The sequence below is a fragment of the Salvelinus alpinus genome, chromosome 9 (genome assembly GCF_045679555.1).
Source record: "Salvelinus alpinus chromosome 9, SLU_Salpinus.1, whole genome shotgun sequence".
Classification (NCBI taxonomy): Eukaryota; Metazoa; Chordata; class Actinopteri; order Salmoniformes; family Salmonidae; genus Salvelinus; species Salvelinus alpinus.
The window spans coordinates 33,448,326-33,520,414 of record NC_092094.1 but is presented as its reverse complement, the minus strand read 5'-3'; positions in this window follow the sequence as shown (position 1 = coordinate 33,520,414).

Genomic DNA, 72,089 nt, shown 5'->3' with positions numbered 1-72,089 from the left:
AAAACATGAATTGCTGTCATACCTTGTCCATAGACTGCTTACAGGGTAAGGAAACCAATGTGTAATTTTGTAATTTGGGTGAACTATACCTTTAAGCTAGCTAACCAGCTAGTTAAACACACAAAAACCTAAAACTTTCTAAAACATAAACACATTTACTTAATTAATTTAGCAGACGCTCATATCCAGAGCGAATTACTGTAGTGATTGCATACTAGTCCCCCGTAAGAATCAAACCCACAACCCTGGCGTTGCAAGCATCGTTCTCTACCTACTGAGCCACACAGGATCTGTAAGTGTATATACAGTGCCTTCAGAAAGTATTCATACCCCTCGACTTATTCCACATTATGTTGTGTTACAACCAGAATTCAAAATGTATTAAATATATGTTTTTCTCACCCATCTACACACAATACCCCAAAATGATAAAGTTAATATTTTTTTATTTTATTGTTTGCACATTTAAAAAAAATGAAATATAGAAATATCTCATTTACATACTGTAAGTATTCTCACCCAAGAGTCAGCACTTTGTGGAAGAACCTTTGGCGGCGATTACAGCTGTGAGTCTTTTGGGGAAAGTCTCTAAGAGTTTTCACACCTGGATTGGACAATATTTGGCCATTATTCTTTTTAAAATTCTTCAAGTTCTGTCAAGTTGATTGCTGATCATTGCTAGACAACCATTTTCATGTCTTGCCATAGATTTTCAAGTCGATTTATGTCAAAACTGTAACTACGCCACTCAGGATCATTCAATGTTGTCTCGGTAAGCAACTCCAGTTGTGTTTCAGGTTATTGTCCTGCTTAAATGTGAATTTGTCTCCCAGTGTCTGTTCGAAAGCAGACTGAACAATGTTTTCCGCTAGAATTTTGCCTGTGCTTATAGCTGCATTCCGTTTGTTATTATCCTAAGAAACTCCCTTCCTTTCCAATGACAAGCATACCCAGAGCATGCTTGTAAATATGAAGAGTGGTACTCAGTGATGTGTTGTGTTGAATTTGCCATAAACATAATGCTTTGTATTCAGGACAAAAAACACATTTCTTTACCACATTTTTTGCAGTATTAAATACCTTGTTGCAAACAGGATGCATGTTTTATAATATTTTTATTAAACTCTGTCATTTATGTTATTATTGTGGAGTAACTACAATGTTGTTGATCCATCCTGTTTTCTCATATTGCAACCATTCAACTCTGTAACTGTTTTAAAATCACAATTGACCAGATGATGAAATCCTTGAGCAATGTCCTTGCTCTCCGGCAACTGAGTTAGGCAGAGCTGTAAGGTTCTGCTTTTCTTTTCTTAGTCAACCTTGTGTCCTTTTCCTTTGTGTTCTTGAACGTAGCACTGTTTCTTTGTGTTCTGGAACATAGCCCTGTCTTTCATTTTTGTTAATTGATTTTCAACTGTGTTCGTTTCTCACCTGGTTTCATCAGCTCCCTATTTAGTTCAGTTCTTTCTGTTTGTATGGTTGTGAGTTATTGTTTGGTTGTGACTGCCTACCTGTATTTGACCATTGCCTGCGACCACGATTCCTTCCTTCTGCGAATGCTTAATAAACATCTGCCATGCTCTGCGTGTGAATCTACACCTTTTTCTCCTTGAGTATTCATTACACAATACCTCACCCCAAAAAAATGGAATGGATTCAGCGGAGCTACAGCGGCACCTAACCCAGCAAGTGGATCTTATCCTCTTTGGGTAGGGGGCAGTAAAAGCGTTCCCAAAGTAAAGAAAACATTCTAAAACACTCTAAAGTTTCCAAAACTGTTAAAATAATGTATGTGAGTATATCAGAACTGATTTGGCAGGTGAAAACCTGAGAAAAATCCATCCAGGAAGTGGAATTATTTTCATGTGGCTGTTTTTCAACTCAATGCTTACAGAGAATCCAATGGGTTAGGAATCAGATTGCAGTTCCTATGGCTTCCACTAGATGTCATCAGTCTTTAGACATGGTTTCAGGCTTTTATTTTAAAAACGACGAGTAAACAGCCATTTTGGTCAAAGGACAGAGGAACTTTGCAGACCTGATTCGCGCACCATTTGTTCTTTTTCCTTTCTATTGATAACGGTATTGTCCGGTTGAAATATTATTGATTATAAAGACAATAAACATCGTTTGACATGTTTCAACGAACTTTACCGGTACTTTTAGTATGTATTCCTCGACCTGCTATGACCGCCTTGGAGCCATTGGATTACTGAACAAAACGCGCCAACAAAACAGAGTTTTTGGGACATCAAGAGGGACATTATCGAACAAAACGAACATTTACTGTGTAACTGGAAGTCTTGTGAGTGCAACCATATGAAGATCATCAAAGGTAAGTGATTAATTCTATCTCTATTTCTGACTTTAGTGACTCCTCTACTTGGCTGGTAAATGTTTGTATGCTTTTTTATACGGGGCGCTACCCTCAGATAATCGCATGATATGCTTTCGCCGTAAAGCCTTTTTGAAATCTGACAACGGCTGGATTAACAAAAAGTTCATATTTAAGCCAATGTATAACACTTGTATATTTTATGAATGCTTATTATGTGTATTCCTGTATTTTGAATTTGGCGCTCTGCAATTTTAGCAGATGTTGGCCAGGCGTCCCACATACCCTAGAGAGGTTATGGAGGAAATTTTCCATCTTCCCCGGCCAGCCTATTCCTACTCCTCCAATGCCAGGTATCGTAACCCATAGCCCTTCTTCGTTCAAACCCATGCCTGGAAAATATAACGGTTCGCCTGGGAAATGTCAGGGATATCTGATGCAATGCAGCAAATACATTAAGCACAACCCAACTAACTTTGCCACTGACGAGCAGGGTGAATTTTGCTGTCTCTTCTCCCAGGAAAAGCCCTGGATTGGGCCACCGCCATATGGACTGCCAACAGCACAGAACTCGGATCCGAGACATTTCCACACCCTCATCAGAGATATTCGAGCACTCTCCCTCCGGTCGTCCTATAGAAGACCTCCTCATAGAACTTCAACAAGGACGCAATTCAGCTGCTGAGTATGCCCTCGAGTTCCGCACCATGGCTGCAGGGAGTGGATGTAGTGAGGCTGTTTTACTTACCGTCTACCGATGAGGGCTCAACAGGGAACTTCAGGCGGAGCTGGCCTGTAGAGGTGACCTTCAGGATTTAAATCCATACGTTCGTCTGTCCATCTCCATCGAGGATCCCAGAGCCCATGCAGTTGGGCCATGCTCCTCTCCTGTCACGATCGTTGTAGTGCCCCCCCCCCCCAAGGTGCGGACTCCGGACGCAAAACCTGAACCTATAGGGGAGGGTCTGGGTGGGCATCTATCCGCGGTGGCGGCTCTGGCGCTGGACGTGGCCCCCACTCCACCATAGTCAATCCCCGCTTCCGTGGCCTCCTAGGAACGGCGACCTTCCTAAATGACCTCACTCCACTGAGTGGCGCCTCTGGACTGAGGGGCAGCTCCAGACTGAGGGGCAGCTCCAGACTGAGGGGTAGCTCATGGCTGAGGGGTAGCTCATGACTGAGGGGTAGCTCATGACTGAGGGGTAGCTCATGACTGAGGGGTAGCTCATGACTGAAGGGCAGCTCATGACTGAAGGGCAGCTCATGACTGAAGGGCAGCTCATGACTGAAGGGAAGCTCATGACTGAAGGGCAGCTCATGACTGAAGGGCAGCTCATGACTGACGAGCAGCTCATGACTGACGGGCGGCTCTGGCGGCTCCTGACTGGCGGGCGGCTCTGGCGGCACCTGACTGGTGGGCGGCTCTGGCGGCTCCTGACTGGCGGACGGCTCTAGCGGCTCCTGACTGGCGGGCGGCTCTGGCGGCTCCTGACTGGCGGGCGGCTCTGGCTGCTCCTGACTGGCGGGCGGCTCTGGCGGCTCCTGACTGGCGGGCGGCTCTGGCGGCTTCTGACTGGCGGGCGGCTCTCGCGGCTCCTGACTGGCGGGCGGCTCTGGCGGCTCCTGACTGGCGGGCGGCTCTGGCGGCTCCTGACTGGCGGGCGGCTCTGGCGGCTCCTGACTGACGGACGGCTCTGGTGGCTCCTGACAGACGGGCAGCTCAGGCGGCGCTGGACAGACGGGCAGCTCAGGCGGCGCTGGACAGACGGGCAGCTCAGGCGGCGCTGGACAGACGGGCAGCTCAGGCGGCGCTGGACAGACGGGCAGCTCAGGCGGAGCTGGACAGACGGGCAGCTCAGGCGGCGCTGGACAGACGGGCAGCTCAGGCGGCGCTGGACAGACGGGCAGCTCAGGCGGCGCTGGACAGACGGGCAGCTCAGGCGGCGCTGGACAGACGGGCAGCTCAGGCGGCGCTGTACAGGCGGGCAGCTCAGACGGCGCTGGGCAGACGGGCAGCTCAGGCTTGCCGAGGCGCACTGTAGGCCTGGTGCGTGGTGCCGGAACTGGTGGTACCGGACTGGGGACACGCACCTCAAGGCTAGTGCGGGGAGAAGGAACAGGATGTACTGGGCTGTGGAGGCGCACTATAAGCCTGGTGCGTGGTGCCGGAACTGGTGGAACCGGGCTGGGGACACGCACCTCCGGGCAAGTGCGGGGAGGAGAAACAGGGCGTACAGGGCTCTGGAGACGCACAGGAAGCCTTGTGCGTGGTGTAGGCACTGGTGGTACTGGGCTGGTGCGAGGAGCTGTCACAGGCGGACTGGTGCGTGGAGAAGGCACCGGATAAACCGGACCGTGTAGACGCACTTCAGGTCTCGAGCACCGAGCCTGCCCAACCCTACCTGGCTGAACGCTCCCCTTAGCCAGGCCAGTGCGGCGAGGTGGAATAGCCTGCACTGGGCTGTGCTGGCGAACCGGGGACACCATGCGTAGGGATGGTGCCAGGTACCCCGGCCCAAGGCGACGCACTGGTGACCAGATGCATAGAGCCGGTTTCATGGCACCTGGCTCGATGCCCACTCTAGCCCGGCCGATACGAGGTGCTGGAATGTACCTCACCGGGTTATGCACACGCACCGGGGACACCGCGCGCTCCACCGCATAACACGGTGCCTGCCCAATACGACGCTCTCCACGGTAAGCACGGGGAGTTGGCTCAGGTCTCCTACCTGGCTTAACACCACTCCCCGTGTGCCCCCTCCAAGAAATGTTTGGGGCTGCCTCTCTGGCTTCCAGCCGCGCTTACGTGTAGCCTCCTCATACCGCCGCGTCTCCGCTTTCGCTGCCTCCAGCTCAGCTTTAGGGCGGCGATATTCACCAGCCTGTGCCCTTGGTCCCTTACCGTCCAGAATCGCCTCCCAAGTCCATTTTTCCACAACGCGCTGTTCCACTCTTTGTCGCTGCTTGGTCCGATTTTGGTGGGTTATTCTGTCACGATCGTCGCAACGTTGAAGAGAGGAGGACCAAGGCGCAGCGTGAAATGAATACATACTTGATTTATTTAACAAAGACGAAAACGAAGAACACTTGACAAACTAATACAAAACAATAAACGACGAACGTGAAGCTAATCAAAACTAGTGCTGACACAAACACTACACATAGACAATAACCCACAACCCACAATACAAAACAGGTTACCTAAATATGGTTCCCAATCAGAGACAACGCAAAACACCTGTCTCTGATTGAGAACCATATCAGGCCAAACACAGAAATAGACAAACCAGACAAACAACATAGAATGCCCACACAGATCACACCCTGACCAACCAAAACATAAAACATACAAAGCAAACTCTGGTCAGGGCGTGACATCTCCCGTGTATCTAACGTCAAAAACGGATCCAAGAAGGGCTTTGCCTATACTATGGAGGGAAAGATCATCAACTTAGCCATTGCCCTGTTCGCACCCCACGGAGAGATGAGAGATGAGATGAGAAGGGTCCCCTCGCTGCCATGCAGGTAGGCATGTCCTTATTTCTAAATATCCTCCAGAAGAAATTCTCAGTCCCACTATTGATAACCGTGAAGGGGGTTACTAAGTACATAGAGGGCTTGATAGATTCGGGAGCAGCAGGTAATTTTATCGATCACCAGCTAGTACAAGAGCTTGACATTGATCTAACACCTGTCACCCCTCCCTTAAGGATTAACACCCTGGACGGGCAGCCATTGGGCACGGGCTTCATCACGCACCTGACACAGAGCGTCACCATCCAGATTGGAGTCTTCCGCACCGAAACCATTCAACTCATGGAACTCTCATCCCCCAAACAGCCACTCATACTCGGACACCCCTGGCTTTGTCGTCACGAGATGGCATCTTTGTCGTCACGACCTGCCATCGCGTGACGACAAGGTGAAATTCTGTCTTGGTCTTCTACCTGCTTCTCCAGTTGTCTCAACCTACCCTGCAGAGCCACCACCATTGAGGACTCTGCCTCGGCAGTGCCACCCAGCATACCATCTGAATACGCCCAGTACAGCAATGTTTTCAGCAAAACCAAGGCCTCCACTCTGCCACCACATCGCCCAGGAGACTGTGCTATTGACTTACTCCCTGGAGTGTCCCCACCGACGGGCCGTGTTTACCCCCTATCTATCCCGGAAAATGTGGCAATGGATAACTACATTGATGAATCACTCAAACGGTTATTTTCGTCCTTCCCCGGCTGCGTCCAGCTTCTTCTTCATTGGGAAAAAGGACGGTGGTCTCCATCCATGTACTGATTATCGTTCCCTGAATGACGTCACGGTCAAGAACCGTTTCCCTCTTCCTCTGATCCCAGTGACCCTTGAACAAGTGGGCCGTGCCAACATCTATACTAAACTTGACCTGTGAAGTGCATATAACCTAGTCCGTATACGTGAAGGCGACGAATGGAAGACGGCCTTTATCACCGCACGAGGGCACTATGAATACCTGGTCATGCCTTACTAATGCCCCCGCCATCTTCCAATCTTTTATGAATGAGGTTTTCCAGGACATGATCAACCGCTTTCTCATCGCTTCCATTTTCATGTTACTTACATCCCTGGAAAGAAACGTAAAAGCTGATTCTCTCTCCCGCCAGTTTGACCTTCCGACCAGTAACTCCGACCCTACACCCATTCTTCCTCTTGCACTATGGGACTGGTACAGTGGGAGGTTCACTATGCCATACAGGAAGCCCTATCCTCAGACCCGGCTCCTCCTGAGACACCAGCTGGGAAGAGTTACGTACCAGCAGCTGTTAGACCCCAACTGATGTAATGGTGTCACACGTCCTTGGGGTCAGGGCATTACACAAACCACTGAAATTCTAGCCCGTAAGTTCTGGTGGTCCTCAATGGCATCCAACGTAAAGGACTACGTACTCTCCTGTCCAGTCTGCGCCCAAACCAAAAGCCCTCGTCATCTCCCTACCGGTAAGCTTCAACCTTTGCCAATGCCTCAAAGACCCTGGTCCCACATAGCTGTTGATTTCATTCCAGACCTTCCTGAATCCTCTGGCAACACCACCATCCTTGTCATAGTAGACTGTTTTTCAAAAATGTGTCATCTGGTTCCTCTTCCCCATTTACCTAATTCCATGGAATTGGCTGAGTGCATGTTCCAGCAGGTGTTCCGTCTGTATGGGATTCCAGAGGACATCGCCTCTGACGTGGGCCCCAGTTTGTGGCGAGCCTTTTGTGACCGACTGGGGGTCACCCTCAGCCTCTCCTCTGGGGACCACCAATGGGCAGATGGAGCGCCTGAACCAAGAAATAGGGAAGTACCTCCCCCAACAATGTTCTGCCTCTCCACACGACTGGAGTTGGTATATAGCCTGGGCCGAATACGTTCAGTACTCACTCATGTATTCATCCCTCCGCCTTACTCCGCTTCAGTGTGTCCTTGGTTACCAACCGCCCCATGTTTCCATGGGAGGCAGAGTCTGGTACTGTCCCAGCTGTCGATGACTGGTTTCGGCATAGTTAGCGGGTATGGGAGACCGCTCACCGGCATCTGCAGGAAGCCTCTAATTCCCAGAAATGCTTTGCCGACCTACGCCACTCTTTCACCCCGGACAGCGTGTGTGGCTCTCTACCAGAGACATCCGCCTCCCCTGCAAAGATTTCTGTCCTCGCTTCATTGGTCCCTTCAAGATAACCCATCTCATCAACCCTGTCATGTACCGCCTCCAGTTACCCCGTCCGTATAAAATCTCCTCGTCCTTCCATGTGTCTCTGTTAAAACCGGTCACCTACAGTCCTCTTCATCCTCCAGTCTCTACCCGCAGTGCTCCCCCCACCATTGGACGTCGGGGGGGGGGGGGGGGGGGGGCTGCCTACATCGAACCAGCCTGCCGGACCTCGCCCCCGAGGTAGGTGTCTGCCTCTGCTCCCCGCCCACTCCACCCTCCGATGCCGTTGGGTCGTCAAGAGCCTGTAAGGTTGTAAGGTTCTGCTTTTCTTTTCTTTGTCAATCTTGTGTTCTTTTTCTTTGTTCTTGAATTTTTGTTCATTGATTTCACCTGTGTTCGTTTCTCACCTGGTCTCATCAGTTCCCTGTTCAGTTCTTTCTGTTTGTATGGTTGTGAGGTATTGTTTTTTGACTTCCTACCTGTATTTGACCCTTGTCTGCCTGGGACCACGATTCCTGCCTTCTGCCGCGCTCTGCGCGTGAATCGACACCTTTTTCTCGCTGAGTGTTTATTACAAGAGCGCCTGTATTTATACACCATCCAAAGCTTAACTTCACCATGCTCAAAGGGATATTCAGTGTCTGCTTTTTTTGTTGTACACATCTACCAATCGGTGCTCTTTGCAAGGAATTGAAAAACCTCCCTGGTCTTTCTGACTCTGTGCTTGAAATTCACTACTCAATTGGGCTAGTCATTAAAATCATGTTAACCATTATTATTGAATATGTAGAAAGTCTATGCAACTTATTATACGATTTGTTAAGCACATTTTTACCCTTGAACTTATTTAGGCTTACCATAACATAGGGACTGAATGCTTATTGACTATAAACAGTTCAGCTTTTATTTTCATTTTTTATTCTACAAACAATTACACTTTGACATTATGGGGTATTGTGTTTAGATCAGTGACTAAATTTTAAATTCAGGCTGTAACGAGACAGCGCTACTCCTGATTGTGCATCATTCAGCAGGCTTCTAACTCGCCATAATCCTCTCCAACAATATTCCCTAATTGCTCTTTCTTTTTTAAGAAACAGCCTGCTCGGGTTGTGAATAGTTTCTGAAGGCACTGTAGCAAGCGATCTGTGGCTAGCTAGCTAATTTAGCCAGTTTGACCCATTGACTATCTATGCGCTTTAATTAGCATGCTTATCGTTTAGCATGCACCCTAGCGTAGATATTTTTGTCAGTTAAACATGACAAACTGAACACCGTATGTACACTCCAAAAAATATTAACATAACAGTTTTAAATACTTTATACTTACAGTTCATATAAGGAAATTTGTCAATTTAAATCAATTCATTAAATCAAATTTTATTGGTCACATACACATGGTTAGCAGATGTTAATGCGAGTGTAGTGAAATGCTTGTGCTTCTAGTTCCGACCGTGCAGTAATATCTAACAATTTCACAACTACCTCATACACACAAGTGCAGGCTGTCAAATAAAAGGCACTCTTTCGATAAAGTTATCTCGGGCTAAAATGAAAACTTGTCAGTTTGTCACTTTCAAGAGGTTGGAGTATTAACAAGTTCAGCTACTTAAGACATTGGCTTGAATCTAGGTTGGGTCTTTAGATTCCTAAGGAAGTTTCTGCCACCATCCAGCATACTATACCGTCCAGCATACTATACCATCCAGCATACTATACCATCCAGCATACTATACCATCCAGCATACTATACTGTCCAGCATACTATACCATCGAGCATACCATACCATCCAGCATACCATACCGTCCAGCATACTATACATACTATACTATTCTCTGACAGCTGATGCTTAAAGTTAGTGAGGGAGATATGTCTCCAGCTTCAGTGATTTTTTCAATTCGTTCCAGTCATTGGCAGCAGAGAACTGGAAGGAGAGGCGGCCAAAGGAAGTGTTGGCTTTGGGGATGACCAGTGAGATATACCTGCTGGAGCGCGTGCTACGGGTGGGTGTTGCTATGGTGACCAGTGAGCTGAGAAAAGGCGGGGCTTTACCTAGAAAAGACTTGTAGATGACCTGGAGCCAGTGGGTTTGGCGACGAATATGTAGCTAGGGCCAGCCAACGAGAGCATACATGTCGCAGTGGTGGGTAGTATATGGGGCCCTGGTGACAAAACGAATGGCACTGTGATAGACTACATCCAGTTTGCTGAGTAGAGTGTTGGAGGCTATTTTGTAAATTACATCGCCGAAATCAAGGATCGGTAGGATGGTCAGTTTTACGAGGGTATGTTTGGCAGCATGAGTGAAGGAGGCTTTGTTGCGAAATAGGAAGCCGATTCTAGATTTAATTTTGGATTGGAGATGCTTAATGTGAGTCTGGAAGGAGAGTTTACAGTCTAACCAAACACCTAGGTATTCGTAGTTGTCCACATATTCTAAGTCAGAACCGTCCAGAGTAGTGATGCTAGTTGGGCAGGTGGGTGCGGGCAGCAATCAGTGGAAGAGCATGCATTTAGTTTTACTAGCATTTAAAAGCAGTTGGAGGCCACGGAAGGAGTGTTGTATGTTATTGAAGATCATTTGTTTGTTAATTAGGGATAGGGGGCAGTATTTTCACGTCCGGATGAAAGCGTGCCCAAAGTAAACTGCCTGTTACTCAGGCCCGGAAGCTAGGATATGCATATAATTGGTAGATTTGGATAGAAAACACTCTAAAGTTTCTAAAACTGTTAAAATAATGTATGTGAGTATAACACAACTGATTTGGCAGGCGAAACCCCGAGGACAATCCATCCAGGGGAACATTTTTTGAGATCATAGTATTTCCCATTAGATTTCTATTGAAAGCACTATTTAATAGGAACCTGGTTGCAGTTCCTATGGCTTCCACTAGATGTCAACAGTCTTTAGAAATTGGTTGATGTTTTTCTTTTGAGAAATGAAGAAGTAGGGCTGTTCTTTGGAAGTGTCACTCCAAGTGGACTCTACTGTTTGATGCGCGTGAACTGGAGTGTGCTTCACGTTGTTTTTATCCGGTATTGAACACAGTATATTCCGTCTTAAATTTTATCGATTATTTACGTTTTAGGATACCTTAGGTTGGATTAGGAATGTTGTTTGAAATGTTTGGACCAAGTTTACAGGTAACTTATTAGATACTTTGTAGTCATGTTGGGCGAGTTGGAATCGGTGTATTTCTGAATCAAACGCGCCAAATAAATGGACATTTTGGGGATATAAAGCAGGACATTATCGAACAAAAGGACCATTTGTGATGTTTCTGGAACATTTTGGAGTGCCAACAGAAGAAGATCTTCAAAGGTAAGGCATTTATTATATCGTTATTTCTGACTTTTGTGTCGCCACCTGCCTGGTTGAAAATTATTTTCATGTGTTTGTATGTGGGGTGCTGTCCTCAGATAATCGCATGGTCTGCTTTCGCCGTAAAGCCTTTTTGAAATCTGACACTGCGGCTGGATTAACAAGAAGTTAAACTTTATTTTGATGTATTACACTTATATTTTCGGTTATATTGAATATTGATATTTCTGTAGTTTGAACTTGGCGCTCTGCAATTTCACTGGATGTTGTCAAATCGATCCCGCTAAAGGGATTGGCGCGTGAAGGGATCACTAACAGGTTAACACAGTGTCCAAAGAACAGCCATGTATACAGAATGGTGTCGTCTGCGTAGAGGTGGATCAGAGAATCACCAGCAGCAAGAGCGACATCATTGATATATACAGAGAAAAGAGACGGTCCGAGAATTGAACCCTGTGGCACCCCCATAGAGACTGCCAGAGGTCCGGACAATAGGCCACCCAATTTGACACACTGAACTCTATCTGAGAAGTAGTTGGTGAACCAGGTGAGGCAGTCATTTGAGAAACCAAGGCTATTGAGTCTGCCGATGAGAATGCGGACATTGACAGAGTCGAAAGCCCCGGCCAGGTCGATGAAGACGGCTGCACAGTACTGTCTTTTATCGATGGCGGTTATGATATCATTTCGGACCTCGAGTGTGGCTGAGGTGCACCCATGACCAGCTCGGTAACCGGATTGCATAGTGGAGAAGGTACGGTTCGAATCTTTGGGGATCTCAGACGATAGGAAGAGAGGTTGAACAGGCTAGTAATAGGGGTTGCAACAATTTCGGCAGATAATTTTAGAAAGAGAGGGACCAGATTGTCTAGCCCAGCTGATTTGTAGGGGTCCATATTGTGCAGCTCTTTCAGAACATCAGCTGTTTGGATTTAGGTGAAGGAGAAGTGGGTGGGGGGGGGGGGGGGGGGGCTTGGGCAGGTTGCTGCAGGGGATGCAGAGCTGTTGGCTGGGGTAGGTGTAGCCAGGTGGAAAACATGGCCAGCCGTAGAAAAATGCTTATTGAAATTCTCAATTATCATAGATTTATCGGTGGTGACAGTGATTCCTAGCTTCAGTGCAGTGGGCACCTGGGAGGAGGTGCTCTTATTCTCCATGGACTTTTACAGTATCCCAAAACCTTTTGGAATTAGATCTACAGGATGAAAAAGCTAGCCTTAGCTTTCCTAACTGACTGTGTACAGTTGATAGAGTTGATTGTTGCCTGTGGAATATTGTCCCACTCCTCTTCAATGGCTGTGCGAAGTTAGTGGATATAGGCGGGAACTGGGACACACTGTCGTAAATGTTGATCTAGAGCATGGGTGTCAAACTCTGGCGGGTAATTATATTTGGCCCGCGAGACAATACCAAATTACTACTAGAGCTGGCCCGCCGGTATTATACAGCGCATTCACCGCTAATACTACGAATCCCATAATGCTCTGCTGTTGTTTTCGCGCGCCAATCAGGACAGGACCCAGAAACGCCCTCTCCTCTGTGACAGTAGTCATAGCAACATAGACGCTACAACTGTCAGCGCGCTATCCCTTCCCAAAAATGGCGAAAAGAAAGGCAGAAAACAGGAGCTTTCTGGACAAGTGGGAGGCAGAATATCTGTTTACATATGTAAAAGACAAACCTGTTTGTCTTGTTTGTGGAGTCAACGTGGCTGTAAGTAAGGAGTACAACATTAGACGACACTATGAAACGAACTAGCATCCAAGAAGAGATGCCAGGTATCTGGCTTGGGCACATCAGATTAGATCAGTGTGCAATAATTAACGTTTTCTTTGTGCACTTTTTCTTGCTACAAGGCATGGGCTTGAATGGTTGATTGATGTATTATCATTTTATTTGTAAAATTATTAGCCAGTGGAAAAAGTTTATTTTGGTATTTAAATCAGAAGGCTGCAAATAGAAAAGAGGCATACGATTTTTATTTAAATTTTATTTATTTAATAAATGAATGCCATTGATGTGTTTTTTCATTTGAAATTCGATTTTGCATGTCTCCACTATTAAATTATATATTGTATGGTAATAAGCGATGCTTGTTCCATATTCAATGTTAAACAAAACTTGTTTGGGTCCATATTAAAAGGTTCATTTGTTCAATGTTGGCCCGCGACTTTGTTCAGGTTTTACATTTTGGCCCACTGGGTATTTGAGTTTGACACCCCTGATCTAGAGCATCCCAAACATGCTCAATGGGTGACATGTCTGGTGAGTATGTAGGCCAACTGGGACATTTTCAGCTTCCAGAAATTGTGTACAAATCCATCCGACATGGGGCCGTGCATCATCATGTTGATAACATGAGGTGAAGGCGGTGGGTGAATTGCACGACAATGGGCCTCAGGATCTCGTCAAGGTATCTCTGTGCATTCAAATTGCCGTCAATAAAATGCAATTGTGTTCATTGTCTGTAGATTATGCCTGCCCATAACATAACCCCACCGCCACCATGGGGCACTTTTTTCACAACGTTGACATCAGCAAGCTGCTTACCGGGATTAATCTGTGAAGAGCACATTTCTCCAGCATGCCAGTGGTCATCGAAGGTGGGAATTTGCCCACTGAAGTCGGTTACGACGCCAAACTGCAGTCAGGTCAAAACCCTGGGGAGGACAACATGCATGCAGATGAGCTTCCCTGAGATGGTTTCTGACAGTTTTGCAGAAATTCTTTGGCTGTGTAAACCCACAGTTGCATCAGCTCTCTGAGTGGCTGGTCTCAGACGATCCCGCAGGTGAAGAAGCCGAATGTGGAGGTCCTTGGCTTGTGTGGTTACACGTGGTCTGCGATTGTGAGGTCGGCTGGACATACAGTCAAATTCTCTAAAACACCATTGACCCCCAATGGCTTATGGCAGAGAAATTAACAATAAATTATTTTGCAACAGCTCTGGTGGACATTCCTACAGTCAGCATGACAATTGCACGCTCCCTCAAAACTTGAGACATCTGTGGCATTGTGTTGTATTAACGCTCGTTGTTGGAATGAGAAGAGGAGGACCAATGCGCAGCGTGGTAAGTGTCTATATTGATAATTTATTATCATGAACACAAAACAAAATAACGAGAACGAAACGAAACAGTCCTGAACGGTGAATACAAAAAACACTGAACAGAAAATAATCACCCACAAAACACAATGAAAAACAGGCTACCTTAATATGGCTCCCAATCAGAGACAACGACTGACACCTGCCTCTGATTGAGAACCATACTAGGCCAAACACATAGAAACAGACAACCTAGACATACAACATAGAATGCCCACCCACATCACACCCTGACCAAACAAAACATAGAAACATACAAAGCAATCTATGGTCAGGGTGTGACAGTACCCCCCCCCCCCCAAAGGTGTGGACTCCGGCCGCAAAACCTGAACCTATAGGGGAGGGTCTGGGTGGGCATCTGTCCGCGGTGGCGGCTCTGGCGCGGGACGTGGACCCCACTCCACCATAGTCTTAGCCCGCTTAAGTGGCGTCATTGGAGCGGCGACCCTCGCCGCCGACCTTGGACTGGGGACCCTAATAAAGGGCACCACTGGACTGAGGGGCGCCTCTGGACTGAGGGGCGCCTCTGGACTGAGGGGCTCCTCCGGACTGAGGGGCAGCTCCGGACTGAGGGGCAGCTCCGGACTGGAGGGAGACTCTGGCAGCTCCTGACTGACGGACGGCTCAGGCGGCTCCTGAATGACGGGCGGCTCAGGCGGCTCCTGACTGACGGGCGGCTCAGGCGGCTCCTGACTGACTTGCGGCTCAGGCGGCTCCTGACTGATGGGCGGCTCAGGCGGCTCAGGACAGACGGGCGGCTCATGCGGCTCAGGACAGACGGGCGGCTCATGCGGCTCTGGACAGGTGGGCGGCTCAGGCGGCGCTGGACAGGAGGGCGGCTCAGGCGGTGCTGGACAGGAGGGCGGCTCAGGCGGCGCTGGACAGGAGGGCGGCTCAGGCGGCGCTGGACAGGAGGGAGACTCTGACAGCGCTGGACAGACGGGAGCACCTGGAGGAAGGAGACGGAGAGACAGCCTGGTGCGTGGGGCTGCCACCGGAGGCCTGGTACGTGGAGGAGGCACCGGATAGACCGGACCGTGGATGCGTACTGAAGGTCTCGAGCACCGAGCCTGCACAACCTTCCCTGGCTGGATACTCCCCGTAGCCCGGCCAGTGCGGCGAGGTGGAACAGACCGCACTGGGCTGTGCTGGCGACCCGGGGACACCGTGCATAGGGCTGGTGCCCTATACCCCGGGCCGAGGAGACGCACTGGAGACCAAATGCGCTGAGCCGGTTTCATAGCACCTGGCTCGATGCCGACTCTAGCCCGGCCGATACGAGGCGCTGCTATATAACGCACCGGGGGGTGGCACACGGGGACTGTGGCTAAATCAGGTAGGAGACCTGAGCCAACTCCCCGTGCTTACCACGGAGAGAAGTGGACCGGGCAGGCACCGTGTTATGCCGTGAGGCGCATGGTGTCCCCGGTGCGCAGGCATAGCACGGTGCCTGCCCGGTCCACTTCTCTCCGCGGTAAGCACGGGGAGTTGGCTCAGGTCTCCTACCTGATTTAGCCACAGTCCCCGTGTGCCACCCCCCAATAAATTTTTGGGGCTGCCTCTCGGGCTTCCAGCCGCGCTGCCTTGCAGCCTCCTCATAACGCCGCCTCTCGGCTTTCGCTGCCTCCAGCTCTGCCTTGGGGCGGCGATATTCTCCCGGCTGTACCCAGGGTCCCTTGCCATCCAAGATCTCCTCCCAAGTCCAGGAGTCTTGAACCCGCTGCTCCTGGGTACCACGCTGCTTGGTCCGGTTGTGGTGGGTGATTCTGTAACGCTCATCGTTGGAATGAGAAGAGGAGGACCAATGCGCAGCGTGGTAAGTGTCCATATTGATAATTTATTATCATGAACACAAAACAAAATAACGAGAATGAAACGAAACAGTCCTGAACGGTGAATACAAAAAACACTGAACAGAAAATAATCACCCACAAAACACAATGAAAAACAGGCTACCTTAATATGGCTCCCAATCAGAGACAACGACTGACACCTGCCTCTGATTGAGAACCATACTAGGCCAAACACATAGAAACAGACAACCTAGACATACAACATAGAATGCCCACCCACATCACACCCTGACCAAACAAAACATAGAAACATACAAAGCAATCTATGGTCAGGGCGTGACAGTTGTGTGACAAAACTGCACACTTTAAAGGGGACTTTTGTGCCCAGCACAAGGTGCACCTGTGTAATGAGCATGCTGTTTAATCAGCTTCTTGATATGACACACCTGTCAGGTGTATGGATTATCTTGGCAAAAGAAATGGTCACTAACAAGGATGTAAACAAATTTGTGCACAACATTTTAGAGACATTGTTATGCATATGGATCATTTCTGGGATCTTTTATTTCAGCATGGGACCAACACTTTACATGTTGTGTTTATATTTCTGTTCAGTGTATTATTCATGTAACATGATCGAATGTTGCAGTGAAGAAACATTTGAGACGTGAATGGCCAACATTTCACTCCAAAACGGGAGTTGATTTTCTCTTACTTCAGCTCGAAAAATGTCCGTCATCTTTCCCTAAAATATTTGAATGGCAAACTGTTCACATGACCAATATCTGTGCTCGGATTGAGGATTTTTTTTTAATACAAAAATTAGAAAGAATAGTAGAATACACAAGGTTCAATTTTGAAACTTCGTTGTGCATCAGTAGTTTTCCTCTTGTTATATGTCACTCACTGACAATCACTCAATTAGCCTGTCAGTGATTTTTTTATTTTATTGGTTAATTAGTCTAATTAGTCTAGCCAGATATAGAAACTTGTAGTAATAACGGCCGAATTAATGAATGGGCACACAGGGCACATGCCCAGGGTCCCCCAGGGGCCCCCTGTAACGGCTGTCGTCGGAAGAAGGTGAAGACCAAAACGCAGCGTGGTAAGTGTTCGTCATGTTTAATAGAAACTGAACACTAAAAAGCAAAAACAACAAAGTGACAACCGAAACAGCTCCGTCAGGTGCAACACACACTAAACAGAAATTAATCACCCACAACACAAAATGGAAAACAGGTTACCTAAGTATGGCTCCCAATCAGAGACAACGATAGACAGCTGCCTCTGATTGGGAACCACACCAGGCCAAACACATAGAAAACCAACAACATAGAAAAAAGAACATAGACTGCCCAACCTAGTCACACCCTGGCCTAACCAAAATAGAGAATAAAAAACCTCTCTATAGCCAGGGCGTGACACCCCCATTGATTTTGTTCGGACAAGCTCCCTCAGATATCATATTAACATGGTATAAGTCATGACAAAATGTGTAGAATTGCAGGAAATTAGCTGTAAAACTGCAACAACAAAAAGTTGTGTAAAGCAAACGTATTTGTTTACCTTTTGTTAATTAATAAAAAAAAAATTCTGCTAACAGATTTCTCCCTCCATACCTATTCAGTTATAGTTATTCATCCTGGTGCTGAGTTAATGTGAGTTTATATGTACTGTAGCGGCTAATTATATAGCTAATAGTCTATGTTTTTGTAGATCGACTGAGGTATATCGACTCAGATCGACTACAGCAACCAATGTGATAATGGCTGCTTTTTTTTGCTGTTCTCCAAATAGCATTTTAGAGTTTTTAAATTGAATAGAAATGCAGTAAATTAGCTTCCATTTTCTTAACACCCCCCCAGACCTCACTAAAACTCAGACCCTGGCTATGGCCCTGGCAGCAACCATTTCTGGCAACGTTGCTCGTCACTATTGCCTCAAAACATTGCTAGTGTATCATCAGCTTAAGAAAAGCGGAACGGTTGGGTGATGGTATAGTAAAATAAGAGATGCTATTTCGAATCTTGTATGATTGTAGTCTGGTCATAATTGCTGATGACCAAACACAATGTAGCAGGCAGGCATTGCTCCCACGGCTGCTCCCTCTCAACTGAGGATGATTCTCTTCTGTCAGGACACATTAGTTGGCCTGCCAGTCAGAGGTGATGTTGATGGGTGGGGGAGTGTGGAGACCCAGAAAATGCTGGTCTGATTTTGTTGTTACTCTTGCCTGTTACTGTACCAATGACCATGGCACAGTAAGAAAAAACTGTTTTGATTTCATAATAATTGTATGTTATTTTACTGTTACCACTAGTTACTGTACATCCACTGTAGTACAGTATTTCCTGAAGGGACCTAGTCTTGCTCTGGGAACAAAATGCAGAAGTCATGTCTGCCTGGGTGAGCCCTCTGCAAACAAAAATACCTCTGATTTAGTTCCACTTCAATCTCACATCAGCCCAGCCACTGGCACTTACTGTACTGTCTCTTAGCCAGCTCTGACAATGGGAGAGACAGGCAGAGTCACCAGGTTGTTCAATTCACCCAATACATAATATAGACAGTCACCTTCAAAATTATTGGCACCCTTTATAAAGATAAGCAAAAAATACTTTATTAAACAAATAAGCTACTGAGCTACAGTGCCTTCAGAAAGTACTCATACCCCTTGACTTATTCCACATTTTGTTGTTTTTACCTTTATTTAACTAAACAAGTCAGTTAAGAACAAATTATTATTTACAATGACGGCCTAGGAACAGTGGGTTAACTGCCTTGTTCAGGGGCAGAATAACATATTTTTACCTTGTCAGCTCGAGCAACCTTTCGGTTACTGGCCCAACGCTCCAACCACTAGGCTACCTGCCGCCCCACTAGGCTACAGCCTGAATTCAAAATGGATTAAATATACATGCAAGTATTCACACCATTGAGTCAATACTTTGTAGAAGCACCTTTGGCAGCGATTACAGCTGTGAGTCTTTCTGGGTAAGTCTTTAAGAGTTTTCCACACCTGGATTGTGCAACATTTGTCCAGTATTGTTTAAACAATTTCCAAGCTCTGTCAAATTGGTTGTTGATAATTGCTAGACAACTATTTTCAGGTCTTGTCTTAGATTTTCAAGTAGATTTAAGCCAAGACTGTAACTCGGCTACTCAAGAACAATCACTGTCTTCTTGGTAAGAAACTCCAGCGTAGATTTGTCCTTATGTTTTAGGTTTTTGTCCTGCTTAAAGGTGAATTCATATCGCAGTGTCTTGTGGAAAGCAGACTGAAACCGGTTTTCCTCTAGGATTTTGCCTGTGCTTAGCTCCATTCCATTTTTGTCCTGAAAAACTCCCCAGTCCTTAACGATTACAAGCATACCCATAACATGATGCAGCCAGCACTATGCTTGAAAATATGGAGAGTGGTACTCAGTAATGTGTTGTATTGGACTTGCCCCAAACATAGTACTTTGTGTTCAGGTAAAAAGGTTAATTGCTTTGCCACATTTTTTTGCAGTATTACAAACAGGATGAATATTTTGTTGCAAACAGGATGCATATTTTGTCATATTTGTATTCTGTACAGGGTTCCTTCTCTTCACTCTGTCAATTATTCTGGCAATTGCCTAGTTAAATAAAGGTTTAAAAAAAATTGGGGTTAGTATTGTGGAGTAACTACAATGTTGTTGATCCATCCTCAGTTTTCTCCTATCACAGCCATTAAACTCTGTAACTGTTTTAAAGTTACCATGGGCCTCATCACTCTGGCACTCAACGAACAGTATGGGGCCATAAACAAACAAGAAACCGCTCACCCAGAAGCAGCGTTTCTGGTGGGCGGAGACTTTAACGCAGGGTGACTTAAAACCTTCCTACCTCACTTCTACCAACACATCTCCTGCGCCACTAGGGGCGCTAAAACTCTAGACCATTTTTATTCTACCCACAAAAATGCCCTCTCTCTTCCTCCCTTCGACAAATCTGACCATGACTGCATTCTCCTGCTTCCTGTTTACAAACAAAAGCTCAAACAGGAAGTACCAGTGATGCGCTCAATACGGAAGTGGGTGGATGACGCAGACACGTGGCTACAAGACTGTTTTGCTAGTACAGCCTGAGATATTTTCTAGGATTCATCAGATAACATTGAGGAGTTTACCACAACAGTCACAGGCTTCATCAATAAGTACATAGACAATGTTGTCCCCACAGTGACTATAAGAACGTATCCAAATCAAAAACCCTGCATTACAGGCAGCATACATGCTGGGTTGAATCCCTCTACTACCTCCGACAAGATATCAAACATGCAATAGGAGGAAGGTGGAATCATATTGCACCGGCTACGACACTCGTCATATGTGGCAGGGCTTGCAGACGATAATGGATTACAAAGGGAAATGTAGCCATGAGATGCCCAGCGACGCAGAACTCCCAAACGAGCTAAATGCCTTTTATGGTCGCTTCAAGGAATATAACACTGTGCCTTTCGTAAAAGCCCCTGCTTTTCCGAATGACTGTGTGATGTCGTTCTCTATGACTGATTTGAGCAAAACGTTTAAACATGTTTACAATCAAAAGGCCAGACGGAATACCACGGCACATTCTAAAAGTATGCGCAGATCAGCTGGCAGATGTCTTCACAGACATTTTCAATCTCTCCTTGACCCAGTCTGTAATCCCAACATGTTTCAAGCTGACCACCATTGTCCCTGTTTCCAAGTGCTCCAAGGTAACCTGCCCAAATTGACTATCGCCCTGTAGCACTCACATCGGTAATAATGAAGTGCTTTGAAAGGCTGGGCATGACACACATCAACACCATCATCCCAGATACCCTAGACCCAATTCAATTTGCATACCGCCCCAACAGATCCACAGATGAAGCAATTTAAGTTGCACTTCAGACTGCCCTGTCCCACCTGGAGAAGAGGGGAAATAACTATGTGAGAATGCTATTCATAGACTACATCTCAGCATTCAACACCATAGTCCCCTCCAAGCTCATCACCAAGCTAGGGACCCTGGTACTGAACCCATCCCTCTGCAACTGGATCCTGGACTTCCTGACAGGTCAGCCCCCGGTGGTGAGGGTAGGCAACAACACCTCCCCTGACCCTCAACACAGGGGCCCCTCAGGGGTCTGTGCTTACTCCCCTCCCGTACTCCCTTTTCACCCACGACTGCGTGGCCGCGCACGTCTCCAACACCATCATAAAGTTTGCGGATGACACAACAGTGGTAGGCCTGATCACCGATGCGGATGAGTCAGCCTACAGGGAGGAGGTCAGAAACTTAACAGTGTGGTGCTAGGACAACAACCTCTCCTTCAACGTCAGTAAGACCAAGGAACTAATCGTGGACTATAGGAGAAAGAGGGGAGAGCACGCCCCCATCCACATTGACAGGGCTGTTGTGGAGCGCGTCAAGAGCTTTAAGTTCTGAAAAGATTTGGCATGGGCCCTCAGATCCTCAAAAAGTTCTATAGCTGCACCATCGAGAGCATCTCGACTGGCTGTATCACAGCTTGGTATGGCAATTGCACCGCCCTTGACTGTAAAGCGCTATAAAGGGTGGTGCGGACAGCCCAGTACATCACTGGGGCCGAGCTTCCTGCCATCTAGGACCTCTATTTCAGGCAGTGTCAGAGAAAGGCCCGAAAAATTGCCAAAGATTCCAGCCACCTAAGCCTTAGACTGTTCACCCTGCTACCATCCAGCAAATGGTACCAGAGCATCAGCTCTCGGACCAACATAGCCAGACTGCTAAATAGCCAATTAATGACTCTATCTTGCACTGACCCTATGCACACTCACTAGACTTTATATACACACCACTCTAGACTTTATATACCACGCTCACTCACACACACTACACTGTTACTCTCACACAAATCCCTCACACATTCAAACAATACATACACACACACACACGCATACCGACACAACACAAACAAACATACACACACACACACACTTTTACACTGATAATCTGATAATACCCTGCCTTCATGTACAGTACATATCTGCCTCAAGTACCTCGTACCTCTGCACATTGATCTAGTACTGGTACTCCCTGTATATACTGTAGCTCCATTCTTGTGTATTTTATTTTATTCCTTGTGCTAGTTACCATTACATTTTGTATTATTAGTTTTTAAACTGCATCATTGGGAAAGGTTCGTAAGCAAGCAGTTCACTGTAAAGTCTACACAAGTTGTATTCGGCGCATGTGATAAATCAAATTAGATTTGATTTGATTTGAAATTCACTGCTCGACTGATGGACCTTCCAGATAATTGTACAATATGTGTGGGGTACAGAGATGAGGTAGTCATTCAAAAATCACGATAAACACTATTATTACACACAGAGTAAGTCCATGCAACTTATTATATGACTTGTTTAGAAAAAATATGTACTCCTCAACTTATTTAGGCTTGCCATAATGAAGGGGTTGAATACTTATTGACTCAAGATATTTCAGTTTTGCATTTTTTATTCATTTGTAAAAAGATTTTGATGTGTGCTTGGGTTTCTTTTCTTGCTGGATGATCCACTGGAAGATCCACCTCCTGGTGGAGGCAACCAGGCTTTTGGCTAAAATGTCCTGGAACTTGTAAATGTTCATAATGCCGTTGACCTTAACAAGGGCCCCAAGACCAGTGGAAACAAAGCAGCCCCATAACATCAAAGGTCCACCACCATATTTTACAGTAGGTATGAGGTTATTTTCTGCATATGCATCCTTCTTTCAATGCCAAACCCACCACAGCTATTGTTTTGTACCCATTGTCTGATTTATGAAGGTTAACAACAATTTGTCTATTTAATTTGTGAGTTCTTTGCCTTTTCACATTGTGACGGATGACAAAGGGATTTTACATGCATGTTACCTCATTGTTATACCACAGTGAAACAGGAAGCCATGAAAGGCCACAATGCAGTTCCTTAAATTAGGATTCATTTAAAAAGTGGAATGTTAATGGGAATTACATTTTGATTTTATTTATGAGAAGCTTTAGGGGTGCCTAATTTAGAGAAAAATAGTATTAATATATTTCTCTGAGCAATTGTAATGGTATGAAATCATATTTGACAAAATTTGAGCATACAATATATCTCAGTATTTCTATTATTTATTTTATACAGTCTTTTTTGTTCATTAACATTTTTTATTATTTGGAGGTGACCATGAATTCAACATCATAAACAAACACTTTACCAGCTCAAACTCCAAATGATTACATTACAGATGTAGGATCTTAATTTGAGTCAGTTTGCTGCAGCATGAAAATAACCCTGCAGCCACAGGAAATGTGAATTATAATGTGGATTCTAATTGATGGACATTTTTGTAGCGGTTGATGCATTTTTGTAAGGGAGTTCAGAGGCCTTTTAAAACCTCAAATATACTACAAGTTTGCGTTTCCTGCTGTACAGGAAAATTCTCAGCAAAAAAAAATGATAAAATTAAGATCCTACATCTGTATAGGCCTAAATAGCATCATTGATGATATATGAGTGATAAAGTATGGCCACATTTCACTTGCTCTGTTAAACCTACCCTTTGGAATAAAACAGTTATTCTGCAACAGGGTGATCAAATTAAGATCCTACATCTGGATATTTAGGATACTCTATATGTCACCATAATGTTCGGTACTTGTGTGTTTTTCTAACCACAAACACAATCCTACACTTGTTTTTCCTCTAAAATCCTACATATGCAGTGGTTCTACTTTGTAAGTGTGTGGTGATGAAATCATGAGCGCTATCAGAACGTGCTATTTCAGTAGCAGGGCATGAATTATAGAGGAAAGTGCCCAACAATGTAATGTACTTTCCCTTCCCAGTGACCTGAGTGCAGAAAGGCAGCTAGAGCCATCTGTGGAGACTGCATGTCTGTAACTAGTGACCGTGTCCATGTCCTAGTGTTTCAATGTGGAGTGGTGAGTTTCTTGGTGGGCTGGGAGGTGGCAGAGCCCCAGCTCTTGGCCGTGGCACAGGGCATTGTGTTGTGTGCTAGATACTGCCTGCAGGGTCGCCACCTGGCTGGTGATTCCTCCAATCAGCCAGTGTTGCACAGAGTGCCTCCACAGCGGGTCTGTAATTGAAATTCACACATTCCACACAGTCCACTTAACTGTTCAGTCTGCAAGGTTTCTTCTGCAAAAATCCTCAGTGATATGAGTTATTACAATGGGTAAATGCTAAATGTACTGTAACTTTTTGATGTGTTATGAAATTATAGTCATATGTATGTTTGTTCAATAATCGTCCTGGCATTTTGTATCATAGAATCATAAGCACATATATCTGTATATCCATTAATGTGCTTACAAAAGTCTTTCAACCTCTATTTTACATGTATAGCCTCAAGTAGACAAAAGTAGTTTAACTAGAAATGCAACATTAAAAGCTCCTCCCTTCTAAGCTGTCAAGGTCCTTTGATTCTCTACTATTTGTCTCATTCATCCCACAGCTGAAACAGTGTGTTATTTGGGATGGCACGACACACAGTGGAAAAGAAAACCTTCAAAGCAACGTCCCAGACATGCAGTACAGTGTGTGCGGCAAGCTTCTAGGGAAACATGTTTGCTATTTGGAAGGATTGTCATCGCCTCTTTTGGCTGATGTCTTATTTTGCCTAAACAGTTCAATTTTAAGGATCTGATATCCTGAACACTTATCCTCTTCCATGTTCGCTAAAGTTAAGAACGAACACATTAAATTGTCAATGGTGCACAAGGAAACACCAGTTATTTTGTACAGTACTTTAGCATAAACGTATCTTATCCAGGGATAAAATACACATTACAACCATGCAAACAATTTAAATCTGAATACTGTATAAATGTTTTATTCTTATTCTAGATATTTAATATTGTCTGCAATGGTTTATCAATGAGAATATGCACCATGATTCAGGGACCAAATGTAGAACAATTTCTGATGCATGCAATAATCTATCCTCCAGTAGCAGTTTAGCTATGTACTGTATTTTGTTCATTTTTAATTTTATTACACTGCATTCTAACTCTCTCTGCTTCTGTACCTTTACTAGGCTGAGGATTGGAGAAAGCAGTCTAAATGTTGCACACTGTAGCTTTATGATGCACAATTCTACAGTAGATAGATACAAACACCTCAAAGTAAGCCAATTATCAGTGACTGTGAATGGATACATTAATGCAGTGTGGCAGAGCCCAAGTAAGGACAGGCAGGGTGTTTTCAAGCTTCCCTCCTCCATCAGCTAATGTGAACTCAGAGGGGACATGCAAACACATCCCTCCATTATGTAACCAGGTCCATCCTCCTCCCTGCACCCTCTACATCCCTGTTTATGTCTTCTATCTGCTCTGGAGGATGGCTGGAGAGGAGTGGAGTGGGAGGAGATGGAATGCTTGATGTCGGTTGGCTCACACTTGCTCTCCTCCCTCCTGGGAATGTGTGATAGTTGGACATGTTCCATTGTACATGGAAGTCTTCTCCTCCCATATTCCCTACAAAATTGGCATTGGATTCACCAGCAGATCTTGCTTTGATCAACAAAAAATATGTCCAGTGCATCCCATAGCTGAATAATGTAACATATAATGTCCAGGGACATTAAAATAGCCGTCTACCACCGTGCACATTTGTTCACTGAAGTGTCAAGACATCTCATAAATGTAAAATTAGATATTGATCAGCGACTTAAGAACAACTATGCAATCCCTCAAGAACAAATGGTCCCTGGTCTTCCTTTATCTATTCAAGAGTATCAAGAACACAAACAATGTTGTGATGTGCTGATGGGGTTCCAGTTGAAAGTTGGGCTCTTTAAAGGCAGGTGTTGGTTGTCACTGTGCTTATACTGTAACTGAACATTTGAAGTGTGCTAGGTATTAATTTTCCTTCATTTGAACTACAACAGCTGGCTGGTTTTAAGTGCGATAGCTAGGAATATATCACACCTTGACATTCCAGTATTATTTACATCTGGTGTCTGAAATGAAGTGTATCGTCATCATGATAAGTGGAAAATTGATATAGGAAAAAAGAGCAAAATCTACTGTAAATACCAGTCTGGAATAGGGCATTGGCAACATAAATCAACTAGTCACATGCTTCGTAAACAACAGGTGTAGACTAACAGTGAAATGCTTACTTACGGGTTCTTCTCAAGAATGCAGAAAACAAGAAAGAAAAATAATGGAAAAAAATAGTAACACAAGGAATAAATACACAATGAGCAATGATAGATTGCTATATACAGTTGAAGTCGGAAGTTTACATACAGCTTAGCCAAATACATTTAAACTCAGTTTTTCACAATTCCTGACATTTAATCCAAATAAAAACTCCCTGTCATAGGTCAGTTAGGATCACCACTTTATTTTAAAGAATGTGAAATGTCAGAATAATAGTAGAGAGAATGATTTCTTTCAGTTTTTATTTCTTTCATCACATTCCCAGTGGGTCAGAAGTTTACATACACTCAATTAGTATTTGGTAGCATTGCCTTTAAATTGTTTAACTTGGGTCAAACGTTTCGGGTAGCCTTCCACAAGCTTCCCCAATAAGTTGGGTGAATTTTGGCCCATTCCTCCTGACAGAGCTGGTGTAACTGAGTCAGATTTGTAGGCCTCCTTGCTCGCACACGCTTTTTCAGTTCTGCCCACAGATTTTCTATAGGATTGAGGTCAAGGCTTTGTGATGGCCACTCCAATACCTTGACTTTGTTGTCCTTAAGCCATTTTGCCACAACTTTGGAAGTATGCTTGGGGTCATTGTCCATTTGGAAGACCCATTTGCGACCAAGCTTTAACTTCCTGACTGATGTCTTGAGATGAAGCTTCAATATATCCACATAATTATCTATCCTTGTGATGCCATCTATTTTGTGAAGTGCACCAGTTCCTCCTGCAGCAAAGCACCCCCACAACATGATGCTGCCACCCCCGTGCTTCACGGTTGGGATGGTGTTCTTCGGCTTGCAAGCCTCCCCCTTTTTCCTCCAAACATAACGATGGTCATTATGGCCAAACAGTTCTATTTTTGTTTCATCAGACCAGAGGATATTTCTCCAAAAGGTATGATCTTTGTCCCCATGTGCAGTTGCAAACCGTAGTCTGGCTTTTTTATGGCGGTTTTGGAGCAGTGGCTTCTTCCTTGCTGAGCGGCCTTTCAGGTTATGTCGATATAGGACTTGTTTTACTGTGGATATAGATACTTTTGTACCGGTTTCCTCCAGCATCGTCACTAGGTCCTTTGCTGTTGTTCTGGGAATGATTTGCACTTTTCTCACCAAAGTAAGTTCATCTCTAGGAGACAGAACGCGTCTCCTTTCTGAGCGGTATGACGGCTGCGTGGTCCCATGGTGTTTATACTTGCGTACTATTGTTTGTACAGATGAACGTGGTACTTTCAGGTGTTTGGAAATTGCTCCCAAGGATGAACCAGACTTGTGGAGGTTTAAAAAAAAAACTCTGAAGTCTTGGCTGATTTCTTTTGATTTTCCTATGATGTCAAGCAAAGAGGCACTGAGTTTGAAGGTAGGCCTTGAAATACATCCACAGGTACACCTCCAATTGACTCAAATTATGTCAATTAGCCTATCAGAAGCTTCGAAAGCCATGACATAATTCTTTGGAATTTTCCAAACTGTTTAAAGGCACAGTCAACTTAGTGTATGTAAACATCTGACCCACTGGAATTGTGATACAGTGAATTGTAAGTGAAATAATCTGTCTGTAAACAATTGTTGGAAAAATGTCTTGTGTCATGCACAAAGTAGATGTCCCAACCGACTTCCAAAAACTATAGTTTGTAAACAAGAAATTTGTGGAGTGGTTGAAAAACGAGTTTTAATGACTCCAACCTAAGTGTTTGTAAACTTCCGACTTCAACTGTATTAGCAATAATTTCTAAAAACCTGTTTTTGCTTTGTCATTATAGGGTATTGTGTGTAGATTCATTAAGGGAACAACGATTTTAGAATAAAGCTCTAACATAACTAAATGTGAAAAAGTAATGGGGTCTGAATATTTTCCGAAGTCACTGTATGTTAAAGTTACCACGGGTGATTGAAAAACGAGTTTTAATGACTCCAACCTAAGTGTATGTAAACTTCTGACTTCAACTGCACATGGGGTACCAGTACCAAGTCGATGTGCAGGGATACGAGGAAATTGAGGTACAGTACCAGTCAAAGTTTGGACACACCTACCTATTCAAGGGTTTTTCTTTATTTTTAATTTGTTTTACATTGTAGAATAATAGTGAAGACATCAACACTATGAAATAACACATATAGAGTCATGTAGTAAGCAATATTTTATATTTGAGATTTTTCAAAGTAGCCACCCTTTGCCTTGATGACAGCTTTGCACACTCTTGGCATTCTCTCAACCAGCTTCATGAGGTACTGTAGTCACCTGGAATGCATTTCAATTAACAGGTGTGCTTTGTTAAAAGTTAATTAGTGAAATTTCTTTCCTTCTTATTGCATTTGAGCCAATCAGTTGTGTTGTGACAAGGTAGGGGTGGTATACAGAAGATAGCCCTATTTGGTAAAAGACCAAGTCCATATTATGGCAAGAACAGCTCAAATAAGCAAAGAGAAACGACAGACCATAATTACTTTAAGACATGAAGTCAGTCAATCTAGAAAATGTAAAGAACTTTGAAAGTTTCTTCAAGTGCAGTCGCAAAAACCATCAAGCCTATGATGAAACTGGTTCTCATGAGGACCGCCACAGGAAAGGAAGACCCAGAGTTACTTCTGCTGCAGAGGATAAGTTCATTAGCGTTACCAACCTCAGAAATTGCAGGCCAAATAAATGCTTCACAGAGTTCAAGGGACAGACACATCTCAACATAAACTGTTCAGAGGAGACTGCATGAATATCAGGCCTTCATTGTCGAATTGCTGCAAAGAAACCACTACTGGGACATCAATAAGAAGAAGAGACTTGCTTGGGGCAAGAAACACGAGCAATGGACATTAGATCGGTGGAAATCTGTCCTTTGTTCTGATGAGTCCAAATTAGAGATTTTTGGTTCCAAACACCTGTGTATTTGTGAGACGCAGAGTAGGTGAATGGATGATCTCGCATGTGTAGTTCCAACTGTGAAGCATGGAGGAGGAGGTGTGAGGGTGTGGGGGTGCTTTCAGGTAACATTGTCAGTGATTTTTTTTGAATTCATGGCACACTTAACCAGCATGGCTACCACAGCATTCTGCAGTGATACGCCAACCCATCTGGTTTGCGCTTAGTGGGACTATCATTTGTTTTTCAACAGGACAATGACCCAACACACCTCCAGGCTGTGTAAGGGCTATTTGACCAAGAAGGAGAGTGATGGAGTGCTGCATCAGATGACCTGGTCTCTGCAATCACCCGACCTCAACCCAATTGAGATGGTTTGGGATGAGTTAAACTGCAGAGTGAAGGAAAATAAGCCAATAAGTGCTCAGCATATGTGGGAACTCCTTCAAGACTGTTGGAAAAGCATTCCAGGTGAAGATGGTTGAGAGAATGCCAAGAGTGTGCAAAGCTGTCATCAAGGCAAAGGGTGGCTACTTTGAAGAATCTAAAATCTAAAATCTATTTTCATTTGTTTAACACTTTATGGGTTACTACATGATTCCATATGTGTTATTTCATAGTTTTGATCTCTTCACTATTATTCTACATTGTAGAAAATAGGAACAAATTAAGTACAACTCTTGAATGAGTAGGTGTGTCCAAACTTTTGACTGGTACTGTAGATATGTACATATACTATAGGTAGGGGTAAAGTGACTAGGCATCAGGATATAAAATAGACAGTAGCAGCAGTGTATATGATGAGCTCAGAAGTGTGAAAGTGTGTGTGTGGCGAATGTGTGCCTGTGTGTACATGCTATGTGTGTGTGAGTGAGATTGTGTGTATGTGGTGGAGTCAGTGATAGGAAAAGTACGCAATTGTCATACTTTAGTAAAAGTAAAGATACCTTCATAGAAAACATTTTATTTTTTATTTACGGATACGGATAGCCAGGGGCACACTAACACATAATTTACAAACAAACTATTAGTGTTTAGTGAATCTGCCAGATCAGAGGCAGTAGGGATGACCAGGGGTGTTCTATTGATAAGTGTGTGAATTTGAACTTTTTCTGTCCTGCTAAGCATTCTAAATGTCATGAGTACTTTTGGGTGTCAGGAAAAATGTATGGAGTAAAAAGTTAATTATTTTCTTTAGCAGTAAAAGTTGTAAAACATATAATTAGTGAAGTAAAGTACAGATACCCCAAAACACCACTGGTTGGAGTGTCAGCATAAATTTGTGTGATTGTGTGGGTTGTAAGTATGGGTGAGTGTGTGGGCAGAGTCCAGTGTGTGTGTGCATAGTCAAAAAGAGTTAGTGCAAAAATGGTCAATGCAGATAGCTATTTGGTAATCTATTTAGCAGTCTTGTGGCTTGGGGGTAGAAGCTGTTAGGAGCCTTTTGATCTCAGACTCTCTGCTACCGCTTGCCGTGCAGTAGCAGAGAGAACAGTCTATGACTTGGGTGGCTGGAGTCTTTGACAATTTTTAGCTCCTTCCTCCGACACCGCCTGGTATAGAGGTCCTGGATGGCAGGGAGTGATGTACTGGGCAGTACACACTACCCTCTGTAGCGCCTTGTGGTCGGATGCCGAGCAGTTGCCAAACCAAGCGATAATGCAGCTCAAAATGCTCTCAATGGTGCAGCTGTTGAACTTTTTGAGGATTTGAGGGCCCATGACAAATCTTTTCAGTCTCCTGTGTTGGTGTGTTTGGACCATGATAGTTCCTTAGCAATGTGGACACTGAGAAACTTTAAGCTCTCGACCCGGTCCACTACAGCCCCGTCAATATGAATGGGGTTGTGTTCGGCCCTCCGTTTCCTGTAATCCACGATAAGCTCCTTTGTCTTGCCCACATTGAGGGAGAGGTTGTTGTCTTGGCACCACACTGCACACCCCCTGTATTTGCAGCATAGATGAAGTGAGAACAGAGGACAATGTGCCATTAAGGTTGGCAGACACAGATTCCATCTGGAAGAGCCAGCAGGGCAATGAGACAGCCTCCAGGGGTTTTTACCCATCTGTCCTCTCCAGCACTCAATCACCGCTAAATTAAATCTATGGATGACAGATGCTGCCAATCAGGGATGGGTTAGTGAGGTCAAATCAAGATCCATACGCTGACCTTTTCCTTAGCCGCTTCTTTTCAGAGTACCTATCAGTGCATCAGGGCTATCAATGGGGACTAATGAGTCTTAATGGTCAGATCCTGGCAGAGACCCATCGCTTACACTACAGCTCAGAGCCTGCCAGGCCCAGGCAAGGTTACGCCGCTGTTGACGACCACTCTCAATAAAAATGCTATTATCTCAGCTGATGCAGAACATCAACAATCCCCCCCAACATGAGCCTCCCCAAGTCATTGCTCTTCTTACTTGTCTGTGTGACATTTAGATCAGCTGTAGAGCAAATGCTGTTCATTTTACAGCTTTTGTGTGCTACACCATAAATCCTGGGGATATTTTTCATGTCGGATCTATTGTTCCTAAATGACGAGTCATGGTTACGGCCAGCCATAGTGATTTAGCGGCCAGTTGCAACACTGAGGACCTTGTGCCACCAAAATTCACTAAGTTGAAATTGCTTCTCCCTCAGTCATTCCCTTTCCCCTACGGATTCAAATGTGTTCATCAAGTTCATGCAATTTTAGCCTGCTACTGGGAATGGGCTCCAGATCATTGGATGTTCAATTCAACACGTTTACAGTCAGTTGTTTCTGAGGTATCTAGGAAGCTGATTGTCATACCATTGTATAACATTTAGTTTTTGCTTATCCTTCCCCTGTGTTTTATTATTCCTATATCAGGATGTACACAAAGATGTGTAAAGTATGACACTTCACAATTTGGGTCCATTACACAAGAAAAACACATCAGGCCTGCTCTCATGCTTATATTGAAATGGAGCAATGAACTACGAAAATGTCAGCTCTCAGTAATGTTGAATTCCTTCTCCCTTCAGGAAACAACATAGTGCAGTGGATATTTATGTCTGCACTTTGTACATTTAGATCAGTCGCGCTGTTAAGACACTGATGCCCTTTGCAACCATGTACCTATGCTAGAGTGGATTCTCGGCCCTTAATAGCATGAAAACTAAATACAGGCACAGACTGTGTGTGGAAAATGATTTAAGACTGAGACTCTCCAATACACCCCAACATTGCAGAGTTATGTGCATCCTTTCAAGCACACCCTTCTCATTAACCTGTGGTGAGTTACCCCTTCAAACATTCAACCTCTAGCTGCGTACCCCCTCTAGCACCAGGGTCAGCGCACTCTCAAATGTTGTTTTTTGCCATCATTGTAAGCCTGCCACACACACACTTTACAATACATTTATGAAACATAAAAATGTGTGTGAGTTTTTGTCACAACCCGGCTCGTAGGACGTGACAAAGAGCTCTTATAGGACCAGGGCACAAATAATGATATAATAATAATCAATAATTTTGCTCTTTATTTAGCCATCTTACAATATAAAACTTTATTTGTTAATCGAAAATTGTGAATAACTCACCACAGGTTAATGAGAAGGGTGTGCTTGAAAGGATGCACATAACTCTGCAATGTTGGGGTGTATTGGAGAGTCTCAGTCTTAAATCATTTCCCACACACAGTCTGTGCATGTATTTAGTTTTCATGCTATTAAGGGCCGAGAATCCACTCTAGCATAGGTACATGGTTGCAAAGGGCATCAGTGTCTTAACAGCGCGATTTGCCAAGGCAGGATACTCTGAGCGCAGCCCAATCCAGAAATCTGTCAGTGGCTTCTGATTCAATTACATTTTCACAGAACCGCTTGTTGCAATTTCGATGAGGCTCTCTTGTTCAGATATCGGTATGTGGACTGGAGGCAGGGCATGAAAGGGATAACGAATCCAGTTGTTTGTGTCATCCGTTTCGGGACAGTACCTGCGTCATTGCGCACCCAACTCACTCAGGTGCTTCGCTATATCACATTTCACATTGTCCGTAAGCTTGAGTTCATTTGCACACAAAAAATCATACAATGATATAAAGACCTGTGTGTTGTCCTTGTTAATGCACACAGAGAAGAGCTCCAACTTCTTAATCATAGACTCATTTTTGTCTTACACATTCAATATAGTAGCGGAGAATCCTTGTAATCTTAGATTCAGATCATTCAGGCAAGAAAAAATATCACCCAGATAGGCCAGTCATGTGAAAAACTCGTCATCATGCAAGCGGGCAGACAAGTGAAAATTATGGTCAGTAAAGAAAACTTTAAGCTTGTCTCTCAATTAAAAAGAACGTGCCAATACTTTGCCCCTTGATAACCAGCGCACTTCCAAAAGTGTTACATGGTCGCTGCCCATATCATTGCATAGTGCAGAAAACAAAGTTAACCATTTTCACTGTATTGTCCAAAACGTCTTTCAAGCTGTCAGGCATTCACTTGGTAGCAACAGCCTCTTGGTGGATGCTGCAGTGTACCCAAGTGGCGTCGGGAGCAACTGCTTGCACGCGCGTTACCACTCCACTATGTCTCCCTGTCATGGCTTTTGCGCCATCAGTACAGATACCAACACATCTTGACCACCAAAGTCCATTTGATGTCACAAAGCTGTCCAGTACTTTAAAAATATCCTCTCCTGTTGTTCTGGTTTCCAATGGGTTGCAGAAGAGGATGTCTTCCTTAATTGACCCACCATAAACATAACGGACATACAGTATACCAGGAGCTGTGTGCATAGAATCCACTGGCTTGTATGCGAAGCAGTAATTGTTTCAAAACATCTCCTGCCATGTCACTGATGCATTGTGAAACAGTGTTGTTTGATGAAGGCATTGGCAGTATAGCTTTTATACATGTCTTACTACTTGAAAGTCATCTTAATTCTCGTTCAAAAAACTACTGTGGCTTATTTTTCAAATTGGCATGTTTTGTTTCTAAATGTCTGTGCATGAGTGAAGATTTCAACGAGTTGTACTTTTGCACATATAACACACTGTGGCTGAGGAAAGGCACTACTCCCAATATAAGTGAACCCCAAATCAATGTAGATCTCATCATATTTGCGCCTCTTCGATGGTCCAACGTCCCTGTCTGTTGTTCGGTGCTTTCCCAGGTAAGGGGACAGTAGCTCTTCGGCTGCATCAGATTCACAACTGTCAGTGTCCATGCTAGCTGGCCTAACAACAAATGCAGAATTACTGATGCTATCATTGGATGTGCTCGTGAAAGCAGAACAACTTGTGTCGTTGACAGTTGCAGGTGTAGTACTGCTGGTAGTAGCAGTACTACCAGTAGTGTCTCTATGGACGCGGTCTTACTTTTTTTCAACCATTTATCAATTTTCGCGCAAACGGAATGAGCAGCAGCTACGTTTGGCTACATACGGACCGTTAGTTGAATTCCCGCGAGAGAGTAACAGTTAAAGTGATTGGATGTTAATTATTTGACTAGGCTACCTGTATTTGACATTGTGTTGTTATTTCGCTGAACAATAGATGGTAGAGGTGGGAGCAAGTCATTGTTTAACAAGTCACAAGTAAGTCTCAAGTCTTAACACTCAAGTCCCAAGTCAAGTCCCAAGTCAAGTCCTAAGTCAAGACAGGCAAGTCCGAGTCAAGTCTCAAGTCAAGACTGTCAAGTATCAAGTTAAGTCTCCAGTCCTAAACTTTGAGTTTCGAGTCCTAAACAAGTCATAATGTGCTCTTCACCAAATCTAATAGCATTTCATATTTTTAACAAGAGTAATAGTTAGTATATTACATTTACACAAATCATGAATGTGCAGCTTCAAATGTTGAACAAAGTTGCAAATTGTTGCGCCTCCGTCTGTAATTTTCTTCCAGCATGTTTTGCAAGTTGCAATCCGTTTTGTGTTGATACAGTGTCATCTTTATATCCGAAAATAATAATTTTGGGTATCATCTTTCCAAGGGCTCCATCTGAATTCACCCGCCGACGTTCCTCTGCACTGCCACGCACAACTTTTTCTCAGCTGGCACAATTTGATTGGCTGCTGTCCGATTCAAACTGTAATCCATTAAATTAAGAGTTGATGCGCTGCACAATTTTTTTAATAGCATCATTTTTAATATTTGGGCTTGGGGAGGGTATCAAGTCAGGTCGAGTCATAAGGCTCAAGTCCAAGTCAAGTCACGAGTCATTGGCGTTGAAGTCAAAGTCGAGTTGCAAGTCATCATATTTGTGACTCGAGTATAACTCATGTGACTCGAGTCCACACCTCTGCTAGATGGTTTAATTTAATTTTTGGCAGTGAAACGAGGCTACTCAGGTGAGAAAGAAACCTCACCCAAATGTATCGCCCCGTTGGAAAATATAAACGGACTGTTTGAAAATGTGAAGATTTGTAAAAAAACAAAAAAACTATTATAATTATTATATATTTTTTTAAATGTGAATCACATTTATTTGGCGTACCGCCGACGGCATTGCACCCCAGTTTGGGAATACTTGATTTAGATCATCTACATGTAGGATTCTATTTGTGGCTCGATGCATTTTCCCCGGTCGTGGCCTTGAGAATGGATCTGCGGTGCCGTGCAGGCATTTTTAATAAGGCTTTCTCAGTCTGCCTTGGTTAGTCTCAAAGCCACAGGAAACCCAAACAGCAGCCGCCTGCAGTGCATAACAACTGCTCCAAAACTGATGGAATTGGACAAGTCATCGGAAAAAATGAATTGTTTTTCATTTAAAGGGGCAGTCTGGGATTGGTATATCTATTCATTTTTTAAAACTTTTAAATTAATGATATATAGCCATTGATTCTCTGTCTATGAATTTGTGAGTTGTTACATTGCTCTAGCCACATCCCACCCCTGTTCACCAAAAAGTGGCGGGATAACCGATTTGTTGCTTTTCGAATCCCAGATTGTCCTTGACTTTTCCATGCTTTCCCCTTGTGAGATTCAAGGCATTATGATTATGGAGGAATTAACTTATATTATATCCAGTAAATTGGAGGCGACTTGATTTTGCATAACCATGAGTACATACAGTGCCTTAAGAAAGTATTCACACCCCATAACTTTTTCCACATTTTGTTGTGTTACAGCCTGAATTTAAAATGGGATACATTTAGATTTTTATTATCCCATAATCTCAAAGTGAAATGACATTTTTAGACATTTTTCTAATTCATATTTTTTTTAAACTGAAACGTCTTAAGTCAATAAGTATTCAACCAGTTTATTATGGTAAGCCTAAATAAGTTCAGGAGTAGAAATGTGCTTAACAAGTCACATAAATTGCATGGACTTACTCTGTGTGCAATAATAGTGTTTAACATGATTTTTTAATGACTACCTCATCTCTGTACCCCACACATACAGTACAGTACAATTATCTGTAAGGTCCCTCAGTCGAGCAGTGAATTTCAAACACAGATTCAACCACAAAGACCAGGTAGGTTTTCCAATACCTCGCAAAGAAGGGCACATATAGGTACTTTTTTTTTTTTAAGCAGACATTGAATATCCCTTTGAGCATGGTGATGTTATTAATTACACTTTGGATGGTGTATCAATACACCCAGTCACTACAAAGATACAGGCGTCCTGTTCAGTTCCCGGAGAAGAAGGAAACCACTCAGGGATCTCACCATGAGGCCAGTTCATGGGGCCAGAGTGATGAGGCCCGTGGTAACTTTAAAATAGTTACAGAGTTCAATGGCTGTGATAGGAGAAAACTGAGGATGGATCAACAATATGATAGTTACTCCACAATACTAACCTAAAGGACGGAGTGAAAAAAAGAATGCCGGTAGGGAATAAAAATATTCCAAAACATGAATTATGTTTGCAACAAGGCACTAAAGTAATACTGCAAACAAATGTGGCTATGGATGTGTTATACATTTTAAGGTTGAAGGTTACATTAGTTTGTAAGATATCCTTAACTTTAGGCTATTTACTGTATTACAAAGTAATATTGAATTGTTTGGATGACAACACAACCAAATGTGAACATGTAAAGGAGATGTATCTGCTGCTTGGATAGTTCCATCTGAACCATTGGTTAAATCCCATTCTTCAACTTTTATTTTTGGTTGAGTTGGAGACGTGAATCTAACATACAGTGACTTCGGAAAATATTCAGACCCCATGACTTTTTTCACATTTAGCTATGTTAGAACTTTATTCTAAAATGTGTTACCTAGTTTTTTCCCTCATGAATCTACACACAATACCCTATAATGACAAAGCAAAAACAGGTTTTTAGAAATTATTGCTAATACAGTTGAAGTCTACGAAGTTTACAAACACTTAGGTTGGAGTCATTAAAACTCGTTTTTCACCCACTCTAGAAATGACTTGTTAACAAACTATAGTTTTTGGAAGTCGGTTAGGACATCTACTTTGTGCATGACACAAGACATTTTTCAAACAATTGTTTACAGACAGATTACTAATTCACTGTATCACAATTCCAGTGGGTCAGAAGTTTACATACATTAAGTTGACTGTGCCTTTAAACAGCTTGGAAAAATCCAGAAAATGATGTCATGGCTTTCGAAGCTTCTGATAGGCTAATTGACATAATTTGTACCTGTGGATGTATTTCAAGGCCTACCTTCAAACTCAGTGCCTCTTTGCTTGACATCATGGGAAAACCAAAAGAAATCAGCCAAGACCTCAGAAAAAAAAGTGTAGACCTCCACTGTCACGCCCTGACTATAGATTGCTTTGTATGTTTCTATGTTTTGTTTGGTCAGGGTGTGATGTGGGTGGGCATTCTATGTTGTATGTCTAGGTTGTCTATTTCTGTGTTTGGCCTGGTGTGGTTCCCAATCAGAGGCAGCTGTCTATCGTTGTCTCTGATTGGGAGCTATACTTAGGTAGCCTATTTTCCATTGTGTGTTGTGGGTGGTTGTTTTCTGTTTAGTGTATGTGCACCTGGCAGAACTGTTCGTTTTTGTTGTTTTGTTAGTATTCATTAAAAGTAATTATGAGTACTTACCACGCTGCACCTTGGTCTTCTCCTTCTCCTCGATACGACGATCGTTACAGAACCACCCACCAACAAAGGACCAAGCAGCGTGGGAACACGGACTCCTGGACATGGGAGGAAAGTCTGGACGGCAAAGGACCCTGGGCACAGCCGGGGGAGTATCGCCGTCCGAAAGAGGAGCTGGAGGCAGCTAGAGCAGAGCGGCGCCACTACGAGGAATTGGCGCGAGGTAACAGGCACGAGAGGCAGCCCCGGATTTTTTTTTTGGGGGTGGCACACGGGTAGATTGGCGGACTCAGGTAGGAGACCTGAGCCAACTTCCCGTGCTTACCGTGGCGAGAGAGTGACTGGGCAGGCACCGTGTTATGCGGAGAAGCGCAAGGTGTCCCCAGTGTGTACGCATAGCCCGGTGCATTACATCGCAGCTCCTCGTATCGGCCGGGCTAGAGTGGGCATCGAGCCAGGAGGGATGATGCCGGCTCAGCGCATCTGGTCTCCAGTGCATCTCCTGGGCCCGGGGTATACTGCACCAGCCCTACGCACGGAGTCTCCAGTTCGCCAGCACAGCCCAGTGCGGCCTATTCCAACTTCCCGCACTTGCCGGGCTACAGGGGGGATCCAGCCAGGACGAGTGGTGCTAGCTCTGCGCTCGAGACCGCCAGTGTGCCTCCACGGTCCAGTGCATCCGGTGCCTCGGCCAAGGACAAGGCCTCCTGCATGTCTCCCCAGCCTGGTGAGTTCTGTGCTTGTGTTAAACACTAACCCTCCTGCATGTCTCCCCAGCCTGGTGAGTCCTGTGCCTTCTCCCAGAGCCAGGCCTCCTGTGTGTCTCTCCACTCCAGTGATAATCCATGGCAAGAAGCCTCCAGTGATAATCCATGGCACGAAGCCTCCAGTGATAATCCATGGCACGAAGCCTCCAGTGATGATCCATGGCAAGAGGCCTCCAGTGGTAATCCATGGCACGAAGCCTCCAGTGATGATCCATGGCACGAAGCCTCCAGTGATGATCCATGGCACGAAGCCTCCAGTGATGATCCATGGCACGAAGCCTCCAGTGATGATCCATGGCACGAAGCCTCCAGTGATGATCCATGGCACAAAGCCTCCAGTGATAATCCATGGCAAGAAGCCTCCAGTGATAATCCATGGCACGAAGCCTCCAGTGATAATCCATGGCACGAAGCCTCCAGTGATGATCCATGGCAAGAGGCCTCCAGTGGTAATCCATGGCACGAAGCCTCCAGTGATGATCCATGGCACGAAGCCTCCAGTGATGATCCATGGCACGAAGCCTCCAGTGATGATCCATGGCACGAAGCCTCCAGTGATGATCCATGGCACGAAGCCTCCAGTGATGATCCATGGCACAAAGCCTCCAGTGATAATCCATGGCAAGAAGCCTCCAGTGATAATCCATGGCACGAAGCCTCCAGTGATAATCCATGGCACGAAGCCTCCAGCGACGCCCTCTAGTCCGGAGCCTCCAGCGACGCCCTCCAGTCCGGCGCAGCCGGAGTCTCCCTCCTGTCCGGAGCAGCCGGAGTCTCCCTCCTGTCCGGAGCAGCCGGAGTCTCCCTCCTATCCGGAGCAGCCGGAGCCGCCCGTCAGTCAGGAGCTGCCGGAGCCGCCCGTCAGTCTGGCGCTGCCGGAGTCTCCCGCCTGTCCGGCGCTGCCGGAGTCTCCCATCTATTCGGGGCACGCTGCAAGGGTCCCCAGTCCAAGGTCGGCGGTGAGGGTCGCCTCTCCAAAGACGCCACTTAAGCGGGCTAAGACTATGGTGGAGTGGGGTCCACGTCCCGCGCCAGAGCCGCCACCGCGGACAGATGCCCACCCAGACCCTCCCCTATAGGTTCAGGTTTTGCGGCCGGAGTCCGCACCTTTGGGGGCGGGGGGGGGGGGGGGGGGTACTGTCACGCCCTGACCATAGATTGCTTTGTATGTTTCTATGTTTTGTTTGGTCAGGGTGTGATGTGGGTGGGCATTCTATGTTGTATGTCTAGGTTGTCTATTTCTGTGTTTGGCCTGGTGTGGTTCCCAATCAGAGGCAGCTGTCTATCGTTGTCTCTGATTGGGAGCTATACTTAGGTAGCCTATTTTCCATTGTGTGTTGTGGGTGGTTGTTTTCTGTTTAGTGTATGTTCACCTGGCAGAACTGTTCGTTTATCGTTTTTGTTGTTTTGTTAGTATTCATTAAAAGTAATTATGAGTACTTACCACGCTGCACCTTAGTCTTCTCCTTCTCCTCGATACGACGATCGTTACATCCACAAGTCTGGTTCATCCTTGGGAGCAATTTCCAAACACCTGAAAGTACCACGTTCATCTGTACAAACAATAGTACGCAAGTATAAACACCATGGGACCATGCAGCTGTCATACCGCTCAAGAAGGAGACACGTTCTGTCTCCTAGAGATGAACGTACTTTGGTGCGAACAGTGCAAATCAATCCCAGAACAACAGCAAAGGACCTTGTGAAGATGCTGGAGGAAACAGGTTGAAAAGTATTTATATCCACAGTAAAACAAGTCCTATATCGACATAACCTGAAAGGCCACTCAGCAAGGAAGAAGCCACTGCTCCAAAACGGCCATAAAAAAGCCAGACTACGGTTTGCAACTGCACATGGGGACAAAGATCGTACTTTTTGGAGAAATGTCCTCTGGTCTGATGAAACAAAAATAGAACTGTTTGGCCATAATGACCATCGTATGTTTGGAGTAAAAAGGGGGAGGCTTGCAAGCTGAAAAACACCATCCCAACCGTGAAGCACGGGGGTGGCAGCATCATGTTGTGGGGGTGTTTTGCTGCAGGAGGGCCTGGTGCACTTCACAAAATAGATGGCATCATGAGGGAGAAAATTTATGTGGATATATTGAAGCAACATCTCAAGACATCAGTCAGGAAGTTAAAGCTTGGTCGCAAATGGGTCTTCCAAATGGACAATGACCCCAAGCATACTTCCAAAGTTGTGGCAAAATGGCTTAAGGACAACAAAGTCAAGGTATTGCGGTGGCCATCACAAAGCCCTGACCTCAATCCTATAGAAAATCTGTGGCCAGAACTGAAAAAGCGTGTGTGAGCAAGAAGCCTACAAACCTGACTCAGTTACACCAGCTCTGTGAGGAGGAAGGCGCCAAAATTCACCCAACATATTTTGGGAAGCTTGTGGAAGGCTACCCGAAACATTTGACCCAGGTTAAACAATTTAAAGGCAATGCTACCAAATACTAATTGAGTGTATGTAAACTTCTGACCCACTGGGAATGTGATGAAATAAATAAAAGCTGAAATAAATCATTCTCTCTACTATTATACTGAGATTTCACATTCTTAAAATAAAGTGGTGATCCTAACTGACCTATGACAGGGAATTTTTACTTGGATTAAATGTCAGGAATTGTGAAAAACTGAGTTTAAATGTATTTGGCTTAGGTGTATGTAAACTTCCGACTTCAACTGTATATATATCTAAAAAAAACATTTACATAAGTATTCAGACCCTTTACTTAGTACTTTGTTGAAGCACCTTAGGCAGCGATTGCAGCATTGAGTCTTCTTCGGTATGATACTACAAGCTTGGCACACCTGTATTTGGGGAGTTTCTCCCATTCTTCTCTGCAGACCCTCTCAAGCTCTGTCAGGTTGGATGGGGAGCGTCGCTGTACAGCTATTTTCAGGTCTCTCCAGAGATGTTAGATCGAGTTCAAGTCTGGGCTCTGGTTGAGCCACTCAAGGACATTCAGAGACTTGTCCCGAAGCCACTCCTGCGTTGTCTTTGCTGTGTGCTTATGGTTGTTGTCCTGTTGGAAGGTGAACCTTCGCCCCAGTCTCCGGTCCTGAACACTCTGGAGCAGGTTTTTATCAAGGATCTCTCTATACTTTGCTCCGTTCATCTTTCTCTCGATCCTGACTAGTCTCCCAGTCCCTGCCGCTGAAAAAGCATGCTGTCATATGCCTTTTACTGAGGAGTGGCATCCGTCTGGCCACTCTACCATAAAGGCCTGATTGGTGGAGTGCTGCAGAGATGGTTGCCCTTCTGGAAGTTTTTCCCATGTCCACAGAGGACATGGGAGTAACCAATATCATAGCTCAGCAGGGCTGGGCTTGGTTTAAACCCTGGATGGGAGACCAAAGGGGCACTGTAGTGGATAGATTTATTCTCCATTATGAGGTGCTGCCCAGCCTGTTTTCTGATATTGTATATAATGTTGAAGATCTGATGTTGTTTTAAAGGTACAAATTTGTCTGTTGGTTTGTCTGTTGAAATTTGGTTACCATGATGACATAATACTGTGGTTGAAATTTCAACCCTCTGAAAAACAGTTTACATTGATGACTTTTTTTCCATATCTAATGTATTTTTCACGAAACTTTGACCAATTAGGTTGAAACAATGCTAATTCTACCAGTTTGTGCCCAGTCGGCAGTGATTCTGACCATGCAAAGATTAGTAGAGGTAGACACACCTGTAGATGTGAAACTAAGTGCAAAGAACAATTCCAAACAATTTGCAGAGTATAACGATCGGTTAGCACTAAACCAACGCCGCTAATAGAAATACAACGGAGGGCACACATGGCATGTAAAGAATGTTCATTCACAAATAAATCAGATGGTATACAGAATTAAACCAACATTCACCAAAATCTGCTCAAATGTATAGGCTCAGTCTCTGAAACACAAATAAGAAATGCAAAATCAGGTCTCTGTTTTAGTTTAGCAACTATATATTTGTTCTTCAATGAAAGTAAATGTTCAATTCAGTTCAGTTCCAAAATAGGATTGATCTTAAAGGTTCAGTTGCACAGTCCAGTATAATATTCCAAAGGAAAATAGTCCACAGAGCAAAACCCTTAAAATATATAAGTAAGTCTTAGAAATAGCCTTCCAAACTGGGAAAAAATCTATTTGAATGCCCATCCAACTGGTGATTACTAGTGGGACGCTCATCTATCATCCCTGAGCTCCAACTTCTCCCAAATGCTGACCTCTGATGTCACCTACTAAGGAAATTACCTCAATAACACAATTTTCGACCGTTAAATACAACAACAAAACATTATTTATAAAAAGCAATATATTAAAATGCTATAATTAAATTTTAATGTTTGTGCTTTTCTTATAACAAATTTCTGTGTTCTATTCATGTGCTGTTCTATAAACCAATAAATCAATTATGTGTTCATGTAATATGGTTGACTGTACAAATCCTCACTATCAGTAGCTGTAATTTGGCAGTACGCCCAGTCCTTGTTTTGAGAACGAACGAAAGATATCTCAGTTTCAAGGTCTCAGCTTAGAGAGAAGAAGCCTCGTGAGGTGTTGGTCTGTCACATGTTATGAAACAGTATTGGTCGGTCACATGAATGAAACAAAATGGTAATGATTAATGAATTATGCTAAATCATGCAAATATAACTTGTCTGTGTATAGCCGTATATAAGACAACTGCTGGGTCTGCCCAGGTAGAGCTCCTGATTGACAGGTGTACTATGGTGCATTGAGTTGGTTGAAACCTCTCCAGCACGCTGACAAATAAAGAACGATTAATTTAAGATTGACTTCGAGTGTCCCTGTGTAAGAATTTCCACGACAATTGTTTTTCAAAACTATAGTTTGTTTACAAGCATGATAGCTGTACTTTTAGTTTATGGTTGGCACAGCTTGTTGTGTCACACCCTGATCTTTTTCACCTGTCTTTGTGATTGTCTCTACCCACCTCCAGGTGTCTCCTGTTTTCCCCATTAGTCCCCGGTGTATTTATCCCTATTTCCTGTCTTTCTGTGCCAGTTTGTCTTGTTTTGCCAAGTCAACCAGCGGTTCTCCTAGCTCCTATTTTTCCAGTCTCTGTTTTTTCCTAGCCCTCCTGGTTTTGACCCTTGCCTGTCCTGACGCCGTATCCGCCCGCCTGACCACTCTGCCTGTCCTGACCTCTCGCCTGCCTATCGCCTGGTTCTGTTTGGACTCTGACCTGGTTTATGAACTCTCGCCTGTCCCCGACCTGCCTTTTGCCTACTCCTTTTGGTATGATAAATATCGGAGCTCAACCATCTGCCTCCTGTGACTGCATTTGTGTCTCGCCTTGTGCCCTTATATGTTGGCATTACCCAATCCGTGTTTCTCAACAAGTTCAAAGCACGTGAATGCATCCAACTGGTATTTGGGGCATCCAAGTGGTGGGGTGGTCTAAGACATTCCATCTCAGTGCTAGAGGCGTCCCTACACACAACCTGGTTCGAATCCAGACTGTATCACAACCGGCCGTGATTGGGAGTCCCATAGGGAGAGGCACAATTGGCCCAGCTTCATCTTATTAACACAGCATAAAACTATCAACAGTTTCCTAGTCCCAAACATTTCTCTGCATGCATTCAAAAATGGCTCCCCCCTTCCTGACACACCCTCTTCCTATATAAATGCTGCATTCATAACATCTTGTACATTTGTAAATATGAGCCTACAACTCTGAAAAATGTAAAAAAAATTAACTAGGCAAGTCAGTTAAGAACAAATTCTTATTTACAATGACAGCCTACCCCAGCCAAACCCAGGGACTCCCAATCATGGTCAGATGAGATGCAGCCTGGATTTGAATCAGGTACTGCAGTGATGCCTCTTGCATTGAGATGCAGTGTCTTAGACCACTGTGCCACTCAGGAGCTATGGCTGGAGTGGAATAGTATCAAATACATCAAACACATGGTTTCCATGTGTTTAATGCCATTCCATTTGTGCCGTTCCAGACATTATTATTAGCCGTCCTCCCCTCAGCAGCCTCCACTGGTGTTAGGGTACAGTCAGAACCAACGCTTTCTAAAGGGGATGCTTTTCCTGCAAAAGCATCTGAAGAAAATAGAGGATGGAAAACGAATAGCAACCTCTGGGACTCTGCATGCTTCCAGAATGAGTGACACAAGTGGTTGAAGCCAATATTCCTTAATGCAAAGTGACTCACTGCAGGCCAAAATTAGACAGACATGCCGCCATGTACCAGAGAAGATTGCAGACAGTGGTTGGAATGTTAGCTATGCAATTGTTTTGCATACATCTAATTCAGAGAGCGAGAGAGAAAGGCCCATCAATCCCATTTCCAATATGATCCCTGGCTACATTTCTTTTCATCATGTAAATAAACATAGTATTTACATCCCTTACTGCAGGTTTCAACCTGGTTTTCACATTTCAAAAACATTTACAGTAAATAGAGGGCTCAGTGTTAGTTAATTTGATGAATGCAGTTCATGGCTACAGTCATTGCCGGGTCAGATCTTTGGCTTTTCAGCTAGGGTATCTTCAAATAGCATTGACGCAAAGAAAAGCCATCCCGGTTCACTGGACTTATCTGGCCGGTATTTGGGAGCTTGCATCTATTCATTTCAGTCTGTGTTACATTTGCACAGTCCAGGAGTCTGTTATTGTAGCCTTTGGAGAAGCTGGCTCTGTCCACTGGTTAGGCGGAATCAGCTTGTTGAGCTTAGAGGTTGAGGATGGTAGACATCTGGAAGCAGCCTCCTCTTCATCTTCATCTCAGACACGATTGCCACACTTGTATGTAAAATAACATGTGTAGTGAATAGTTAGAAATGTACATGACCATCATCATGTCACACTATGATAATGCTCAAACCTCCGGCATCTTCATCCCACAACAGCGGTGCCGTCAGCCTAGCTCAGCTGCATGGCTCTTCACTAGGACAGTCTTTTTCTTGGGCTGCTTGGGTAAGAGAAACACAAACCTGTGTGCTGGAAAATATTTTTAGTGAATAGGTGAAGTTAGGGCTTGTGGTGCTCATTTGAATTTCCTGTCTTTTGCAGCTTTTGATTTAAGACTTGTTTTTTGGATAACAGAGAGAGAGTTAAGAGAGTGATAAGAGAGACAAACAGAGTGGGGAAGCACAGTTGACTTCCTCTGTCATTACTCACACCTGCAGTAGGATGCAATCTCCATAGCAACAAGACTTGGCAACATTGTGCAGAGCTGATATTTGAGGTTGTGATCTTTAACACCCTCTTTCTCTCCTTTTTACTGCAGAGTTACTTGGAAATGCAGTGCCTTTTTTCCAGCTTTCCTGTCCTTGTGTTAGAGTAACAATACCACTAGGAAAGTAGATAATGTAAGGCTTTGAGAAGGCAAGCTGTTCATAACTGAACAAATACGAGTAAGCCTTTGTAGAATGATTTCTTGGGCTATAGGTTGCTGTGAATTTTCTCCAAGCACCTGCAATCCAAGGTGATTGAGCAAACCTTTTTTTTAACTGAGTATAGAGAACAGCAAAGCAGCCAACAAAAGAATACTAAATGAAAGCTATAGTAAGACATGCAAACATGTCCTGCAAATAATTTTTATGAAGTCCACATACAGTACGATGTTTTAAAATCCATTTAATCAGAGCCTGATGTGGTCTTAGCTCCAGCAAAGGGTCTCAGATCACATGGTGTAGGCAAACCCCTCCAGGAAACCACCATTTGTGGCAGTCTGTCATGTTGCGGGCCAAGTCAGCTGCATTTTATAGGAAGTGCAGCCTCATCATATGCGTTAATAATGAGCCTGATGACCACACAGTTAGAAGTCTCAGCCATGGTTTACATCAGGTTGCCATCTAGTGGATACAGAAGAGGGGCAAAGCTTTCCAAAAGTAAAGATGGTTGAAATTCATATTCACAGTCACAGGAAAAACACTTAAATGAAAAAAAAATCTAAAATTTTCCAGTTGTGAAATTATGTAATGTTTAGAATCACACGTGTCAATCAGAGGATGCTGGTTGGTGGAGCTATAGGAGGGCGGGCTTATTGTATGAAATGACGTAAATGGAACGGAGTCAAACGTGGTTTCCATATGTATCATGTGTTTGATACATTCCATTTCTTCCATTCCAGCCATTACAATGATCCCATCTTCCTATAGCTCCTCCCACCAGCCTCCTCTGGTGTCAATGTCACTACTCAACTGTGCATGTCATCATCATGCTAATGTGTCCATTCAGTAACATGACTGGTGTAGGAGGTACATGTCCTACACATTATGGAGAGACGATCCCCCGTGATGCTCTACAGACTACTTCACTGTGAATTCAATGGACACCACTTATAACTGCTGGCAGCAATTGTGACTCATTATAACCTCTAGTATATCAGCGCCACCTTGTCCAGAAGGGGTCAAAGAGACACACTGTGTATATGTGGTAACTATGATATTAACCTGGGAGAGCCCCAAGGATCAGTGGCCCCCCTCCTCTCCCCTCCATCCAAACACAGTTATCAGTAGACCCCCCCCAAGGTTTGTTGTCATTATGAGTAATTTGAGGTTGATGGTTTGTGACCAAGAATATAAGGAACTACTGTATGCTGGCACTCTCTGTCCGCTCTGTCTGTGTGCCTGTAACATTCTCCTTTTCATCTAATACACGTGGGGCCATGGGGCACGTACTCCCCTTTTCTTGATATTTGGGTAATTTGGGGTCTGGAACACAGTGTTGGTGGGCCTTTGAATCAGACATCTAACTTTCATTGATTGACAAAATAATGACACATATGCAATGAGAGAAGAACTAATTGATAGTAATAAACAGAGCATTCTTCACTGTATTCATCCAATGTGCCAAATAGTGTTTACTTTGTCACTGAATGGAGGATAATAGCTACTGAAATGTACTCCATACATCATTAAAGCCTCTTTATTTTACCTTCACACCCAAACCACATTCTACTCACTCTCTTAAGCAATTAAACACAGTGCACGTGTTACACACCATACATGCAGGGGCACTAATGTTGCATTGTGGGTAATACAGTATAATTCACTGGCAAAATGGAATCGATAATTAATTAATGTAATCCTAATAGAAATTATTTGCATGGAATTGACAGACACAGTACAGTTATAGTAAAGAGTGGTAATGAACTCCATTATTTCCATGTCACTTTTCTTTGATTGGGCCATTATACAGATGTAGGATCTTAATTTGATCACCCTTTTGCCGGAGAACTGTCCTGCAATGCAGGAAATGTAAAACTTATAGTGTAATTTACACTTTGAAATCTCAGACGAGATTTTCCCTTAAAAAAAGCAACCCCTGCAAAAATGTCCATTAATTATAATACACATAATAATGAACATTTCCTGTTGCTGCAGGATTATTTTCCTGCTGTAGCAAACTGGCTCAAATTCAGATATGTTATCAGTAACTACACATATTGATTGTTTTCATCAATGCCATGCATTTTACTTCTTAGAATGGGAGCGAACAGTATATAGGCCACATGATGGAAAATGGATAAAAGCACTATTGAATCAAACTGTCATAATTGATAAGGGTTTTTTCCTCATCTTCTCGTGGCCTCTTAAAATGCATATCATTGTAGGTTTTCTTTAACAGACACTTTGTTGTCATGGCCACTGTTTTCTTTTTAATGAAAAAAAGAGAAAGAAAACACATGATCTGTGTCCATAGCAACTGAGTGCATATCAGTGCTGCCAAAAATGGTTTAGGAAAAGGTCTTAAAGAGCAGTGTGATATGTTAGATGCATATGTGCATATGTGTCATTATTCTGTCAATCAATGAAAGTTAGATGCCTGATTCAAAGGCCCATAAACGATAAACGGCCCATGAGTGCCTTATGAGCCACACAAAGAAATAAGTAAAAAGCCTGTGAGACACAATGTCAGAGTCATGGCAAAATAGTTTAGATTGAACAATACCACACCAAAGGTCCTCACAGACTCATACAAGCTTTTACACGGTAACATTTTCACACTGGCTTTAACTAGCAAACCAAACACTTACATTATATATTGTAGCTACATTCTGTATATATAGTACAATACACTTATTTGCATGTTGTTGATTGCTTGTACGTTGATTTGGCAAACATTCCAAATTGATGAATGATTGCCTCAGACTCTTGTTAGAGCAGGGAAGGGGAAAATGGGCCCTTTCTCAAGAAAACAGGCCAAGACATCCTTAAGAAGCCTCTAATTCCCTTTTGAAATAATAGTCAATTGCTATAAATAGAAACCATCCATGATGCCCTCTACTGGAAGATACTTGAAATCACTGAAGTGCATGCTGCACAGCTGAGAATGAGGCTATGTAGGTTAAACAATTGAGGGGGATATACTGGGAAAATCATAAAGACAGAATATTTACTATATTTTATCTAGTGTTACAATTGACCTAGTCCTTTAAAGCAATTGTGTTCTTTCCTAAAAAATTGTTGACATGACACGATGCTATACCCTTACTTTTGCTTGCTCAGCATCTTTAATATGTTTCCTTCATTATGCTGTAAATTTGGGAACGTATATTGCTGTCTCCAAGACACCATCAAAGTGCCAGCAGCAACTTTAGGCCAGTATTGTTTGACTTTTGATTATTTTCTGCTATAGACGTACTGTAGATGTTTCAATTGTTTAACCACTTGGACAATCCCCACGGCCTCCAGAACCATACCCCAGCCACACTGCAAAATGTTTTGATCTTACCTAGTATATCTCTTACCATTAGAATACATTGACTTGACGTCTTACTAAGGTAAATTCTTACTTATTTTAAGAAAAAAATGCTTGATACAAGTGGGGTAAGATAAATTATCTTATTTTAGCCCTCATACTACCAACTGGGCTCATTTTGTCATTTAAAAAGAAATCCTAGCCCAAAGGCGGTTTATTCAATTCTTCCAATTTTCCATGACTTTGTCAATCAACTTGTTCTTAATAAATCTAAATAATTGTTTAGTGTTTCTGTATCAATAAAGTCATTTATGGTCATTTTGACCCCAGCCAAAAACACCTAATTCCGACTATAGTAATTTGATAGATAGAACCTTTGCTTGAATCTAGGTTTCTCTGGAGAAATAATAACAAGTTATCAATACCTCCAGAGGGTGGAGGGGGACTTGTATCAGATACACAGGTTATCTGCATGTACTCGCACAAGATTATACTTTTCTATACAACGTATTGTATGTCTGTGTACAAAACCCAAATTACCTTATTTTTTTCCATTTCAAAGTCTGCCAATGGTATAAATACTTGACAGCACTGCAATACAGACCTCAGATACACTCTGAATCTACACATAGCTGTACTGGTGTGTATTCTCCAAAAAGTAGTTATTCTACAGCAAATATAAAAAATCCTTTCTTTGAATCCAGGTTAATCTGGAGACATAATAGTAATTTATACATATCCTCAGAGGGTGGATGGGGACCTGTATCAGTGATTTTGACCAGATAGACAGATTGCCTGCAGATATGGAGCACCTTATGTACTCACCTATGGTTATAACTGTACAAAATCTTAATTACATTACGTATTGTATACGCTTATTTGCAGTCAAAAATGCTCATACAAGTCTGTCAGTCGTATGAATACTTGGTAGAACTGTAATGCGGATACCAGCGACCCTCTGCTACGTACTTCTCTATTGGTGTATATTCTCCCTAAAATAGTTATTCTACGGGAATTGTTAAATTAATACCAGAATTCCTATAATATCCTCCAATATTCTATATGTGCAACTTGTTATGGTATTTAGGTTGATATAACATTTGGTTTGAAGTGAGATTGAGGATTTGGGCATGCTTTTTGAAGCATCCCGCCATAGGCCCTACCACTCCCCTTGTTTCAGTAGCAGTGATGCTAATGCTGGATGTGGGTTAAGTAAATAAAGAAAACTAGGCCATATTTTTGGTCATTGTCTCTCAGGATCAATGGATGAATAATCTTTTGTCAATAAAATTAAGTATATTTCAAATTTTGGTGTACCACCCCTTTAAATGCCGGTTTTCCCACATAAATGCCAAAATTTATATTTAGTTCAAAATTCTAAAAACTAAATGATACTACAATCAAATGATGGTAAATCAGGTTTTTAGTGCTAATGTGGATTGTCCTTTGGAAAAAAGTTGCACATTATCTAAGGAAAACATTTATATTTTCACTTTACAGAATATGCAAATTAACTGTAATTTTGCTAAAATAACAGTCTCTTTTGGTATTTTATTTTATATTAGATAACATTATTTACATGTCTAACATAGTTTTGATAAGAATTAAGTTTATATTTTGGTGTGATTGTTGCTTTTTCCAATAGTTTCTTCTTAGGATCAAAATTACTCCAGCTTGGTAGTCCATGTATGTAAAATATGTTGGTAGTATGAGTGTTAATAAGACGTCTTACCAAGACAAGTTATCTTAGATCATTGGCAGATAATTTAGATTACTTTAACCTAAAAAATGCTCTCTCTCTCTCAGCTGCATTCTTCTTCAAATCTTTCTCTCTCTCTTAGGGCATCATTAGAGAGAATTACCTGGGCTCCCCAGGAAAGCCTGATCAAGCCTCCACTTGAATGAGCGCCTCTTCATTTGCAGACAAAAGAGTGGACTGAAAATCCCCCCTATCTAAAGACAATCATTTCTCAATTTATTCAACAATTAGAGAAAGTGAACTGGGAGTCAGAGGGGTCTATAGTGAGGTCTGTGTGTTGGTTGTTTCAGGCCCTTTCCCTGGGGCTTTTTCTCTGGAGGCCAGGCTGGCTGGCTGGCTGTTACCAGACAGCAGAGCACAGCTCAGGGGAAAAGGCTATTGGTTGTGGAGAGGTCATAATAGTCCTCTGGATAAGGCAGTGGAGCAGATAGTTACCTCTGGGGACTATCCCAGGTAACTTAAAATGTGCACAGGTAATGTCCACAGGTAACTTAAAAGGCATTTAGAAGATGAATTACATATAATATGTGTGATGCATTATTCATTGAAGACTATACACTTTTAAATAGGCATGTCAACAAATATTTACAATCACTGATTGGCAGTAATTCACAACATGACAGTGGTTTTACTTTCTGTCGGACCTCTGCAGCATATACTGCATCACTGCATCTCTCCAAAGGCAGTTGTCTTGTGTTGGGGGAGAAATTCTAGTTGTTACCCTGAAATGCTGCACTCAGTGGAATGTAAAGAATCATTGCTCACAGGCTTTTTCTATACTCTGGAAAGGTGTGCACTGACCCCTGCCCATACAATTGAACCCTTAGTGCTTTGGCATGCGTGAAGAGGAAGGGATTTCCATCCTCTTCAAAAAGGGGTGAGTGAAACGGCAGTGATACTTTCATGATCTAATCAAACCATATATTTAGTCTAGTTTATAACTAAAATGAGGACATACTGCACATTCCCATGTCTAAGTGGACTTTAAGTAGCTGTATGTAACACATAAAGATGAACATAAAAAGGAATCCAATCCAACGTTTTCCTCTGTGTAGTATTACTTTTTATAAACTGGGTGGTTCGAGCTCTGAATGCTGATTGGCTGAAAACCGTGGTATACAGTGGGGGGAACAAGTATTTGATACACTGCCGATTTCGCAGGTTTTCCTACTTACAAAGCATGTAGAGGTCTGTAATTTTTATGATAGGTACACTTCAACTGTGAGAGACGGAATCTAAAACAAAAATCCAGAAAATCACATTGTATGATTTTTAAGTAATTAATTTGCATTTTATTGCATGACATAATTATTTGATCACCTACCAACCAGTAAGAATTACGGCTCTCACAGACCTGTTAGTTTTTCTTTTAGAAGCCCTCCTGTTCTCCACTCATTACCTGTATTAACTGCACCTGTTTGAACTCGTTACCTGTATAAAAGACACCTGTCCACACACTCAATCAAACAGTCTCCAACCTCTCCACAATGGCCAAGACCAGCGAGCTGTGTAAGGACATCAGGGATAGAATTGTAGACCTGCACAAGGCTGGGATGGGCTACAGGACAATAGGCAAGCAGCTTGGTGAGAAGGCAACAACGGTTGGCGCAATTATTAGAAAATGGAAGAAGTTCAAGATGACGGTCAATCACCCTCGGTCTGGGGCTCCATGCAAGATCTCACCTCGTGGGGCATCAATGATCATGAGGAAGGTGAGGGATCAGCCCAGAACTACACGGCAGGACCTGGTCAATGACCTGAAGAGAGCTGGGACCACAGTCTCAAAGAAAACCATTAGTAACACACTACGCCGTCATGGATTAAAATCCTGCAGCGCACGCAAGGTCCCCCTGCTCAAGCCAGCGCATGACCAGGTCCGTCTGAAGTTTGCCAATGACCATCTGGATGATCCAGAGGAGGAATGGGAGAAGGTCATGTGGTCTGATGAGACAAAAATAGAGCTTTTTGGTCTAAACTCCACTCGTCGTGTTTGGAGGAAGAAGAAGGATGAGTACAACCCCAAGAACACAATCCCAACCGTGAAGCATGGAGGTGGAAACATCATTCTTTGGGGATGCTTTTCTGCAAAGGGGACAGGACGACTGCACCGTATTGAGGGGAGGATTGATGGGGCCATGTATCGCGAGATCTTGGCCAACAACCTCATTCCCTCAGTAAGAGCATTGAAGATGGGTCGTGGCTGGGTCTTCCAGCATGACAACGACCTGAAACACACAGCCAGGGCAACTAAGGAGTGGCTCCGTAAGAAGCATCTCAAGGTGCTGGAGTGGCCTAGACAGTCTCCAGACCTGAACCCAATAGAAAATCTTTGGAGGGAGCTGAAAGTCCGTATTGCCCAGCGACAGCCCCGAAACCTGAAGGATCTGGAGAAGGTCTGTATGGAGGAGTGGGCCAAAATCCCTCCTGCAGTGTGTGCAAACCTGGTCAAGAACTACAGGAAATGTATGATCTCTGTAATTGCAAACAAAGGTTTCTCTACCAAATATTAAGTTCTGCTTTTCTGATGTATCAAATACTTATGTCATGCAATAAAATGCTAATTAATTATTTAAAAATCATACAATTTGATTTTCTGGATTTTTGTTTTAGATTCCGTCTCTCACAGTTGAAGTGTACCTATGATAAAAATTACAGACCTCTACATGCTTCGTAAGTAGGAAAACCTGCAAAATCGACAGTGTATCAAATACTTGTTCTCCCCACTGTATCAGACCATATACCATGGGTATGACAAACATTTATTTTTACTAATTACGTTGGTAACCAGTTTATAATAGCAATAAGGCACCTCAGGGGTTTGTGATATATGGCCAATACACCACGGCTAAGGGCTGTGTCCTAGCACTCTGCGTTACGTCGTGCCTAAGAACAGTCCTTAGCTATTGTATTTTGCCCATATATTGGCCATATATTGGCTGTATATTGGCCATAAACCACACACCCTTGGGCCTTATTGCTTAAATTTACCACTACCTTTCTAAATTGTCTGAAATGAAGGGATGATAATCGAAGGCAAAGTTGTTCTTCAGCCACTAGTTAAACGGCAACTCCACCACTTTTCAACCTCATTTTCATTATCTCCAGCACAATAACAGTGTCATGATGTGTGAAAACGGCACATTTCTATGTTTTGTAGAAAAAAATATAAAGTTCAAAAGTTCTACACGATGACATCATCAAAAGTTAAGACATTTTAAAAACAGTGATTTCCTAACACTATGAAATTCGAGCTGACATGGGGAGCAAGAAAATACCCTCCTTGCAGGTTTTGAAAATCCCAGTTTTTCTTACATTTAATCCTACCGTGTGATGTAACAGAGAAACATTTTATTTGGACCTTTCTTCCTATCTTTTAAACCACAGACCACAGACATGCGCAATTTCCACATATGTAGACACTGGTTTGATGCTGGAGGTAATAAATATGAGGTTGAAAAGTGACAGAATTTCCCTTTAAGGCTACATGAAGGGTTCTCTCTATCTGATGTGCTCATGACTGTAGCTAGATGCGTTTGATAATGAGTTACAGTGATCAGGGAGTCATACAACGCCCTGACCCCTTACATTGCACTACCCTTATCAGTCATACAAATTAAAACAATAATGCTCTGTTTCTAGATAAAAGGAAAAAGGAGACTATAATCAATAAATAGGAGTGGATAGGGTAGCAGATCCCCTATCTGTGTGTGCGTGTGTGTTTGCGTGTGTGTGTGTGTGTATGTGTGTGTGTGTGTGTGTGTGTGTGTGTGTGTGTGTGTGTGTGTGTGTGTGTGTGCGTGTGTGTGTGTAGACCCCCTAACCCCTGTGTCCAGTGTGTGGACTGAGAACTCAGTGGTGCTGACGGTGGGAATGCAGCCTGGCTAATCCCAGTGGAGAGCGCTGCACTGCAGAGGAGATGCTTTAGCAGATCTCCCCTCATCCGTGTGAGTGCCGCTGGCGGCTGGTGTGGAGAAGAAATCCGCTACTGGATAAAGAGTGAGCCAGCCATGTTGATTTAGCTGAGGATTTTCACACAGAGTGGAGGAACTCAGCTAAGATAACCAGCAACAAAGCATACAGAGACGGCTGCTGTCCTTCCTCTGACAATTGCAGGCTAAGGCTTCACTAGATATCAGGGGACAAATCGCCAGACAAGGCAGAAGGGTTCAGAGTGGCTCTGGCACACCCTTAGCTAGTTTCAATATGTTATTAAAGAGTTTCCATCATGTTTTATACAACTATTCCAAAACAATGTAGTTACAGTGAGCTCCAAGAGTATTGGGACAGTAACACATTTATTGTTTTGCCACTGTACTCCAGCACTTTAAGTTTTAAATGATACTGTGGAGGTAAAAGTGCAGACTGTCGGCTTTCATTTGAGGGCATTTTCATCTATATCGGGTGAACCTTTTAGAAATTACAGCACTTTTTGAATATCCCCCCATTTTAGGGGACCAAAAGAATAAGGACAAATTCACATATGTTTATTAAAGTAGTAAAAGTATTTTGTCCCATATTCCTAGCACGCAATGACTATATTAAGCTTGCAACGCTACAAATTTGTTGGATGCATTTGCTGTTTGTTTTGGTTGTGTTTCAGATTATTTTGTGCCCAATAGAAATGAATGGTTATCACGACTCAGGATATGACCCAGATGCAGACACAGGAGGAGGATAGTTTGATTCCCAGAATATTTAATATGACAAAGGGGCAGGCAAAAGGCAGGTTGAGGGCATGCAGAGGTTTGTAAATCAGTCAGGCAGGTACAGGATGGCAGGCAGGCACAGGATGACAGGCAGGCTCAGGGTCAAGACAGGCAGAAAGGTCAGAACCGGGAAGATTAGAAAACTAAAACTGGAGAACAGTGGAAATGGGAAACATACTGGTAAGACCTGACAAAACAAGTTGAACTGGCAAAAGACAAACAGAAAATGCAGGTTTAAATAAACAGGGGATAATGGGAACAAGAGACAAATGGCTATGAGACAGAGGTTTAATCCTAGACACATAAAAAGTGGAATGTATACGGAGGGTGAAGACAAACAGCAGTGGGGCTAAGGATTTTAGAGATGGGGAAAGTGTCAACAAAGCGGGGGGAAAGTTTTAGGGATTCCACCCGGAGGGGCAGATCCTGAGTGGAAAGCCATACCCTCTGTCCGAGACGATAGCGGGGAGCAGGGGTACGGTGGCAGTCTTGAGAAGAGCAGACCAGGCTACGGTGAAAGCGGAGGACAAACAACTGGGCAGAGGGAATGCTGACTTCTTCCTCTTGTTCAGGGAAGAGTGGGGGCTGATAACCCAAGGAACACTCGAAGGGTGAGAGACCAGTGGCCGAGCAGGGAAGCGTGTTGCGGGCGTATTCCACCCACACAAGTTGCTGGCTCCAGGTGGTGGGGTTGGCGGAGACGAGGCAACGAAGAGCTGTCTCCAGGTCCTGATTGTCTCGCTCCGACTGGCCGTTAGACTGGGGATGAAATCCATAGGACAACCCAATGAGGGTGCAGAACGCCTTCCAGAACCGCGACGAGAACTGAGGACCGCGATTGGAGACCATGTAAACCGGAAGTCCATGGATCCGGATGACGTGCTGCACCATGAGCTGATTCGTCTCCTTGGCAGAGGGTGACTTGAGAAGGGGAATGAAATAGGTGGCCTTGGAAAACCTATCCACCACAGTAAGGATAGCAGTGTTGCCATTTGACGGAGGGAGACCAGTGACAGAGTCCAGGGATATTTGAGACCAGGGCGGTGAGGAACAGGGAGTGGTTGAAGGAGGACAGTCGGAGCTTTTTGCAGAGTCTTATTCTATGCACCAGGCTCTCTATACCCCAGATGACTGTAGCCGCTAGACAGGAGATAGGGAGGATGGTCTCGGGGTCAGACGTGTAGCAACGGGGCTATACAGGCGTGAGTATGCGTCAGGCATTCTTGAACCCAGGGCGGTAGGAGATAGTAAAATTGAACCGAGTGAATAACAGGGCCCATCGAGCCTGCCTTGAGTTGAGGCGCTTAGCGGTATGGAGATATTCCAGGTTCTTATGGTCAGTCCACACTAAGAATGGATGTTCCTCCCCCTCTAACCAGTGCCTTCACTCCTCCAACTCCATCTTGACCGGGAGAATTTCTCAATTTCCCACGTCATAGTTCCTCTCAGCAGGGTTAAGACGATGGACAGAACGCTGGGACAGAACGCTGGGACAGAACGGCCCCCACTCCGACGTCCGAGGTGTCAACGTCCACCACGATCTGACAGGACGGGTCCGGATGGATTAAGACGAGAGCTAGGCCTCCTGAGTGGCGCAGTGGTCTAAGGCACTGCATCGCAGTTGCTAGCTGTGTCACTAGAAATCCTGGTTCGAGTTCAGGCTCTGTCACAGCCGGTCGCAACGGGGAGACCCATGGGGTGGCGCACAATTGGCCCAGCGTCATCCAGGTTAGGAGAGGGTTTAACTGGCAGGGATGTCCTTGTCCCATCGCGCTTTAGCGACTCCTGTAGCGGGCCCGGGCGCAATGCACGCTGACACGGTCACCAGGTGTACGGTGTTTCCTCCGAAACATTGGTGTGTCTGGGTTAAGCGGGCATTGTGTCAAGAATCAAATCAAATCAAATCAAATTTTATTAGTCACATACACATGGTTAGCAGATGTGAGTGAGTGTAGCGAAATGCTTGTGCTTCTAGTTCCGACAATGCAGTAATAACCAACAAGTAATCTAACCTAACAATTCCACAACTACTACCTTATACACACACACAAGTGTAAAGGGATAAAGAATATGTACATAAAGATATATGAATGAGTGGTGGTACAGAACGGCATGGCAAGATGCAGTAGATGGTATAGAGTACGGTATATACATATGAGATGAGTACTGTAGGGTATGTAAACATAAAGTGGCATAGTTTAAAGTGGCTAGTGGTACATGTATTGCATAAAGATGGCAAGATGCAGTAGATGATATAGAGTACAGTATATACATATGAGATGGGTAATGTAGGGTATGTAAACATTATATTAAGTGGCATTGTTTAAAGTGGCTAGTGGTACATTTTTACATAATTTCCATCAATTCCCATTTTTAAAGTGGCTGGAGTTGAGTCAGTATGTTGGCAGCGGCCGCTAAATGTTAGTGGTGGCTGTTTAACAGTCTGATGGCCTTGAGATAGAAGCTGTTTTTCAGTCTCTCGGTCCCTGCTTTGATGCACCTGTACTGACCTCGCCTTCTGGATGATAGCGGGGTGAACAGGCAGTGGCTTGGGTGGTTGTTGTCCTTGATGATCTTTATGGCCTTCCTGTGACATCGGGTGGTGTAGGTGTCCTGGAGGGCAGGTAGTTTGCCCCCGGTGGTGCGTTCTGCAGACCTCACTACCCTCTGGAGAGCCTTACGGTTGTGGGCGGAGCAGTTGCCGTACCAGGCGGTGATACAGCCCGACAGGATGCTCTCGATTGTGCATCTGTAGAAGTTTGTGAGTGCTTTTGGTGACAAGCCGAATTTCTTCAGCCTCCTGAGGTTGAAGAGGCGCTGCTGCGCCTTCTTCACAACGCTGTCTGTGTGGGTGGACCAATTCAGTTTGTCCGTGATGTGTACACCGAGGAACTTAAAACTTTCCACCTTCTCCACTACTGACCCGTCGATGTGGATAGGGGGGTGCTCCCTCTGCTGTTTCCTGAAGTCCACAATCATCTCCTTTGTTTTGTTGACGTTGAGTGTGAGGTTATTTTCCTGACACCACACTCCGAGGGCCCTCACCTCCTCCCTGTAGGCCGTCTCGTCGTTGTTGGTAATCAAGCCTACCACTGTAGTGTCATCCGCAAACTTGATGATTGAGTTGGAGGCGTGCATGGCCACGCAGTCGTGGGTGAACAGGGAGTACAGGAGAGGGCTCAGAACGCACCCTTGTGGGGCCCCAGTGTTGAGGATCAGCGGGGTGGAGATGTTGTTACCTACCCTCACCACCTGGGGGCGGCCCGTCAGGAAGTCCAGGACCCAGTTGCACAGGGCGGGGTCGAGACCCAGGGTCTCGAGCTTGATGACGAGTTTGGAGGGTACTATGGTGTTAAATGCTGAGCTGTAATCGATGAACAGCATTCTCACATGGGTATTCCTCTTGTCCAGATGGGTTAGGGCAGTGTGCAGTGTGGTTGCGATTGCGTCGTCTGTGGACCTATTGGGTCGGTAAGCAAATTGGAGTGGGTCTAGGGTGTCCGGTAGGGTGGAGGTGATATGGTCCTTGACTAGTCTCTCAAAGCACTTCATGATGACGGAAGTGAGTGCTACGGGGCGGTAGTCGTTTAGCTCAGTTACCTTAGCTTTCTTGGGAACAGGAACAATGGTGGCCCTCTTGAAGCATGTGGGAACAGCAGACTGGGATAAGGATTGATTGAATATGTCCGTAAACACACCAGCCAGCTGGTCTGCGCATGCTCTGAGGACGCGGCTGGGAATGCCGTCTGGGCCTGCAGCCTTGCGAGGGTTAACACGTTTAAATGTTTTACTCACCTCGGCTGCAGTGAAGGAGAGCCCGCAGGTTTTGGTAGGGGGCCGTGTCAGTGGCACTGTATTGTCCTCAAAGCGGGCAAAAAAGTTGTTTAGCCTGTCTGGGAGCAAGACATCCTGGTCCGCGACGGGGCTGGTTTTCTTTTTGTAATCCGTGATTGACTGTAGACCCTGCCACATACCTCTTGTGTCTGAGCTGTTGAATTGCGACTCGATTTTGTCTCTGTACTGGGACTTAGCCTGTTTGATTGCCTTGCGGAGAGAATAGCTACACTGTTTGTATTCGGTCATGCTTCCGGTCACCTTGCCCTGGTTAAAAGCAGTGGTTCGCGCTTTCAGTTTCACGCGAATGCTGCCGTCAATCCACGGTTTCTGGTTTGGGAATGTTTTAATCGTTGCTGTGGGTACGACATCGTCAATGCACTTCCTAATGAACTCGCTCACCGAATCAGCATATTCGTCAATATTGTTGTTGGACGCAATGCGGAACATATTCCAATCCGCGTGATCGAAGCAGTCTTGAAGCGTGGATTCAGATTGGTCGGACCAGCGTTGAACAGACCTGAGCGCGGGAGCTTGTTGTTTTAGTTTCTGTTTGTAGGCTGGAATCAACAAAATGGAGTCGTGGTCAGCTTTTCCGAAAGGGGGGCGGGGGAGGGCCTTATATGCGTCGCGGAAATTAGTATAACAATGATCTAGGGTTTTTCCAGCCCTGGTAGCACAATCGATATGCTGATAGAATTTAGGGAGTTTTGTTTTTAGATTAGCCTTGTTAAAATCCCCAGCTACGATGAATGCAGCCTCAGGGTGTGTGGTTTCCAGTTTACAAAGAGTCAGATAAAGTTCGTTCAGGGCCATCGATGTGTCTGCTTGGGGGGGAATATATACGGCTGTGATTATGATTGAAGAGAATTCCCTTGGTAGATAATGCGGTCGACATTTGATTGTGAGGAGTTCTAGATCAGGTGAACAGAATGACTTGAGTTCCTGTGTGTTGTTATGATGATCACACCACGTCTCGTTAATCATAAGGCATACCCCCCCGCCCCTCTTCTTACCAGAAAGATGTTTGTTTCTGTCGGCGCGATGCATGAAGAAACCAGCTGGCTGCACCGACTCCGTTAGCGTCTCTTGAGTTAGCCATGTTTCCGTGAAGCAGAGCACGTTGCAATCCCTGATGTCTCTCTGGAATGCTACCCGTGCTCGGATTTCATCAACCTTATTGTCAAGAGACTGGACATTGGCGAGTAGTATGCTAGGGAGTGGAGCGCGATGTGCCCGTCTCCGAAGCCTGACCACGAGACCGCCTCGTTTGCCCCTTTTACGGCGTCGCACAGGGTCGCCGGCTGGGATCAGATCCATTGTATTGGGTGGAAGGCAAAACACTGGATCCGTTTCGGGAAAGTCATATTCCTGGTAGGAACGATGATGAGTTGACGTTAATCGTATATTCAGTAGTTCCTCCCGACTGTATGTAATGAAACCTAAGATTACCTGGGGTACCGATGTAAGAAATAACACATAAAAAAACAAAATACTGCATATTTTCCAAGGAACGCGAAGCGAGGCGGCCATCTCTTTTCGGCGCCGGAAGTAGTACAGCGTGGCTTGGTTGGGTCGTGTTTTGGAGGATGCATGGCTCTCGACCTTCGCCTCTCCCGAGTCAATACAGGAGTTGCAGCGATGAGACAAGACTGTAACTACCAATTGGATACCATGGAAAAGGGGTAAAAAAAGAAAAAAAGATGGGGGCTGGAGTGAATCGACGCTTGAGGTCCCGAGAACGCCCGGTCAGCTGCTGGAGACCACGTGAACGGAACCTTGGGAGAGGTGAGTGCTAAGAGGCGGGAAGCCAGGGTGCTGTAGCCCCGGATGAAACGGCGGTAGAAATTAGCAGACCCCAGGAAACATTGCAGCTGCACTCTGGATGTGGGTTGAGGCCAATCCACCACCGCTCTCACCTTGTCAGAATCCATCTGAATATTTCCTGCAGCGATGACGTATCCTCGGAAAGAGATGGTGTAGCGATGGAACTCGCATTTCTCCACTTTAACAAAAAGATGGTTCTCCAGGAGAAGCTAAAGGACCTGTTGGACGTAGAGGACGTGCTCTTGAGCTGAACGGGAAAAAACAAGGATGTTGTCAAGGTAGACAAACACGAACCAGTTCAACATGTCACCGAGCACATCGTTGAACATTGCGGGTGCATTGGTCAGTCCGAATGGCATAAAATTGTACTCATAGTGCCCGTTAGCCATGTTAAAGGCTGTCTTCCATTCGTCTCCTTCCCGTATCTGAACAATATGGTAGGCGTTCCGAAGGTCCAACTTCGAGAAGATCTTCGCCCCCTGGAGAGGCTCAAAAGTGTTAGAGGGTAACCGTGATGTCATTCAGGCCCGGATAGTCAATACACAGGTGCAGAGTTTTGTCCTTCTTCTCCACAAAGAAGAACCCAGCGCCGGTGGCAAGAAAGTTCTCAATGTACCTTTCCATAGTCTTGGTCTCCGGACCCATCAGGGAATAAAGCCGCCCCCGAGGCGGTGTAGTTCCTGGGAGAAAGTTGATAGCACAGTCGTAGGGTCGATGCGGAGGGAGAGAAGTAGCACGGGCCTTGTTGAAAACCTCCCAGAGGTCCTGGCACTCGGTGGGAATGGTGGAGAGAGCCAAAGCTTCTCCCAAGCCCACAAGAAGACATCCCGGGGCAGGTTGCGCCGACTTCAGACAATGCACAAAGCAGAACGGGCTCCAACCCAGGATAGAACCAGTAGCCCAGTCGATCAGGGGGGAGTGCCTCTGAAGCCACGAAATCCCCAAAACCACAGAGATTTAATGAGCAGGAACTGCATCGACTCACTGTGATTACTTGACACTCGCAGGTTAATAGGAACCATATTGTGAGTGACTCTGCCAATAGAGCGCCCATCCAGAGCTCTGACGTCCATGGGAATGGAGAAAGGTTGTGTGGAGATTCCCAGCTCTGACACCAGGGTAGCGTCCATAATGCTCTCGTCGGCCCCAGAGTCAATGAGCACCTGGAGAGATTTGGACTGATCACCCCACAACAGGATGGCATGGAGAGGGGTACGAGTAATGGAGGATTGGAAACTCGCTGTACGTCTCACCAGCGTACTCGTACCTACTGATGAGTCTGATCTTTTAATGGACAGGTAGATATGTCATGTCCTGTAGTTCCACAATACAGACAGCTCTTGGTGCTCAGTCTGCGTAAGCGTTCAGCAGGAGACAATCTAGCCCTGCCCAGTTGCATGGGCTCCGGAGAAGGTGAGTCGACAGCCCTCTGTGATTCCCGAGGGAACTCAGGTGACATCGCATTCCGGGATTCCTCTGAGGCAAGGTAGGAGCCGTAGACGAGCGAGTGTGACCGGGAACAGACCTCCTATGTTCTCGCAGCCGCCCATCGATCCATATGTTCAAAGCTATGAGAGAGTCGAGGTCCATAGGAAGCTACCGGGCTGCGAGCTCGTCTTTAACCACGTCCGATAATCCATGAAGGAGCGTGTCAAACAGAGACTCGGGTTCAGGACAGGCAGAAAGGTCAGAACTGGGAAGACTAGAAAACAAAAACTTGAGAACAGGATAATCGGAAAACATGCTGGTAAGACCTGACAAAACAAGACGAACTGGCAACAGACAAACAGAAAATGCAGGTATAAATACACAGGAGATAATGGGGAAAAATGGGAGACACCTGTTGGGGGGTGGAGACAAGCACAAGACAGGTGAAATAGATAAGGGTGCGACAATGATAAATAATGTATTGTGTCATTTTGGAGTCACTTTTATTGTAAATAAGAATAAAATATGTTTCTAAACACTTCTACATTAATGTTGAGCTAATTTGGTCCCCTAAAATGGGGGGACTATGTACAAAAAGTGTTGTAATTTCTTTTGATGAAAATACCCTCAAATTAACCTCATAGTCATTGTATCACTTCAAATCCAAAGTGCTGTAGTACAGAGCCTAAACAACAACAAAATGTGTCACTCTGCCAATACTTTCAGAGCTCACAGAACACTTTCCTAATATTGAGTTGCACCCCCTTTTGCCCTCAGAACAGCCTCAATTCGTCAGGGCATGGACTCCACAAGTAGTTAGGTGGCAGGTAGCCTAGTGGTTAGAGCGTTGGACTAGTCATCGAAAGGTTGCAAGATCAAATCCCTGAGCTGACAAGGTAAAAAAATCTGCCATTTTGCCCCTGAACAAGGCAGTTAACCCACTGTTCCATTCCCATTTCAAAGGCACTTAAATATTTTATTTTGACCATTCACGCTCTGAATGGCACATATACACAATCCATGTCTCAATTGTCTCAAGGCTTAAAAATTATTATTTAACTACACCCTACACTGATTGAAGTGGATTTAACAAGTGACATCCATAAGGGATCATTGCTTTCACCTGGATTCACCTGGCCAGTCTATGTCATGGAAAGAGCACGTGTTCCCAATGTTTTGTACAGTCATTGTACATACATTCACAATTATGTTTGTTTGTGTCCACCAACCTGAGGAAGTCATATCTTGTCTGATGTATTCCACATTGAACCCTGGTAATAATGTGACCCATGGGATAGCTTGCGGGGCATTAATGATACAAATACATTTTGAGAGTAAAGAATACCCCCCCTACTGTTTTGATATTAGCCCTGTATTTACTGCTTTTACCTTTTGTCTCTCAAACAATGTAAATGCATGGATGCATTTTGTTATCTACTCTACGTCATTCATTACATTAATAGCAACTCAATCATTCACCACTATCAACACAGAGTTCATACAAATTATGCTATAGGAAAGACTCATTTTGTATGAGGAGCACACCATTCCATGGTAATATAACATTGACAACAGGCCTTTAAGCACTGCTTGGGCCCCTGCTTTGTGAAAGCAAAATAAATGTAAAATAAGTGCACCGTTGTGCATTGATAGAATAGTCATGATATCCTATTTAGCCAACTGTCAATGCACATTTTCCTACATATTAAATCATTTTGCAACATCCATGTTCAAACAGGTAAGCCCTTACACAATCAGTTTGCTGTCTAGTGAAGCAGAGCGGAGGGAGAGTTGACAGGTAGTGTGTATTGGAATGCACAGCTGAGCCACACCTGTGGGAATCATCTCAAGCCATTCCTGGGACCTGGCCAAGCCCCTTTTACCCCATTGGCCAATCTCCCAGTGACAGACAAACAGAGATCAGTGACTGCAGATATATTGAGGCCTGACTGAGAGCCAATAGGAGAGAGCATAGCACCAGGAGTTAGGTGGGGTCATGGTGAAATAAAACTCTTCACTGTGGGGTTTCCTAAAGTTGCTCTGCCTTTGGGATGTGGATGAGTACTTAGTGGATACGTCCATGACTGGTCAAGACCACAAAGAGTTTCCTCTTACAGACTTAATACTAATATAGATGATTGCCTTCTGGAGAATTGTCAATGGTGAAACTCTCATGAACGACGGCTTCACTCTCTCTACAACTACTTTCCAGCTGTTTGTCAGAGCTGGCTGGATGTCCTGGACCTGACCTGAATGGCCACCACTGTGAAGGTGATGTGAAGACAAAGAGTGGTAAAACTGAGTGTGTGAGATATCCAAAGAGGTTAAGGTCAGATGTGTTTTGGGTTGCATATTGGATGTGTTCTCAGTACAGTATCTTTCTCCATTGCAAAATGTGTTGTTAGACTGTAATGTTGTCGACCACATCTCCTTATCACTTTTCCAGCCCAGCTATCTATTCTGTATCCGTTGGACGGAGAACTGATAAGGGCATGTGTCTGACACTTTCCGCCAATGATAGAGAGAGAGCTGGACAATATGGTACCACAACGGAAAACTCTCTCCTGTCCAGCAGCAGCTTTACTACACTACCTGTATCTCTAACTGGGTCATCTGGGCAACGGAAGTTATGTCTACTCCAGTTTCAACGTGCTTCAACCTATTCATAACACTTGTTTGCTTATTTTTCTCAGAAAACTCATAATAATTTTGTCAGAAAAAAAATCCTGGAAGCAATTCTCTGAATGGATGTATTTTGTGTATCCCTTCTTTTCTCTTGTTTGAAAAAACGTGTTGACTCATACTAGCATTGACAGCAACTTCATTCTATATAGAGGTAAGTCTTCTATCACTATGCTTTACAAAGTCAATAACAATCCAAGTCCTCCAGCCACATGAAAGTTGAAGATTAGCTAGGATAAACATAAAACAGATGCACAATCTGGTATCTGAATGAGCAAATTAGCCATCTTTACTAATCTTAACCTTTTATGTGTCTGGAGGACGTGGATTGTTATTGTATATTGTCTTATATGATCACATAATCATTGCTGATACATAATTATAAACATGATAAACGTGAGTAAAGGTGCCTAATTTGCTCATTCAGAAACCAGATTGTGCATCTGTTTTATATTGTAATGTAATCCAGAAGGCTGGATTCAGCCTGTTGGATCCAGGCAGGACCTAGAGCTGGAGACAACATGGGCCTCTAATTCAAAGTTCACTGCATGAATAGATTGCCTGCCACACACAGGGGAGACTGAACTGGAGATGGGTCCTGTGAGAGAGAGAGCATTCCTGAGACTGTGGTGGCAGGCATTATTTCAGAGCAGCAGCGCAGACAATCTGGTTTGGCATACATAAAGGCCCCAGGGCACACATGAAAGGGTTTTCTCAAAAACCCAAAGCACCCTTCAAATCATGGTGTCAAGGTTGATGTAATATTTCAATGATGCATGAGCGTCATGATGTCGAAACAAATTAATAAAAGATGACAAGATGCTATGTAGTTTTCAGGTAAACATGATAGATATCCTGCTGAAAATGATGACAATAAAAACCTAATTGCTGTGTTTGTTTACTCCTTAATCTCTGTGTAAATATATAAACTGTGTGAATCAAAATGTACTGTAATTTGATACTACATTCAATTACACATTTTATATTTTAATCTCTGAATTTTTTTATTTAACCTTTATTTAACTAGGCAAGTCAGTTAAAAACACATTCTTACTTACAATGACAGCCTAGGAACAGTGGGTTAACTGCCTTGTTCAGGGGCAGAACCACAGATGTTTACCTTGTCAGCTCAGGGATTCAATCTAGTAACCTTTTGCTTACTGGCCCAATGCTCTAACCACTAGGCTACTGCCACCCCAAATCACCTGTAGCTATATTAGTTACAGCATCAATTTGTCAGTATCATGCAAACAGGTTGAATTGGCCAATGGCTGAATACACACACTATTGATATTAAATAAATGTTTATACAACACTTTCCAAAAACATATGCATTTTCTATTTAGATTTAGTGTGACAGATAAGAACAAAGAGCGGTTTTGTCCAGTACTAGACTGCAGCTACGTCTGTAAACACAAGAGGGTATTGTTCCACAACCTATATGGATTTTCCTTTCATTTTCAATGGGAGTCAAACAGGTACAGTACAAAGTGATACACGTGCAGTACATATAATAATAATACACTTACTACAACAATTATCCTTTAATGATAATGAATGCAGTCATTACATTACAATTTTTGTCACTTAGCAAACACTCTTATGCAGAGCGACTTACAGTTAGTGCGTTCATCTTAAGATAACTACGTGGGACAACCAACAATCCTTAATGAAGTAGCTTGGTAGAGTCAGAGCTGGAAAGTGTGTGTGTGTGGGGGGGGTCAAGTGCAACTGCTGGTTCAGGTTTTTTCATCTTAGATTAGCAATATGTAACATAATTATCAAGCATCTGAAACACACAAGGTCAGTCAATGCCACTAGGTGGACAGCTTTTTAGAAATAAACATTACTTCAAGCATTGTCAATTGTCAAGTGAAGGGTCTTTACCTGTGCAATTGCTGATTTCTTCCCTTGAGGGCCTAGGTAGGGCCAGGTATTAGAATTAAATTACATACGCCATACATCAGGACACATGCAGAAGGTATTATATAGCCTACTGATTTAAAAAAACACACAGTTGTCTTCACTGAAGAAGGATGAACTCCTTTTCAACTGCAAGGTTTTATCTTGTGGTTTTATTACAGGTAACTGACAAGATATTTCATAGAAAAACAAATGCACAGACCCTCAAAATACCATGGAAAATGGTCATGAAAGGGAGTTCTGTAATATTCACACCTGTACTCCAACATTATTGAAAACCTCATTACGCAACAGTCTTATACTGTTTTACAAAGCACCTGCTCACACAGGCCTACGCAATAAAAAGCATGATGTGAAAAAGAGATGCTTTAATTGGAACTGTCTGTACATCCTTTCTTATTTTTCCCATGGTAACCATGGGAACCATATCAAGAGGTGACAGTCTCCTAATTTAGAGTTTGATTTTGCTGCACATATTGCAATTGAAATGTTGCACCTGTGGAGAAAGGGTATTTATGAAAACAAACATGTGCACTCTGTTATGATTGCCCTAACAGATGTCTATCACAGTTTTTCAGGGTTGATACTTATCCAGGGGAGAGCATGGTGATCTTTATGTAAGTCTCCCTGAATGAATATGGTAATATCCTTTACCAGATGAGGTGATTAAGAACATCTGAAATATAGTCATCCAATTACAACAAAGTATACTTTTTAGGACTGCTATATGTACAGTATTGTTAGAGTAAAGAGTTGTTGTTGGATAGATGAAATTATAACCCCTCCAGTCTATTTAGTCTATATGATGCCGATTCCACTATATGGATCTGTCCATGGGCCAAATGATGAGAGATTTAGTAAGACAGTGAGGGGTGTCTACATTCAGACTAGACTGGACAGACGTTTGGTATTTTACGTAAATCTTTGCACCTCCAATAAGTAAGATATGTTATGTTTGATACATAGGAGGCTGTTGGGAGGAGCTATAGGAGGACGGGCTCATTATAATGGCTGAAATGGAGTAAATGGAACGGTATCAAACACATCGAACATATGGAAACCACGTTTGACTCCGTTTCATTATTCCATTCCAACCATTACAATGAGCCTGTGTTCCTATAGCTCCTTCCACCAGCCTCCTCTGGTTTGATATGGTTACTAACGACAGAAGGTTTCTTAAGACTGAAACGATTGAGAGAGGTTGTTCGGGGAGAATGTGGTGTTTACAGACAGACTAGCAATTTGAAAGTTGCGTGTTCGAGTTGCGTCGGGGACAACTGTAGCATTGTACTGTAGCTAACCCATCCCCTAACCCTTATTCTAATCTTAACCCAATTCACGGAACCTTTGTCGTTTTACTTCTCTTACCATTTTACGTAAATCATCCTAACCTTTGTCGTTACAACCCAACAAGCAACCTGGTATGAGAGAAAGACGTATAATACAAGACATATAATACTATACTTAAGCCAAGATGTATGATAAATGTATAATCCAATTCGTATGCTATTGTACAACCAGATAAGACTTATGATACTATACGTCCTCTAATTCATATTTTATTGTATGACCACTATTTGATTCATAATGTAACGTAACATAACATAATGTATCATACTAAATGGAGGAAAACAGATTTACATACCAAATCGTAGGAGGCCAAGTTGCTAAATTCTGAGGAGGCTGTGATATCATGTGGTGGATTTTGGAATGTAATCTGATAGGCCAGACAGCCACACCGTTCTCTCTTTAATTAGAGATGCAAGGATGAAAACCCATCACCATGACGACACAATGAAAAGATAAAGGAAAAAGGAAGATGGATGAGTGGATGTCTCTTGAAAGAACTATAAGGACACACCGCTTGGTATTATATCACATACATTTTTGGATGAGACAAATCTGTAAAATGCAGCCCCAAGTATTTCAGTTGACATTTCCATTGATTTGTGTTGACATAATCAGCCACAATCCCCTCCTCTGTTGATGCAGTTTGCATCTTGGAGTGAAATAATCTGCACCCAGTCTAAAATAGCTATAATTACAAGTGTAGGGTTTTAATTTGAACAGTTTCTCACAGCAGGAAAATAATCCTGCAGCAACAGGAAATGTGAATTATCGTGTGTATAATAATTAATGGACATTTTTTGTAGTAGTTGATACATTTTTAGTTAGGGCAAATAAATCAGAAATGTTTAAATTACTAACTTTAGAAGCTTTTTAAAACCTTTAATACACAACAAGTTTACATTTCCTGCTGTTCAGGAAATTCCCTTCAACAACAGGGTCATCAAATGAAGATCCTACATATGTAGCAATTATAATACAAAACACTGATGATAACATGATTAAAATCAAAGAAGTTCAAGGATGTGAAATAAACGTATTACGTTTAAGTATGAAAGAGAACAGAGAGAGAACAAGCACCTTAAATCGAATGGGTGAAACACCTCTCTATCCATATTAGCTAAGAGCAGACCACCCACTGGTGTTTGGAGCACCCCACCACCATCTGCTCCCATGGTAAGCGTTCAGCAGCCAGGGCGCCCACTCCTTCACACAGCACGCCACACCTAGCAGCAGGCTGCTCAGACCCTTATCATGCATCCTAATACCAACCACCACATTACAGGGCCTCTGGCTGAGACACTGATTCACTGGCTCCACTGAAGAGATCCCAGAACAGGTGCATCATGTGAAGGATCAGACCTGGGTGAAATACTACTTGTTTTCTTTCAGATACATAGGCTGCACTTGATTGAACTTGCCTGGAATAGTGGAATAGTCCTAAAAGTGAAAACCCTGCTCATCTGGCACTCAAGCGGCTGACTTAGTCAACCAGTCAGTGTAAAGTACTATTAGAACCCAGATCTGGTTCAGGGGTTATTGGCTTCACTAGCCACAAGATGTAGTTTGGGAGGGACTCTGTCAACTTACCAAAACATCTATTAAAGGACAGCTCTTCCACTTTTCAACCTCATATTCATTATCTCCAGCACCAAACTAATGTGTACACATGAGAAAATGGCACTTTTCCACGACTTGCAGAAAAAATACATAACGTAAAAAATGTCGACCAGATTTTTTTATTTTGAATTTCACCTTTATTTAACCAGGTAGGCCAGTTGAGAACAAGTTCTCATTTACAACTGCGACCTGGCAATGATAAAGCAAAGCAGTGCGACAAAAACAACAACACAGATTTACACATGGGATAAACAAACAGTCAATAACACAATAGAAAAATCTATATACAGTGTGTGCAAATGAGGTAAGATTAGGGAGGTAAGGCAATAAGTAAGCCATATTGGCAAAATAATGACAATTTAGCATTAACACTGGAGTGATAGATGTGCAGATGATGAGTGTGCAAGTAGAGATACTGGGGTGTAAAAGAGCAAAAAAATAACAATATGGGGACGAGGTAGTTGGGCTATTTACAGATGGGCTGTGTACAGGTGCAGTGGTCTGTAAGCTGCTCTGACAGCTGATGCTTATTGTTAGTGAGGGAGATATAAGTCTCCAGCTTCAGTGACTTTTGCAATTCGTTCCAGTCATTGGCAGCAGAGAATTGGAAGGAAAGGCGACAAAAGGAGGTGTTGGCTTGGGGATGACCAGTGAAATATACCTGCTGGAGTGCGTGCTATGGGTGGGAGTTGTTATGGCAACCAGTGAGCAGAGATAAGGTGGGGCTTTACCTAGCAAAGACTTATAGATGACCTGGAGCCAGTGGGTTTTGCGACGGATATGTAGCTAGGGCCAGCCAACGAGAGCATACAGGTCACAGTGGTGGGTAGTATATGGGGCTTTAGTGACAGAACGGATGGCACTGTGATAGACTGCATCCAATTTGCTGAGTAGAGTGTTGGAGGCTATTTTGTAAATGACATCCAAAGTCAAGGATTAGTAGAATAGTCAGTTTTACGAGGGTATGTTTGGCAGCATGAGTGAAGGAGGCTTTGTTGCGAAATAGGAAGCCAATTCTAGATTTCATTTTGGATTGGAGATGCTTAATGTGAGTCTGGAAGTAGAGTTTACAGTCTAACCAGACACCTAGATATTTGTAGTTGTCCACATATTCTAAGTCAGAATCGTCCAGAGTAGTGATGCTAGTTGGGCGGGCGGGTGCAGGCAGCAATCGGTTGAAGAGCATGCATTTAGTTTTACTAGCATTAAAGAGTAGTTGGAGGTAAGTAACGGAAGGAGTGTTGTATGGCATTGAAGCTTGT